General features: G+C 53.0%; 1 protein-coding gene across 1 annotated transcript; it reads left to right on the top strand.

Moving 5' to 3' along the window:
• Positions 1-1,480: 1,480 nt before the first annotated feature.
• LOC142313177 (C-Jun-amino-terminal kinase-interacting protein 4-like) lies at positions 1,481-56,656 on the top strand. Its single transcript, XM_075352161.1, has 5 exons — positions 1,481-1,872; positions 48,622-48,742; positions 49,816-49,886; positions 50,378-50,472; positions 56,524-56,656. The coding sequence occupies exons 1-5, from the start codon at positions 1,564-1,566 to the stop codon at positions 56,654-56,656; spliced, it is 729 nt and encodes a 242-aa protein (XP_075208276.1). The 5' UTR covers positions 1,481-1,563.
• Positions 56,657-72,089: the final 15,433 nt, after the last annotated feature.

Genomic DNA, 72,089 nt, shown 5'->3' on the forward strand with positions numbered 1-72,089 from the left:
AGAAGGAGGAGAATCTGGAGAGGAAGAATCTGGAGAGGGGAGGAGGAATCTGGAGAGGGAGGAGGAGAATCAGCAGAAGGAGGAGAATCTGGAGAGGAAGAATCTGGAGAGGGGAGGAGGTGGATCAGGAGAGGAAAGAGGAGAATCCAGAGAAAACATGAGAATCTGGAGAGGGAGGAGAAAAATCGGGAGAGGAAAGATAAAAATCTGGCCCGGGAGCAGGAGAATCTGGAGTAGGATGGGGAGAATCTGGAGAGAGAGGAGGAGAATCTGGAGAGGGAGGAAGATAATCTGGAGAGGGAGGAGGAGACTCTTGAGCATGAGGATGAAAATCTTTGGAAGAAGGAGGAAAATCTAGAGCAGGAGAATCTTGGGAGGGAGGAGAACAATCTGGACTGGGAGGAGTATCTGGAGAGGGAGAGAGAGAATCTGTGGAGATAGAAGAATCTGGAGAGGGAGGAGGAGAATTCAGAAAAGAAGAATCCAACGCAGAAGGAGGAGAATCTGCAGCAGAAGGAGGAGAATCTGGAGAATCAGGAGCGGGAGGAGGAGAATGCAGAGAGGGAGGAGGAGAATCTGGAGAGGGAGGAGGAGATTTGAGAGGAGGAGAGTCTAGAGAGAGAGTAGGAGAATCTAAAGAAGGAGGATGAGAATTAGGAGCGGGAGGAGGAGAATGCAGGGAGGGAGAGAATGCAGGGAAGGAGGAGAAGAATCTGGAGAGGATGGAGGAGAATCTGAAGAAAGAGGATGAGAATCTGGAGAGGGAGGGGGAGAATGCAGAGAGGGAGGAAGAGAATCTGGAGAGGATGGAGGAGAATCTGGAGAAGGTGGATGATAATCAGGAGAGGGAGGAGGAGAATGCAGTGAGGGAGGAGGAGAATCTTGAGAAAACAGGAGTCAGGAGAGGATGGAGGAGGCTGTAGAGAGGAGCCCCACACAATGCGCTCCAATGAGGGCTGAGCTGCGCTGGGACCTCACAGCCCGGTACCACGGTGGCATTCACCGGAAAAGCCGCGTCACGGATCAGAGTCCGGACACTTGTCATCAGTTCTTCCGCTGCAGTTTTCTCTGGGATCTGATCCTGCAGAGGAATAAACCAGATCCGGCGTCAGTCCGGGTCCCCCTCCCCCTCCAAATACCCGGACAGTCCAGCGTCAGTCCGGGGAAAGTTCGGAGTCAGTCCGGGTCCCCCTCCCCCTCCAGATACCCGGACAGTCCAGCGTCAGTCCGGGGAAAGTTCGGAGTCAGTCCGGGTCCCCCTCCCCCTCCAGATACCCGGACAGTCCAGCGTCAGTCCGGGGAAAGTTCGGAGTCAGTCAGGGTCCCCCTCCCCCTCCAGATCCGGGACAATCCACAAGAATAAAGGAACTTTCTGTATTTACATATTTTTGAAGCCGAAGAAACTTCAGGAGGAGGCGGTGCTAATGGGCGGAGCCGAGGAGGAGGCGGGGCACGTGAGGAGCTGACAGTGGGCGGTCCTCGCTCCGGCCCCGCCCGGCTCTGACGTCAGCGGCTCGCAGCGGCGGTGTCGGCTCCGGCCCGGGCAGCAGTCAGGCCGCGGACATGGAGCTGGAGGAGGGCGGCCTGGTGTACCAGGAGGAGGCGGGCGGCGCGGCCGGGGCCGTCATGTCCGACCGAGTGTCCGGCCTCGCCGCCTCCATCTACCGGGAGCTGGAGAGGCTGATCGGCCGCTACGAGGAGGACGCGGTGAAGCAGCTGATGCCGCTGGTGGTGGCCGTGCTGGAGAACCTGGAAGCCGTGTGCGCCGAGAACCAGGAGCATGAGGTGGAGCTGGAGCTGCTGCGGGAGGACAACGAGCAGCTGCTCACCCAGTACGAGCGGGAGAAGGCGCTGCGGAAGCACGCGGAGGAGGTGAGGGACCCCGGATATTGCACCCCGAACCCCCGGATATTGCACCCCGAACACTGCACCCCCCGAATACTGACCCCCGAATACTGACCCCCGGAATACAGCTCACCCAGTACTAGCGGGAGAAGGCGCTGCGGAAGCACGCGGAGGAGGTGAGGGACCCCGGATAGTGCCCCCGGATATTGCCGCCCGAACCCCCGGATACTGCACCCCGAATCCTGCCCCCCCGAATACTGCTCACCCAGTACGAGCGGGAGAAGGCACTGCGGAAGCACGCGGAGGAGGTGAGGGACCCCGGATATTGCCGCCCGAACCCCCGGATACTGCACCCCGAATACTGCCCCCCGAATACTGCCCCCAAATACTGCTCACCCAGTACGAGCGGGAGAAGGCACTGCGGAAGCACGCGGAGGAGGTGAGGGACCCCGGATATTGCCGCCCGAACCCCCGGATACTGCACCCCGAATACTGCCCCCCGAATACTGCCCCCAAATACTGCTCACCCAGTACGAGCGGGAGAAGGCGCTGCGGAAGCACGCGGAGGAGGTGAGGGACCCCGGATATTGCCGCCCGAACCCCCGGATACTGCACCCCGAATACTGCCCCCCGAATACTGCCCCCAAATACTGCTCACCCAGTACGAGCGGGAGAAGGCGCTGCGGAAGCACGCGGAGGAGGTGAGGGACCCCGGATATTGCACCCCGAACCCCCGGATATTGCACCCCGAACACTGCACCCCCCGAATACTGCCCCCGAATACTGCTCACCCAGTACGAGCATGAGAAGGCGCTGCGGAAGCACGCGGAGGAGGTGAGGGATCCCGGATATTGCACCCCGAACACTGCACCCCCCGAATACTGACCCCCGAATACTGACCCCCGGAATACAGCTCACCCAGTACGAGCGGGAGAAGGCGCTGCGGAAGCACGCGGAGGAGGTGAGGGACCCTGGATAGTGCCCCCGGATATTGCCGCCCGAACCCCCGGATACTGCCCCCCGAATACTGCCCCAGAATACTGCTCACCCAGTACGAGCGGGAGAAGGCGCTGCGGAAGCACGCGGAGGAGGTGAGGGACCCCGGATAGTGCCCCCGGATACTGCCGCCCGAACCCCCGGATACTGCCCCCGAATACTGCTCACCCAGTACGAGCGGGAGAAGGCGCTGCGGAAGCACGCGGAGGTGGTGAGGGACCCCGGATAGTGCCCCCGGATACTGCCGCCCGAACCCCCGGATACTGCACCCCGAATACTGCCCCCCGAATACTGCTCACCCAGTACGAGCGGGAGAAGGCGCTGCGGAAGCACGCGGAGGAGGTGAGGGACCCGGATAGTGCCCCCGGATATTACCGCCCGAACCCCCGGATACTGCACCCCGAATACTGCCCCCCGAATACTGCTCACCCAGTACGAGCGGGAGAAGGCGCTGCGGAAGCACGCGGAGGAGGTGAGGGACCCCGGATAGTGCCCCCGGATATTGCACCCCGAACCCCCGGATACTGCACCCCGAATACTGCCCCCCCGAATACTGCTCACCCAGTACGAGCGGGAGAAGGCGCTGCGGAAGCACGCGGAGGAGGTGAGGGACCCCGGATAGTGCCCCCGGATATTGCACCCCGAACCCCCGGATACTGCACCCCGAATACTGCCCCCCGAATACTGCTCACCCAGTACGAGCGGGAGAAGGTGCTGCGGAAGCACGCGGAGGAGGTGAGGGACCCCGGATAGTGCCCCCGAATACTGCCCCAGAATACTGCTCACCCAGTACGAGCGGGAGAAGGCGCTGCGGAAGCACGTGGAGGAGGTGAGGGACCCCGGATAGTGCCCCCGGATATTGCCGCCCGAACCCCCGGAGACTGCACCCCGAATACTGCCCCCGAATACTGCTCACCCAGTACGAGCGGGAGAAGGCGCTGCGGAAGCACGCGGAGGAGGTGAGGGACCCCGGATAGTGCCCCCGGATATTGCCGCCCGAACCCCCGGATACTGCACCCCGAATACTGCCCCCCGAACACTGCACCCCGAATACTGCTCACCCAGTACGAGCGGGAGAAGGCGCTGCGGAAGCACGCGGAGGAGGTGAGGGACCCCGGATAGTGCCCCCGGATATTGCACCCCGAACCCCCGGATACTGCACCCCGAATACTGCCCCCCGAATACTGCTCACCCAGTACGAGCGGGAGAAGGCGCTGCGGAAGCACGCGGAGGAGGTGAGGGACCCCGGATAGTGCCTCCGAATACTGCCCCAGAATACTGCTCACCCAGTACGAGCGGGAGAAGGCGCTGCGGAAGCACGTGGAGGAGGTGAGGGACCCCGGATATTGCCGCCCGAACCCCCGGATACTGCACCCCAAATACTGCCCCCGAATACTGCTCACCCAGTACGAGCGGGAGAAGGCGCTGCGGAAGCACGCGGAGGATGTGAGGGACCCCGGATAGTGCCCCCGGATATTGCCGCCCGAACCCCCGGAGACTGCACCCCGAATACTGCCCCCGAATACTGCTCACCCAGTACGAGCGGGAGAAGGCGCTGCGGAAGCACGCGGAGGAGGTGAGGGACCCCGGATAGTGCCCCCGGATATTGCCGCCCGAACCCCCGGATACTGCACCCCGAATACTGCCCCCCGAACACTGCACCCCGAATACTGCTCACCCAGTACGAGCGGGAGAAGGCGCTGCGGAAGCACGCGGAGGAGGTGAGGGACCCCGGATAGTGCCCCCGGATATTGCCGCCCGAACCCCCGGATACTGCACCCCGAATACTGCCCCCCGAACACTGCACCCCGAATACTGCTCACCCAGTACGAGCGGGAGAAGGCGCTGTGGAAGCACGCGGAGGAGGTGAGGGACCCCGGATAGTGCCCCCGAATACTGCACCCCGAATACTGCCCCAGAATACTGCTCACCCAGTACGAGCGGGAGAAGGCGCTGCGGAAGCACGCGGAGGAGGTGAGGGACCCCGGATAGTGCCCCCGGATATTGCCGCCCGAACCCCCGGATACTGCACCCCGAATACTGCCCCCCCCGAATACTGCTCACCCAGTACGAGCGGGAGAAGGCGCTGCGGAAGCACGCGGAGGAGGTGAGGGACCCCGGATAGTGCCCCCGGATATTACCGCCCGAACCCCCGGATACTGCACCCCGAATACTGCCCCCGAATACTGCTCACCCAGTACGAGCGGGAGAAGGCGCTGCGGAAGCACGCGGAGGAGGTGAGGGACCCCGGATAGTGCCCCCGGATATTGCCGCCCGAACCCCCGAATACTGCCCCCCCGAATACTGCTCACCCAGTACGAGCGGGAGAAGGCGCTGCGGAAGCACGCGGAGGAGGTGAGGGACCCCGGATAGTGCCCCCGGATATTGCACCCTGAACCCCCGGATATTGCACCCCGAACACTGCACCCCGAATACTGCCCCCGAATACTGCTCACCCAGTACGAGCGGGAGAAGGCGCTGCGGAAGCACGAGGAGGAGGTGAGGGACCCCGGATAGTGCCCCCGGATATTGCACCGTGAACCCCCGGATACTGCCCCCCGAATACTGCTCACCCAGTACGAGCGGGAGAAGGCGCTGCGGAAGCACGCGGAGAAGGTGAGGGACCCCGGATATTGCACCCTGAACCCCCGGATATCGCACCCCGAATACTGCCCCCGAATACTGCTCACCCAGTACGAGCGGGAGAAGGCGCTGCGGAAGCACGCAGAGGAGGTGAGGGACCCCGGATAGTGCCCCCGGATATTTCCGCCCGAACCCCCGAACACTGCACCCCGAACACTGCACCCCGAACACTGCACCCCGAACACTGCACCCCGAACACTGCTCACCCAGTACGAGCGGGAGAAGGCGCTGTGGAAGCACGCGGAGGTGAGGGACCCCGGATAGTGCCCCCGGATATTGCCGCCCGAACCCCCGGATATCGCACCCCGAACACTGCACCCCGAATACTGCCCCCGAATACTGCTCACCCAGTACGAGCGGGAGAAGGCGCTGCGGAAGCACGCGGAGGAGGTGAGGGACCCCGGATAGTGCCCCCGGATACTGCACCCTGAACCCCCGGATATCGCACCCCGAATACTGCTCACCCAGTACGAGCGGGAGAAGGCGCTGCGGAAGCACGCGGAGGAGGTGAGGGACCCCGGATAGTGCCCCCGGATATTGCTCCCTGAACCCCCGAATACTGCCCCCGAATACTGTTCACCCAGTACGAACGGGAGAAGGCGCTGCGGAAGCACGCGGAGGAGGTGAGGGACCCCAGATAGTGCCCCCGGATATTGCACCCTGAACCCCCGGATATCGCACCCCGAACACTGCACCCCGAATACTGCCCCCGAATACTGCTCACCCAGTACGAGCGGGAGAAGGCGCTGCGGAAGCACGCGGAGGAGGTGAGGGACCCCGGATAGTGCCCCCGGATATTGCACCCTGAACCCCCGGATATTGCACCCCGAACACTGCACCCCGAATACTGCTCACCCAGTAGGAGCGGGAGAAGGCGCTGCGGAAGCACGCGGAGGAGGTGAGGGACCCAGGATAGTGCCCCCGGATATTGCACCCTGAACCCCCGGATATCGCACCCCGAACACTGCACCCCGAATACTGCCCCCGAATACTGCTCACCCAGTACGAGCGGGAGAAGGCGCTGCGGAAGCACGCGGAGGAGGTGAGGGACCCCGGATAGTGCCCCCGGATATTGCACCCTGAACCCCCGGATATTGCACCCCGAACACTGCACCCCGAATACTGCTCACCCAGTACGAGCGGGAGAAGGCGCTGCGGAAGCACGCGGAGGAGGTGAGGGACCCCGGATAGTGCCCCCGGATATTGCACCCTGAACCCCCGAATACCGCCCCCGAATACTGCTCACCCAGTACGAGCGGGAGAAGGCGCTGCGGAAGCACGCGGAGGAGGTGAGGGACCCCGGATAGTGCCCCCGGATATTGCACCCTGAACCCCCGGATATTGCACCCCGAACACTGCACCCCGAATACTGCCCCCGAATACTGCTCACCCAGTACGAGCGGGAGAAGGCGCTGCGGAAGCACGCGGAGGAGGTGAGGGACCCCGGATAGTGCCCCCGGATATTGCACCGTGAACCCCCGGATACTGCCCCCCGAATACTGCTCACCCAGTACGAGCGGGAGAAGGCGCTGCGGAAGCACGCGGAGAAGGTGAGGGACCCCGGATATTGCACCCTGAACCCCCGGATATCGCACCCCGAATACTGCCCCCGAATACTGCTCACCCAGTACGAGCGGGAGAAGGCGCTGCGGAAGCACGCGGAGAAGGTGAGGGACCCCGGATATTGCACCCTGAACCCCCGGATATCGCACCCCGAATACTGCCCCCGAATACTGCTCACCCAGTACGAGCGGGAGAAGGCGCTGCGGAAGCACGCGGAGGAGGTGAGGGACCCCGGATAGTGCCCCCGGATATTGCACCCTGAACCCCCGGATATTGCACCCCGAACACTGCACTCCGAATACTGCCCCCCAAATACTGCTCACCCAGTACGAGCGGGAGAAGGCGCTGCGGAAGCACGCGGAGGAGGTGAGGGACCCCGGATAGTGCCCCCGGATATTGCACCCTGAACCCCCGGATATCGCACCTCGAACACTGCACCCCGAATACTGCCCCCCGAATACTGCTCACCCAGTACGAGCGGGAGAAGGCGCTGCGGAAGCACACGGAGGAGGTGAGGGACCCCGGATAGTGCCCCCGGATATTGCCGCCCGAACCCCCGCCGGATATTGCACTCCGAACACTGCACCCCGAATACTGCCCCCCCCGAGTACTGCTTACCCAGTACGAGCGGGAGAAGGTGCTGCTGAAGCACGCGGAGGTGAGGGACCCCGGATATTGCACCCTGAATACTGCTCACCCAGTACGAGAGGGAGAAGGCGCTGCGGAAGCACACGGAGGAGGTGAGGGACCCCGGATACTGCCCCCCGAATACTGCTCACCCAGTACTAGCGGGAGAAGGCGCTGTGATAGCACGCGGAGGAGGTGAGGGACCCCAGATAGTGCCCCCCGGTTATTGCCGCCCGAACCCCCGGATAGTGCACCCCGAATACTGCCCCCCGAATACTGCTCACCCAGTACGAGAGGGAGAAGGCGCTGCGGAAGCACGCAGAAGAGGTGAGGGACCCCGGATAGTGCCCCCGGATATTGCCGCCCGAACCCCGGATATTGCACCTCGAACACTGCACCCCAAATACTGCCCCGAAAATACTGCTCACCCAGTACGAGCGGGAGAAGGCGCTGCGGAAGCACGTGGAGGAGGTGAGGGACCCCGCATAGTGCCCCCCCAGATACTTGCCTCTGGATAGTGTCCCCCCAAAACTTCCTCCACAAACCCCAGATATTGCCCCCCGAAAACTGCACCCCAAATACTGATGACTCAATACGAGTGGGAGAAGGTGCTGCGGAGCACGTGGACGACTTTAGAGAGGACCCCGGGGAGTGCCCCCGGGTATATTTTCCCCGAACGTTGCACCCCCAAATACCGCTCATCCAGTATAAGCAGGAGAAGGCGCTGCAAAAGCATGCGGAGGAAGTGAGGGGGACCCTGGATAGAGCCCCCCCGGATACTGAACCCCCAAACACCCTACCCCAAATACTGCTCACCCAGGACGTGCGGGAGAAGACGCTGCAGAAGTACGCGGAGGAGGTAAAAAGCTCCCTGGGTACTGCACCCCGAGAATGTGACACCCCGATCACTAAACCACAGAGGGGACCCCGAGAATAGGCCCCCCCAGCTGCTCATCCAGTATGAGCAGGAAAAGGCGCTGAAGAAGCGGCCGAGGAGGATGTAATCAGGACCCATCCCTCAGACTAGGGCACCCCCAGAAAGTCACCCCCAGTCCTGCACCCCACAGTTTGTAGCTCCCCGAGCCCCTAGAGTCACCACAAATCCTGCACCTCCAGACCTGCGCCCCGGAGGATGACCCCCCCCCATCCGCTGCTTGTCACCCCCACTTTGTTACAGATCTCCTCGCTTTCCCCAGATTGTGACTCTGCAGCTGTCACCTCCTATACCAGTGTACCCCAAAACCAGATCACTGTGACCCCAATAATGAGTGCACCCCAGTGTACTGTCACACGCTCCATGTTTCTCCGTCATTTTCTGCACCCAAAAAATCTTGTATTGGTTCCCCAAGACCTGTCATTACTGCGTACACCCCCAAATCATGTCATCCGGCCAGTATAAGAGCCCCCCCAGCCTGTGTGCGCCCCAGTACACCCCCCTGACTCTGATAACCTGTGTGGTACGAGCCCCCCACATGTGCACCCCAACCTGGTCACACATTATGACCCCTGACCTCATTCCTCTGTGCTGCTGTCATTCATGGGGGGCGCTGCACTTTATGGGGTCCTCCATTATTGGGGGACAGGTGATATCTGGGGGCTGCTGCATCCTGTGGTGACTGCTGTATTTGTGTTCCGTCCTGAAGTACTGCTGCAGGTTTTGGCGGCGGGGGGCCGTGCGGAGCATTTCTGGTGGCAGCGGGGGGCCGTGCGGAGCGTGTCTGGTGGCAGCGGGGGGCCGTGCGGAGCATTTTTGGAGGCGGCGGGGGGCCGTGCGGAGCGTTTCTGGTGGCGGCGGGGGGCCGTGCGGAGCGTTTCTGGTGGCGGCGGGGGGCCGTGTGGAGCGTTTCTGGTGGCGGCGGGGGGCCGTGTGGAGCGTTTCTGGTGGCGGCGGGGGGCCGTGCGGAGCGTTTCTGGTGGCGGCGGGGGGCCGTGCGGAGCGTTTCTGGTGGCGGCGGGGGCTGTGCGTAGCGTTTTTTGATACGGCGGGGGCCCATGCGGAGCATTTCTGGTGGCGGGGGGCCGTGTGGAGCGTTTCTGGTGGCGGGGGGCCGTGCGGAGCGTTTCTGGTGGCGGCGGGGGCTGTGTGGAGCGTTTTTGGAGGCGGCGGTTGGCTGTGTGGAGCGTTTTTGGATACGGCGGGGGCCCGTGCGGAGCATTTTTGGAGGCGGAGGCCTGTGCGGAGCATTTTTGGAGGCGGGGGGCCGTGCGGAGCGTTTTTGGATTCGGCGGGGGCCCGTGCGGAGTGTTTCTGGTGGCGGCGGAGGCCCGTGCGGAGCGTTTTTGGATTCGGCGGAGGCCCGTGCGGAGCGTTTTTGGATTCGGCGGAGGCCCGTGCGGAGCGTTTTTGGATTCGGCGGAGGCCCGTGCGGAGCGTTTTTGGATTCGCCGGGGGGCCGTGCGGAGCGTTTTTGGATTCGGCGGGGGCCTGTGCGGAGCGTTTTTGGATTCGGCGGGGGCCCGTGCGGAGCGTTTTTGGATTCGGCGGGGGCCCGTGCGGAGCGTTTTTGGATTCGGCGGGGGGCCGTGCGGAGCGTTTTTGGATTCGCCGGGGGGCCGTGCGGAGCGTTTTTGGATTCGGCGGGGGCCTGTGCGGAGCGTTTTTGGATTCGGCGGGGGCCCGTGCGGAGCGTTTTTGGATTCGGCGGGGGCCCGTGCGGAGCGTTTTTGGATTCGGCGGGGGCCCGTGCGGAGCGTTTTTGGATTCGGCGGGGGCCCGTGCGGAGCGTTTTGAGAGGACCTTTCTGGCGGCAGAGGATCTGCGCAGGAAGCACAACCCCCATCTTCCGCGGCCGTTCAGTCTGGGAAGAACTTCCTAAGGAAATCCCAGCGCTGCACATTCCTGGATCCGCTCCACTCCAGACACTGTTCGTAGGAATGGCTGATAACAGAGAGCAATAGCAGCGATGTTTACATCCAGGGCTCACTGCCCCCAGTGTCACAGCGGAGGGTTTGTTACATTGTGTCTAGTTCAGGGCAGATGTTTCCGCTTCATAGAGGATTGTCTGCACTGACACAATGTAACAATCCCTCAGCTGTGACCAGTATTGTCAGGTTTTCTTCCTTAGTACGGACGTTTTCACTGGCAGCGGGCGCAGATGTGCTGGAGAATATTGTAGAAATGTGTGTACCGGCCCTTTAATTAGCGCTTCTACACTTATTCCGCACTCTTCCTTGTGACTCATGTGTGATTGTGTGTCCGCCGCCTCGCCCTGCTCCCCCGGTCCGGCTGTGTACGGCCCCCAGGTCTTGTGTCACAGCCGCGTCCTCCACGTGACGCCTGATGTGGCACCGACGCCCGACGCTGCCAGAGGAAACAAGGAGGGGGACACTGCACAGCCGAGAACCCCCCAGAATCAACTGTACTATCCTCCGGAGCTGCACTCACTATTCTGCTGGTGCAATCACTTTGTACATACATTACTGATCCTGAGTTACCTCCTGTATTATCCTCCAGAGCTGCACTCACTATTCTGCTGGTGCAGTCACTGTGTACATACATTACATTACTGATCCTGAGTTACCTCCTGTATTATACTCCAGAGCTGCACTCACTATTCTGCTGGTGCAGTCACTGTGTACATACATTACATTACTGATCCTGAGTTACCTCCTGTATTATACTCCAGAGCTGCACTCACTATTCTGCTGGTGCAGTCACTGTGTACATACATTACATTACTGATCCTGAGTTACCTCCTGTATTATACTCCAGAGCTGCACTCACTATTCTGCTGGTGCAGTCACTGTGTACATACATTACTGATCCTGAGTTACCTCCTGTATTATACTCCAGAGCTGCACTCACTATTCTGCTGGTGCAGTCACTGTGTACATACATTACATTACTGATCCTGAGTGACCTCCTGTATTATACTCCAGAGCTGCACTCACTATTCTGCTGCTGCAGTCACTGTGTACATACATTACTGATCCTGAGTTACCTCCTGTATTATACTCCAGAGCTGCACTCGCTATTCTGCTGGTGCAGTCACTGTGTACACACATTACTGATCCTGAGTTACCTCCTGTATTATACTCCAGAGCTGCACTCACTATTCTGCTGGTGCAATCACTTTGTACATACATTACTGATCCTGAGTTACCTCCTGTATTATACTCCAGAGCTGCACTCACTATTCTGCTGGTGCAGTCACTGTGTACATACATTACATTACTGATCCTGAGTTACCTCCTGTATTATACTCCAGAGCTGCACTCACTATTCTGCTGGTGCAGTCACTGTGTACATACATTACTGATCCTGAGTTACCTCCTGTATTATACTCCAGAGCTGCACTCACTATTCTGCTGGTGCAGTCACTGTGTACATACATTACATTACTGATCCTGAGTGACCTCCTGTATTATACTCCAGAGCTGCACTCACTATTCTGCTGCTGCAGTCACTGTGTACATAGATTACTGATCCTGAGTTACCTCCTGTATTATACTCCAGAGCTGCACTCACTATTCTGCTGCTGCAGTCACTGTGTACATACATTACTGATCCTGAGTTACCTCCTGTATTATTCTCCAGAGCTGCACTCACTATTCTGCTGGTGCAGTCACTGTGTACATACATTACTGATCCTGAGTTACCTCCTGTATTATACTCCAGAGCTGCACTCACTATTCTGCTGGTGCAGTCACTGTGTACATACATTACTGATCATGAGTTACCTTCTGTATTATACTCCAGAGCTGCACTCACTATTCTGCTGGTGCAGTCACTGTGTACATACATTACTGATCCTGAATTACCTCCTGTATTATACTCCAGAGCTGCACTCACTATTCTGCTGGTGCAGTCACTGTGTACATACATTACTGATCCTGAGTTACCTCCTGTATTATACTCCAGAGCTGCACTCACTATTCTGCTGGTGCAGTCACTGTGTACATACATTACATTACTGATCCTGAGTTACCTCCTGTATTATACTCCAGAGCTGCACTCACTATTCTGCTGGTGCAGTTACTGTGAACATACATTACATTACTGATCCTGAGTTACCTCCTGTATTATACTCCAGAGCTGCACTCACTATTCTGCTGGTGCAGTCACTGTGTACATACATTACTGATCCTGAGTTACCTCCTGTATTATCCTCCAGAGCTGCACTCACTATTCTGCTGGTGCAGTCACTGTGTACATACATTACTGATCCTGAGTTACCTCCTGTATTATCCTCCAGAGCTGCACTCACTATTCTGCTGGTGCAGTCACTGTGTACATACATTACTGATCCTGAGTTACCTCCTGTATTATACTCTAGAGCTGCACTCACTATTCTGCTGCTGCAGTCACTGTGTACATACATTACTGATCCTGAGTTACCTCCTGTATTATACTCCAGAGCTGCACTCACTATTCTGCTATTGCAGTCACTGTGTACATACATTACTGATCCTGAGTTACCTCCTGTATTATACTCCAGAGCTGCACTCACTATTCTGCTGGTGCAGTCACTGTGTACATACATTACTGATGCTGAGTTACCTTCTGTATTATACCCCAGAGCTGCACTCACTATTCTGCTGGTGCAGTCACTGTGTACATACATTACATTATTGATCCTGAGTTACCTCCTGTATTATACTCCAGAGCTGCACTCACTATTCTGCTGGTGCAGTCACTGTGTACATACATTACATTACTGATCCTGAGTTACCTCCTGTATTATCCTCCAGAGCTGCACTCACTATTCTGCTGGTGCAGTCACTGTGTACATACATTACTGATCCTGAGTTACCTCCTGTATTATACTCCAGAGCTGCACTCACTATTCTGCTGGTGCAGTCACTGTGTACATACATTACATTACTGATCCTGGTTACCTCCTGTATTATACTCCAGAGCTGCACTCACTATTCTGCTGGTGCAGTCACTGTGTACATACATTACTGATCCTGAGTTACCTCCTGTATTATCTTCCAGAGCTGCACTCACTATTCTGCTGGTGCAGTCACTGTGTACATTACATTACTGATCCTGAGTTACCTCCTGTATTATCCTCCAGAGCTGCACTCACTATTCTGCTGGTGCAGTCACTGTGTACATTACATTACTGATCCTGAGTTACCTTCTGTATTATACCCCAGAGCTGCACTCACTATTCTGCTGGTGCAGTCACTGTGTACATACATTACATTATTGATCCTGAGTTACCTCCTGTATTATACTCCAGAGCTGCACTCACTATTCTGCTGGTGCAGTCACTGTGTACATACATTACTGATCCTGAGTTACCTCCTGTATTATCCTCCAGAGCTGCACTCACTATTCTGCTGGTGCAGTCACTGTGTACATTACATTACTGATCCTGAGTTACCTTCTGTATTATACCCCAGAGCTGCACTCACTATTCTGCTGGTGCAGTCACTGTGTACATACATTACATTATTGATCCTGAGTTACCTCCTGTATTATACTCCAGAGCTGCACTCACTATTCTGCTGGTGCAGTCACTGTGTACATACATTACATTACTGATCCTGAGTTACCCCCTGTATTATAGTCCAGAGCTGCACTCACTATTCTGCTGGTGCAGTCACTGTGTACATACATTACTGATCCTGAGTTACCTCCTGTATTATCCTCCAGAGCTGCACTCACTATTCTGCTGGTGCAGTCACTGTGTACATACATTACTGATCCTGAGATACCTCCTGTATTATCCTCCAGAGCTGCACTCACTATTCTGCTGGTGCAGTCACTGTGTACATACATTACTGATCCTGAGTTACCTCCTGTATTATACTCCAGAGCTGCACTCACTATTCTGCTGGTGCAGTCACTGTGTACATACATTACATTACTGATCCTGAGTTACCTCCTGTATTATACTCCAGAGCTGCACTCACTATTCTGCTGGTGCAGTCACTGTGTACATACATTACTGATCCTGAGTTACCTCCTGTATTATACTCCAGAGCTGCACTCACTATTCTGCTGGTGCAGTCACTGTGTACATTACATTACTGATCCTGAGTTACCTCCTGTATTATCCTCCAGAGCTGCACTCACTATTCTGCTGGTGCAGTCACTGTGTACATACATTACTGATCCTGAGTTACCTCCTGTATTATCCTCCAGAGCTGCACTCACTATTCTGCTGGTGCAGTCACTGTGTACATACATTACTGATCCTGAGTTACCTCCTGTATTATACTCCAGAGCTGCACTCACTATTCTGCTGGTGCAGTCTCTATGTACATACATTACATTACTGATCCTGAGTTACCTCCTGTATTATCCTCCAGAGCTGAACTCACTATTCTGCTGGTGCAGTCACTGTGTACATACATTACTGATCCTGAGTTACCTCCTGTATTATACTCCAGAGCTGCACTCACTATTCTGCTGGTGCAGTCACTGTGTACATATATTACTGATCCTGAGTTACCTCCTGTATTATACTCCAGAGCTGCACTCACTATTCTGCTGGTGCAGTCACTGTGTACATACATTACTGATCCTGAGTTACCTCCTGTATTATACTCCAGAGCTGCACTCACTATTCTGCTGGTGCAGTCACTGTGAACATACATTACTGATCCCGAGTTACCTCCTGTATTATACTCCAGAGCTGCACTCACTATTCTGCTGGTGCAGTCACTGTGTACATACATTACTGATCCTGAGTTACCTCCTGTATTATACTCCAGAGCTGCACTCACTATTCTGCTGGTGCAGTCACTGTGTACATACATTACTGATCCTGAGTTACCTCCTGTATTATACTCCAGAGCTGCACTCACTATTCTGCTGGTGCAGTCACTGTGTACATACATTACATTACTGATCCTGAGTTACCTTCTGTATTATACCCCAGAGCTGCACTCACTATTCTGCTGGTGCAGTCACTGTGTACATACATTACATTATTGATCCTGAGTTACCTCCTGTATTATACTCCAGAGCTGCACTCACTATTCTGCTGGTGCAGTCACTGTGTACATACAATTACATTACTGATCCTGAGTTACCCCCTGTATTATACTCCAGAGCTGCACTCACTATTCTGCTGGTGCAGTCACTGTGTACATACATTACTGATCCTGAGTTACCTCCTGTATTATACTCCAGAGCTGCACTCACTATTCTGCTGGTGCAGTCACTGTGTGCATACATTACATTACTGACCCTGAGTTACCTCCTGTATTATACTCCAGAGCTGCACTCACTATTCTGCTGGTGCAGTCACTGTGTACATACATTACTGATCCTGAGTTACCTCCTGTATTATCCTCCAGAGCTGCTCTCACTATTCTGCTGGTGCAGTCACTGTGTACATACATTACTGATCCTGAGTTACCTCCTGTATTATACTCCAGAGCTGCACTCACTATTCTGCTGGTGCAGTCACTGTGTACATACATTACATTACTGATCCTGAGTTACCTCCTGTATTATACGCCAGAGCTGCACTCACTATTCTGCTGGTGCAGTCACTGTGTACATACATTACATTACTGATCCTGAGTTACGTCCTGTATTATACTCCAGAGCTGCACTCACTATTCTGCTGGTGCAGTCACTGTGTACATACATTACTGATCCTGAGTTACCTCCTGTATTATACTCCAGAGCTGCACTCACTATTCTGCTGGTGCAGTCACTGTGTACATACATTACATTACTGATCCTGAGTTACCTCCTGTATTATACTCCAGAGCTGCACTCACTATTCTGCTGGTGCAGTCACTGTGTACATACATTACATTACTGATCCTGAGTTACTTCCTGTATTATACTCCAGAGCTGCACTCACTATTCTGCTGGTGCAGTCACTGTGTATATACATTACATTACTGATCCTGAGTTACCTCCTGTATTATACTCCAGAGCTGCACTCACTATTCTGCTGGTGCAGTCACTGTGTACATACATTACTGATCCTGAGTTACCTCCTGTATTATCCTCCAGAGCTGCACTCACTATTCTGCTGGTGCAGTCACTGTATACATACATTACTGATCCTGAGTTACCTCCTGTATTATACTCCAGAGCTGCACTCACTATTCTGCTGGTGCAGTCACTGTGTACATACATTACAATACTGATCCTGAGTTACCTCCTGTATTATACTCCAGAGCTGCGCTCACTATTCTGCTGGGGCAGTCACTGTGTACATACATTACATTACTGATCCTGAGTTACCTCCTGTATTATCCTCCAGAGCTGCACTCTCTATTCTGCTGGTGCAGTCACTGTGTACATACATTACTGATCCTGAGTTACCTCCTGTATTATACTCCAGAGCTGCACTCACTATTCTGCTGGTGCAGTCACTGTGTACATACATACCCGATCCTGAGTCACCTCCTGTATTATACTCCAGAGCTGCACTCACTATTCTGCTGGTGCAGTCACTGTGTACATACATTACATTACTGATCCTGAGTTACCTCCTGTATTATCCTCCAGAGCTGCACTCACTATTTTGCTGGTGCAGTCACTCTGTACATACATTACTGATCCTGAGTTACCTCCTGTATTATCCTCCAGAGCTGCACTCACTATTCTGCTGGTGCAGTCACTGTGTACATACATTACTGATCCTGAGTTACATCCTGTATTATACTCCAGAGCTGCACTCACTATTCTGCTGGTGCAGTCACTGTGTACATACATTACATTACTGATCCTGAGTTACCTCCTGTATTATACCCCAGAGCTGCACTCACTATTCTGCTGGTGCAGTCACTGTGTACATACATTGCTGATCCTGAGTTACAGCCTGTATTATACTCCAGAGCTGCACTCACTATTCTGCTGGTGCAGTCACTGTGTACATACATTACTGATCCTGAGTTACCTCCTGTATTATCCTCCAGAGCTGCACTCACTATTCTGCTGGTGCAGTCTCTGTGTACATACATTACATTACTGATCCTGAGTTACCTCCTGTATTATCCTCCAGAGCTGCACTCACTATTCTGCTGATGCAGTCACTGTGTATATACATTACATTACTGATCCTGAGTTACATCCTGTATTATACTCCAGAGCTGCACTCACTATTCTGCTGGTGCAGTCACTGTGTACATTACATTACTGATCCTGAGTTACCTCCTGTATTATACTGCAGAGCTGCACTCACTATTCTGCTGGTGCAGTCACTGTGTACATACATTACTGATCCTGAGTTACCTCCTGTATTATACTCCAGAGCTGCACTCACTATTCTGCTGGTGCAGTCACTGTGAACATACATTACTGATCCCGAGTTACCTCCTGTATTATACTCCAGAGCTGCACTCGCTATTCTGCTGGTGCAGTCACTGTGTACACACATTACTGATCCTGAGTTACCTCCTGTATTATCCTCCAGAGCTGCACTCACTATTCTGCTGGTGCAGTCACTGTGTACATACATTACTGATCCTGAGTTACCTCCTGTATTCTCCTCCAGAGCTGCACTCACTATTCTGCTGGTGCAGACACTGTGTACATACATTACTGATCCTGAGTTACCTCCTCTATTATCCTCCAGAGCTGCACTCACTATTCTGCTGGTGCAGTCACTGTGTACATACATTACATTACTGATCCTGAGTTACCTCCTGTATTATACTCCAGAGCTGCACTCACTATTCTGCTGGTGCAGTCACTGTGTACATACATTACATTACTGATCCTGAGTTACCTCCTGTATTATCCTCCAGAGCTGCACTCACTATTCTGCTGGTGCAGTCACTGTGTACATACATTACTGATCCTGGGTTACCCCCTATATTATACTCCAGAGCTGCACTCACTATTCTGCTGGTGCAGTCACTGTATTCATACATTACTGATCCTGAGTTACCTCCTGTATTATACTCCAGAGATGCACTCACTATTCTGCTGGTGCAGTCACTGTATTCATACATTACTGATCCTGAGTTACCTGCTGTATTATACTCCAGAGCTGCACTCACTATTCTGCTGGTGCAGTCACTGTGTACATACATTACATTACTGATCCTGAGTTACCTCCTGTATTATACTCCAGAGCTGCACTCACTATTCTGCTGGTGCAGTCACTGTGTACATACATTACTGATCCTGAGTTACCTCCTGTATTATACTCCAGAGCTGCACTCACTATTCTGCTGGTGCAGTCACTGTGCACATACATTACATTACTGATCCTGAATTACCTCCTGTATTATCCTCCAGAGCTGCACTCACTATTCTGCTGGTGCAGTCACTGTGTACATACATTACATTGCTGATCCTTAGTTACCCCCTGTATTATACTCCAGAGCTGCACTCACTATTCTGCTGGTGCAGTCACTGTGTACATACATTACTGATCCTGAGTTACCTCCTGTATTATACTCCAGAGCTGCACTCACTATTCTGCTGGTGCAGTCACTGTGAACATACATTACTGATCCCGAGTTACCTCCTGTATTATACTCCAGAGCTGCACTCGCTATTCTGCTGGTGCAGTCACTGTGTACATACATTACATTACTGATCCTGAGTTACCTCCTGTATTATACTCCAGAGCTGCACTCACTATTCTGCTGGTGCAGTCACGGTGTACATACATTACTGATCCTGAGTTACCTCCTGTATTATCCTCCAGAGCTGCACTCACTATTCTGCTGGTGCAGTCACTGTGTACATACATTACTGATCCTGAGTTACCTCCTGTATTATCCTCCAGAGCTGCACTCACTATTCTGCTGGTGCAGACACTGTGTACATACATTACTGATCCTGAGTTACCTCCTCTATTATCCTCCAGAGCTGCACTCACTATTCTGCTGGTGCAGTCACTGTGTACATACATTACATTACTGATCCTGAGTGACCTCCTGTATTATACTCCAGAGCTGCACTCACTATTCTGCTGGTGCAGTCACTGTGTACATACATTACTGATCCTGGGTTACCTCCTGTATTATACTCCAGAGCTGCACTCACTATTCTGCTGGTGCAGTCACTGTGCACATACATTACATTACTGATCCTGAATTACCTCCTCTATTATCCTCCAGAGCTGCACTCACTATTCTGCTGGTGCAGTCACTGTGTACATACATTACATTACTGGTCCTGAGTTACCTCCTGTATTATACTCCAGAGCTGCACTCACTATTCTGCTGGTGCAGTCACTGTGTACATACATTACATTACTGATCCTGAGTTACCTCCTGTATTATACTCCAGAGCTGCACTCACTATTCTGCTGGTGCAGTCACTGTGTACATACATTACTGATCCTGAGTTACCTCCTGTATTATACTCCAGAGCTGCACTCACTATTCTGCTGGTGCAGTCACTGTGTACATACATTACTGATCCTGAGTTACCTCCTGTATTATTCTCCAGAGCTGCACTCACTATTCTGCTGGTGCAGTCACTGTGTACATACATTACATTACTGATCCTGAGTTACCTCCTGTATTATACTCCAGAGCTGCACTCACTATTCTGCTGTTGCAGTCACTGTGTACATACATTACTGATCCTGAGTTACCTCCTGTATTATGCTCCAGAGCTGCACTCACTATTCTGCTGGTGCAGTCACTGTGTACATACATTACTGATCCTGAGTTACCTCCTGTATTATCCTCCAGAGCTGCACTCACTATTCTGCTGGTGCAGTCACTGTGTACATACATTACTGATCCTGAGTTACATCCTGTATTATCCTCCAGAGCTGCACTCACTATTCTGCTGGTGCAGTCACTGTGTACATACATTACTGATCCTGAGTTACCTCCTGTATTATACTCCAGAGCTGCACTCACTATTCTGCTGGTGCAGTCACTGTGTACATACATTACTGATCCTGAGTTACCTCCTGTATTATTCTCCAGAGCTGCACTCACTATTCTGCTGGTGCAGTCACTGTGCACATACATTACATTACTGATCCTGAATTACCTCCTGTATTATCCTCCAGAGCTGCACTCACTATTCTGCTGGTGCAGTCACTGTGTACATACATTACATTGCTGATCCTTAGTTACCCCCTGTATTATACTCCAGAGCTGCACTCACTATTCTGCTGGTGCAGTCACTGTGTACATACATTACATTGCTGATCCTTAGTTACCCCCTGTATTATACTCCAGAGCTGCACTCACTATTCTGCTGGTGCAGTCACTGTGTACATACATTACATTACTGATCCTGAGTTACCTCCTGTATTATACTCCAGAGCTGCACTCACTATTCTGCTGGTGCAGTCACTGTGAACATACATTACTGATCCCGAGTTACCTCCTGTATTATACTCCAGAGCTGCACTCGCTATTCTGCTGGTGCAGTCACTGTGTACACACATTACTGATCCTGAGTTACCTCCTGTATTATCCTCCAGAGCTGCACTCACTATTCTGCTGGTGCAGTCACTGTGTACATACATTACTGATCCTGAGTTACCTCCTGTATTCTCCTCCAGAGCTGCACTCACTATTCTGCTGGTGCAGACACTGTGTACATACATTACTGATCCTGAGTTACCTCCTCTATTATCCTCCAGAGCTGCACTCACTATTCTGCTGGTGCAGTCACTGTGTACATACATTACATTACTGATCCTGAGTTACCTCCTGTATTATACTCCAGAGCTGCACTCACTATTCTGCTGGTGCAGTCACTGTGTACATACATTACATTACTGATCCTGAGTTACCTCCTGTATTATCCTCCAGAGCTGCACTCACTATTCTGCTGGTGCAGTCACTGTGTACATACATTACTGATCCTGGGTTACCCCCTATATTATACTCCAGAGCTGCACTCACTATTCTGCTGGTGCAGTCACTGTATTCATACATTACTGATCCTGAGTTACCTCCTGTATTATACTCCAGAGCTGCACTCACTATTCTGCTGGTGCAGTCACTGTATTCATACATTACTGATCCTGAGTTACCTGCTGTATTATACTCCAGAGCTGCACTCACTATTCTGCTGGTGCAGTCACTGTGTACATACATTACATTACTGATCCTGAGTTACCTCCTGTATTATACTCCAGAGCTGCACTCACTATTCTGCTGGTGCAGTCACTGTGTACATACATTACTGATCCTGAGTTACCTCCTGTATTATACTCCAGAGCTGCACTCACTATTCTGCTGGTGCAGTCACTGTGCACATACATTACATTACTGATCCTGAATTACCTCCTGTATTATCCTCCAGAGCTGCACTCACTATTCTGCTGGTGCAGTCACTGTGTACATACATTACATTGCTGATCCTTAGTTACCCCCTGTATTATACTCCAGAGCTGCACTCACTATTCTGCTGGTGCAGTCACTGTGTACATACATTACTGATCCTGAGTTACCTCCTGTATTATACTCCAGAGCTGCACTCACTATTCTGCTGGTGCAGTCACTGTGAACATACATTACTGATCCCGAGTTACCTCCTGTATTATACTCCAGAGCTGCACTCGCTATTCTGCTGGTGCAGTCACTGTGTACATACATTACATTACTGATCCTGAGTTACCTCCTGTATTATACTCCAGAGCTGCACTCACTATTCTGCTGGTGCAGTCACGGTGTACATACATTACTGATCCTGAGTTACCTCCTGTATTATCCTCCAGAGCTGCACTCACTATTCTGCTGGTGCAGTCACTGTGTACATACATTACTGATCCTGAGTTACCTCCTGTATTATCCTCCAGAGCTGCACTCACTATTCTGCTGGTGCAGACACTGTGTACATACATTACTGATCCTGAGTTACCTCCTCTATTATCCTCCAGAGCTGCACTCACTATTCTGCTGGTGCAGTCACTGTGTACATACATTACATTACTGATCCTGAGTGACCTCCTGTATTATACTCCAGAGCTGCACTCACTATTCTGCTGGTGCAGTCACTGTGTACATACATTACATTACTGATCCTGAGTTACCTCCTGTATTATACTCCAGAGCTGCACTCACTATTCTGCTGGTGCAGTCACTGTGTACATACATTACTGATCCTGAGTTACCTCCTGTGTTATACTCCAGAGCTGCACTCACTATTCTGCTGGTGCAGTCACTGTGTACATACATTCCTGATCCTGAGTTACCTCCTGTATTATCCTCCAGAGCTGCACTCACTATTCTGCTGGTGCAGTCACTGTGTACATACATTACATTACTGATCCTGAGTTACCTCCTGTATTATCCTCCAGAGCTGCACTCACTATTCTGCTGGTGCAGTCACTGTGTACATACATTACTGATCCTGAGTTACCCCCTGTATTATACTCCAGAGCTGCACTCACTATTCTGCTGGTGCAGTCACTGTGTACATACATTACTGATCCTGGGTTACCCCCTATATTATACTCCAGAGCTGCACTCACTATTCTGCTGGTGCAGTCACTGTATTCATACATTACTGATCCTGAGTTACCTCCTGTATTATACTCCAGAGCTGCACTCACTATTCTGCTGGTGCAGTCACTGTATTCATACATTACTGATCCTGAGTTACCTGCTGTATTATACTCCAGAGCTGCACTCACTATTCTGCTGGTGCAGTCACTGTGTACATACATTACTGATCCTGAGTTACCTCCTGTATTATACTCCAGAGCTGCACTCACTATTCTGCTGGTGCAGTCACTGTGCACATACATTACATTACTGATCCTGAATTACCTCCTCTATTATCCTCCAGAGCTGCACTCACTATTCTGCTGGTGCAGTCACTGTGTACATACATTACATTACTGATCCTGAGTTACCTCCTGTATTATACTCCAGAGCTGCACTCACTATTCTGCTGGTGCAGTCACTGTGTACATACATTACATTACTGATCCTGAGTTACCTCCTGTATTATACTCCAGAGCTGCACTCACTATTCTGCTGGTGCAGTCACTGTGTACATACATTACTGATCCTGAGTTACCTCCTGTATTATACTCCAGAGCTGCACTCACTATTCTGCTGGTGCAGTCACTGTGTACATACATTACTGATCCTGAGTTACCTCCTGTATTATCCTCCAGAGCTGCACTCACTATTCTGCTGGTGCAGTCACTGTGTACATACATTACTGATCCTGAGTTACATCCTGTATTATCCTCCAGAGCTGCACTCACTATTCTGCTGGTGCAGTCACTGTGTACATACATTACTGATCCTGAGTTACCTCCTGTATTATACTCCAGAGCTGCACTCACTATTCTGCTGGTGCAGTCACTGTGTACATACATTACATTGCTGATCCTTAGTTACCCCCTGTATTATACTCCAGAGCTGCACTCACTATTCTGCTGGTGCAGTCACTGTGTACATACATTACATTGCTGATCCTTAGTTACCCCCTGTATTATACTCCAGAGCTGCACTCACTATTCTGCTGGTGCAGTCACTGTGTACATACATTACATTACTGATCCTGAGTTACCTCCTGTATTATACTCCAGAGCTGCACTCACTATTCTGCTGGTGCAGTCACTGTATTCATACATTACTGATCCTGAGTTATCTCCTGTATTATACTCCAGAGCTGCACTCACTATTCTGCTGGTGCAGTCACTGTGTATGTACATTACATTACTGATCCTGAGTTACCTCCTGTATTATACTCCAGAGCTGCACTCACTATTCTGCTGGTGCAGTCACTGTGCACATACATTTACATTACTGATCCTGAGTTACCTCCTGTATTATCCTCCAGAGCTGCACTCACTATTCTGCTGGTGCAGTCACTGTGTACATACATTACTGATCCTGAGTTACCTCCTGTATTATACTCCAGAGCTGCACTCACTATTCTGCTGGTGCAGTCACTGTGTACATACATTACATTACTGATCCTGAGTTACCTCCTGTATTATCCTCCAGAGCTGCACTCACTGTTCTGCTGGTGCAGTCACTGTATTCATACATTACTGATCCTGAGTTATCTCCTGTATTATACTCCAGAGCTGCACTCACTATTCTGCTGGTGCAGTCACTGTGTACATACATTACATTGCTGATCCTGAGTTACCTCCTGTATTATACTCCAGAGCTGCACTCACTATTCTGCTGGTGCAGTCACTGTGTACATACATTACATTACTGATCCTGAGTTACCTCCTGTATTATACTCCAGAGCTGCACTCACTATTCTGCTGGTGCAGTCACTGTGTACATACATTACAGTACTGATCCTGAGTTACCTCCTGTATTATCCTCCAGAGCTGTACTCACTATTCTGCTGGTGCAGTCACTGTGTACATACATTACTGATCCTGAGTCACCTCCTGTACTATACTCCAGAGCTGCACTCACTATTCTGCTGGTGCAGTCACTGTGTACATACATTACATTACTGATCCTGAGTTACCTCCTGTATTATACTCCAGAGCTGCACTCACTATTCTGCTGGTGCAGTCACTGTGTACATACATTACTGATCCTGAGTTACCTCCTGTATTATACTCCAGAGCTGCACTCACTATTCTGCTGGTGCAGTCACTGTGTACATACATTACTGATCCTGAGTTACCTCCTGTATTATACTCCAGAGCTGCACTCACTATTCTGCTGGTGCAGTCACTGTGTACATACATTACTGATCCTGAGTTACCTCCTGTATTATACTCCAGAGCTGCACTCACTATTCTGCTGGTGCAGTCACTGTGTACATACATTACAGTACTGATCCTGAGTTACCTCCTGTATTATACTCCAGAGCTGCACTCACTATTCTGCTGGTGCAGTCACTGTGTACATACATTACTGATCCTGAGTTACCTCCTGTATTATCCTCCAGAGCTGTACTCACTATTCTGCTGGTGTAGTCACTGTGTACATACATTACATTACTGATCCTGAGTCACCTCCTGTATTATACTCCAGAGCTGCACTCACTATTCTGCTGGGGCAGTCACTGTGTACATACATTACATTACTGATCCTGAGTTACCTCCTGCATTATCCTCCAGAGCTGCACTCACTATTCTGCTGGTGCAGTCACTGTGTACATACATTACTGATCCTCAGTTACCTCCTGTATTATACTCCAGAGCTGCACTCACTATTCTGCTGGTGCAGTCACTGTGTACATACATTACATTACTGATCCTGAGTTACCTCCTGTATTATACCCCAGAGCTGCACTCACTATTCTGCTGGTGCAGTCACTGTGTACATACATTACATTACTGATCCTGAGTTACCTCCTGTATTATACTCCAGAGCTGCACTCACTATTCTGCTGGTGCAGTCACTGTGTACATACATTACATTACTGATCCTGAGTTACCTCCTGTATTATACTCCAGGGCTGCACTCACTATTCTGCTGGTGCAGTCACTGTGCACATACATTACATTACTGATCCTGAGTTACCTCCTGTATTATACCCCAGAGCTGCACTCACTATTCTGCTGGTGCAGTCACTGTGTACATACATTACTGGTCCTGAGTTACCTCCTGTATTATACTCCAGAGCTGCACTCACTATTCTGCTGGTGCAGTCACTGTGTACATACATTACTGATCCTGAGTTACCTCCTGTATTATCCTCCAGAGCTGCACTCACTATTCTGCTGGTGCAGTCACTGTGTACATACATTACTGATCCTGAGTTACCTCCTGTATTATACTCCAGAGCTGCACTCACTATTCTGCTGGTGCAGTCACTGTGTACATACATTACTGATCCTGAGTTACCTCCTGTATTATACTCCACAGCTGCGCTCACTATTCTGGTGGTGCAGTCACTGTGTACATACATAACTGATCCTGAGTTACCTCCTGTATTATACTCCAGAGCTGCACTCATTATTCTGCTGGTGCAGTCACTGTGTACATACATTACATTACTGATCCTGAGTGACCTCCTGTATTATACTCCAGAGCTGCACTCACTATTCTGCTGGTGCAGTCACTGTGTACATACATTACATTACTGATCCTGCGTTACCTCCTGTATTATCCTCCAGAGCTGCACTCGCTATTCTGCTGGTGCAGTCACTGTATACATACATTACTGATCCTGAATTACCTCCTGTATTATACTCCAGAGCTGCACTCACTATTCTGCTGGTGCAGTCACTGTGTACATACATTACATTACTGATCCTGAGTTACCTCCTGTATTATACTCCAGAGCTGCCCTCACTATTCTGCTGGTGCAGTCACTGTGTACATACATTACATTACTGATCCTGAGTTACGTCCTGTATTATACTCCAGAGCTGCACTCACTATTCTGCTGGTGCAGTCACTGTGTACATACATTACATTACTGATCCTGAGTTACCTCCTGTATTATACTCCAGAGCTGCACTCACTATTCTGCTGGTGCAGTCACTGTGTACATACATTACATTACTGATCCTGAGTTACCTCCTGTATTATACTCCAGAGCTGCACTCACTATTCTGCTGGTGCAGTCACTGTGTACATACATTACATTACTGATCCTGAGTTACCTCCTGTATTATACTCCAGAGCTGCACTCACTATTCTGCTGGTGCAGTCACTGTGTACATACATTACTGATCCTGAGTTACCTCCTGTATTATTCTCCAGAGCTGCACTCACTATTTTGCTGGTGCAGTCACTGTGTACATACATTACTGATCCTGAGTTACCTCCTGTACTATCCTCCAGAGCTGCACTCACTATTCTGCTGGTGCAGTCACTGTGTACATTACATTACTGATCCTGAGTTACCTCCTGTATTATACGCCAGAGCTGCACTCACTATTCTGCTGGTGCAGTCACTGTGTACATACATTACATTACTGATCCTGAGTTACCTCCTGTATTATACTCCAGAGCTGCACTCACTATTCTGCTGGTGCAGTCACTGTGTACATATATTACTGATCCTGAGTTACCTCCTGTATTATACTCCAGAGCTGCACTCACTATTCTGCTGCTGCAGTCACTGTGTACATACATTTCTGATCCTGAGTTACCTCCTGTATTATACCCCAGAGCTGCACTCACTATTCTGCTGGTGCAGTCACTGTGTACATCCATTACATTACTGATCCTGAGTTACCTCCTGTATTATACTCCAGAGCTGCACTCACTATTCTGCTGGGGCAGTCACTGTGTACATACATTACATTACTGATCCTGAGTTACCTCCTGTATTATCCTCCAGAGCTGCACTCGCTATTCTGCTGGTGCAGTCATTGTGTACATACATTACTGATCCTGAGTTACCTCCTGTATTATACTCCAGAGCTGCACTCACTATTCTGCTGGTGCAGTCACTGTGTACATACATTACTGATCCTGAGTCACCTCCTGTATTATCCTCCAGAGCTGCACTCACTATTCTGCTGGTGCAGTCACTGTGTACATACATTACAATACTGATCCTGAGTTACCTCCTGTATTATCCTCCAGAGCTGCACTCGCTATTCTGCTGGTGCAGTCATTGTGTACATACATTACTGATCCTGAGTTACCTCCTGTATTATACTCCAGAGCTGCACTCACTATTCTGCTGGTGCAGTCACTGTGTTCATACATTACTGATCCTGAGTCACCTCCTGTATTATCCTCCAGAGCTGCACTCACTATTCTGCTGGTGCAGTCACTGTGTACATACATTACAATACTGATCCTGAGTTACCTCCTGTATTATACTCCAGAGCTGCACTCACTATTCTGCTGGTGCAGTCACTGTGTACATACATTACATTACTGATCCTGAGTTACCTCCTGTATTATCCTCCAGAGCTGCACTCACTATTCTGCTGGTGCAGTCACTGTGTACATTACATTACTGATCCTGAGTTACCTCCTGTATTATACGCCAGAGCTGCACTCACTATTCTGCTGGTGCAGTCACTGTGTACATACATTACTGATCCTGAGTTACCTCCTGTATTATGCTCCAGAGCTGCACTCACTATTCTGCTGGTGCAGTCACTGTGTACATACATTACATTACTGATCCTGAGTTACCTCCTGTATTATACGCCAGAGCTGCACTCACTATTCTGCTGGTGCAGTCACTGTGTACATTACATTACTGATCCTTAGTTACCTCCTGTATTATACTCCAGAGCTGCACTCACTATTCTGCTGGTGCAGTCACTGTGTATGTACATTACATTACTGATCCTGAGTTACCTCCTGTATTATACTCCAGAGCTGCACTCACTATTCTGCTGGTGCAGTCACTGTGCACATACATTTACATTACTGATCCTGAGTTACCTCCTGTATTATCCTCCAGAGCTGCACTCACTGTTCTGCTGGTGCAGTCACTGTATTCATACATTACTGATCCTGAGTTATCTCCTGTATTATACTCCAGAGCTGCACTCACTATTCTGCTGGTGCAGTCACTGTGTACATACATTACATTGCTGATCCTGAGTTACCTCCTGTATTATACTCCAGAGCTGCACTCACTATTCTGCTGGTGCAGTCACTGTGTACATACATTACATTACTGATCCTGAGTTACCTCCTGTATTATACTCCAGAGCTGCACTCACTATTCTGCTGGTGCAGTCACTGTGTACATACATTACAGTACTGATCCTGAGTTACCTCCTGTATTATCCTCCAGAGCTGTACTCACTATTCTGCTGGTGCAGTCACTGTGTACATACATTACTGATCCTGAGTCACCTCCTGTATTATACTCCAGAGCTGCACTCACTATTCTGCTGGTGCAGTCACTGTGTACATACATTACATTACTGATCCTGAGTTACCTCCTGTATTATACTCCAGAGCTGCACTCACTATTCTGCTGGTGCAGTCACTGTGTACATACATTACTGATCCTGAGTTACCTCCTGTATTATACTCCAGAGCTGCACTCACTATTCTGCTGGTGCAGTCACTGTGTACATACATTACTGATCCTGAGTTACCTCCTGTATTATACTCCAGAGCTGCACTCACTATTCTGCTGGTGCAGTCACTGTGTACATACATTACTGATCCTGAGTTACCTCCTGTATTATACTCCAGAGCTGCACTCACTATTCTGCTGGTGCAGTCACTGTGTACATACATTACAGTACTGATCCTGAGTTACCTCCTGTATTATACTCCAGAGCTGCACTCACTATTCTGCTGGTGCAGTCACTGTGTACATACATTACTGATCCTGAGTTACCTCCTGTATTATCCTCCAGAGCTGTACTCACTATTCTGCTGGTGCAGTCACTGTGTACATACATTACATTACTGATCCTGAGTCACCTCCTGTATTATACTCCAGAGCTGCACTCACTATTCTGCTGGGGCAGTCACTGTGTACATACATTACATTACTGATCCTGAGTTACCTCCTGCATTATCCTCCAGAGCTGCACTCACTATTCTGCTGGTGCAGTCACTGTGTACATACATTACTGATCCTCAGTTACCTCCTGTATTATACTCCAGAGCTGCACTCACTATTCTGCTGGTGCAGTCACTGTGTACATACATTACTGATCCTGAGTTACCTCCTGTATTATACTCCAGAGCTGCACTCACTATTCTGCTGGTGCAGTCACTGTGTACATACATTACATTACTGATCCTGAGTTACCTCCTGTATTATACCCCAGAGCTGCACTCACTATTCTGCTGGTGCAGTCACTGTGTACATACATTACATTACTGATCCTGAGTTACCTCCTGTATTATACTCCAGAGCTGCACTCACTATTCTGCTGGTGCAGTCACTGTGTACATACATTACATTACTGATCCTGAGTTACCTCCTGTATTATACTCCAGGGCTGCACTCACTATTCTGCTGGTGCAGTCACTGTGCACATACATTACATTACTGATCCTGAGTTACCTCCTGTATTATACCCCAGAGCTGCACTCACTATTCTGCTGGTGCAGTCACTGTGTACATACATTACTGGTCCTGAGTTACCTCCTGTATTATACTCCAGAGCTGCACTCACTATTCTGCTGGTGCAGTCACTGTGTACATACATTACTGATCCTGAGTTACCTCCTGTATTATCCTCCAGAGCTGCACTCACTATTCTGCTGGTGCAGTCACTGTGTACATACATTACTGATCCTGAGTTACCTCCTGTATTATACTCCAGAGCTGCACTCACTATTCTGCTGGTGCAGTCACTGTGTACATACATTACTGATCCTGAGTTACCTCCTGTATTATACTCCACAGCTGCGCTCACTATTCTGCTGGTGCAGTCACTGTGTACATACATAACTGATCCTGAGTTACCTCCTGTATTATACTCCAGAGCTGCACTCATTATTCTGCTGGTGCAGTCACTGTGTACATACATTACATTACTGATCCTGAGTGACCTCCTGTATTATACTCCAGAGCTGCACTCACTATTCTGCTGGTGCAGTCACTGTGTACATACATTACATTACTGATCCTGCGTTACCTCCTGTATTATCCTCCAGAGCTGCACTCGCTATTCTGCTGGTGCAGTCACTGTATACATACATTACTGATCCTGAATTACCTCCTGTATTATACTCCAGAGCTGCACTCACTATTCTGCTGGTGCAGTCACTGTGTACATACATTACATTACTGATCCTGAGTTACCTCCTGTATTATACTCCAGAGCTGCCCTCACTATTCTGCTGGTGCAGTCACTGTGTACATACATTACATTACTGATCCTGAGTTACGTCCTGTATTATACTCCAGAGCTGCACTCACTATTCTGCTGGTGCAGTCACTGTGTACATACATTACATTACTGATCCTGAGTTACCTCCTGTATTATACTCCAGAGCTGCACTCACTATTCTGCTGGTGCAGTCACTGTGTACATACATTACATTACTGATCCTGAGTTACCTCCTGTATTATACTCCAGAGCTGCACTCACTATTCTGCTGGTGCAGTCACTGTGTACATACATTACTGATCCTGAGTTACCTCCTGTATTATTCTCCAGAGCTGCACTCACTATTTTGCTGGTGCAGTCACTGTGTACATACATTACTGATCCTGAGTTACCTCCTGTACTATCCTCCAGAGCTGCACTCACTATTCTGCTGGTGCAGTCACTGTGTACATTACTGATCCTGAGTTACCTCCTGTATTATACGCCAGAGCTGCACTCACTATTCTGCTGGTGCAGTCACTGTGTACATACATTACATTACTGATCCTGAGTTACCTCCTGTATTATACTCCAGAGCTGCACTCACTATTCTGCTGGTGCAGTCACTGTGTACATATATTACTGATCCTGAGTTACCTCCTGTATTATACTCCAGAGCTGCACTCACTATTCTGCTGCTGCAGTCACTGTGTACATACATTTCTGATCCTGAGTTACCTCCTGTATTATACCCCAGAGCTGCACTCACTATTCTGCTGGTGCAGTCACTGTGTACATCCATTACATTACTGATCCTGAGTTACCTCCTGTATTATACTCCAGAGCTGCACTCACTATTCTGCTGGGGCAGTCACTGTGTACATACATTACATTACTGATCCTGAGTTACCTCCTGTATTATCCTCCAGAGCTGCACTCGCTATTCTGCTGGTGCAGTCATTGTGTACATACATTACTGATCCTGAGTTACTTCCTGTATTATACTCCAGAGCTGCACTCACTATTCTGCTGGTGCAGTCACTGTGTACATACATTACTGATCCTGAGTCACCTCCTGTATTATCCTCCAGAGCTGCACTCACTATTCTGCTGGTGCAGTCACTGTGTACATACATTACAATACTGATCCTGAGTTACCTCCTGTATTATCCTCCAGAGCTGCACTCGCTATTCTGCTGGTGCAGTCATTGTGTACATACATTACTGATCCTGAGTTACCTCCTGTATTATACTCCAGAGCTGCACTCACTATTCTGCTGGTGCAGTCACTGTGTTCATACATTACTGATCCTGAGTCACCTCCTGTATTATCCTCCAGAGCTGCACTCACTATTCTGCTGGTGCAGTCACTGTGTACATACATTACAATACTGATCCTGAGTTACCTCCTGTATTATACTCCAGAGCTGCACTCACTATTCTGCTGGTGCAGTCACTGTGTACATACATTACATTACTGATACTGAGTTACCTCCTGTATTATACTCCAGAGCTGCACTCACTATTCTGCTGGTGCAGTCACTGTGTACATACATTACATTACTGATCCTGAGTTACCTCCTGTATTATCCTCCAGAGCTGCACTCACTATTCTGCTGGTGCAGTCACTGTGTACATTACATTACTGATCCTGAGTTACCTCCTGTATTATACGCCAGAGCTGCACTCACTATTCTGCTGGTGCAGTCACTGTGTACATACATTACTGATCCTGAGTTACCTCCTGTATTATGCTCCAGAGCTGCACTCACTATTCTGCTGGTGCAGTCACTGTGTACATACATTACATTACTGATCCTGAGTTACCTCCTGTATTATACGCCAGAGCTGCACTCACTATTCTGCTGGTGCAGTCACTGTGTACATTACATTACTGATCCTTAGTTACCTCCTGTATTATACTCCAGAGCTGCACTCACTATTCTGCTGGTGCAGTCACTGTGTACATACATTACTGATCCTGAGTTACCTCCTGTATTATACTCCAGAGCTGCAGTCACTATTATGCTGGTGCAGTCACTGTGTACATTACATTACTGATCCTGAGTTACCTCCTGTATTATACTCCAGAGCTCCACTCACTATTCTGCTGCTGCAGTCACTGTGTACATACATTACTTTACTGATCCTTAGTTACCTCCTGTATTATACTTCAGAGCTGCACTCACTATTCTGCTGGTGCAGTCACTGTGTATATACATTACATTACTGATCCTGAGTTACCTTCTGTATTTTACTCCAGAGCTGCACTCACTATTCTGCTGGTGCAGTCACTGTGTACATACATTACATTACTGATCCTGAGTTACCTCCTGTATTATACTCCAGAGCTGCACTCACTATTCTGCTGGTGCAGTCACTGTGTACATACATTACTGATCCTGAGTTACCTCCTGTATTATACTCCAGAGCTGCACTCACTATTCTGCTGGTGCAGTCACTGTGTACATACATTACTGATCCTGAGTTACCTCCTGTATTATACTCCAGAGCTGCACTCACTATTCTGCTGGTGCAGTCACTGTGTACATACATTACATTACTGATCCTGCGTTACCTCCTGTATTATCCTCCAGAGCTGCACTCGCTATTCTGCTGGTGCAGTCACTGTATACATACATTACTGATCCTGAATTACCTCCTGTATTATACTCCAGAGCTGCACTCACTATGCTGCTGGTGCAGTCACTGTGTACATACATTACATTACTGATCCTGAGTTACGTCCTGTATTATACTCCAGAGCTGCACTCACTATTCTGCTGGTGCAGTCACTGTGTACATACATTACTGATTCTGAGTTACCTCCTGTATTATACTCCAGAGCTGCACTCACTATTCTGCTGGTGCAGTCACTGTGTACATACATTACTGATCCTGAGTTACCTCCTGTATTATACTCCAGAGCTGCGCTCACTATTCTGCTGGTGCAGTCACTGTGTACATACATTACTGATCCTGAGTTACCTCCTGTATTATACTCCAGAGCTGCACTCACTATTCTGCTGGTGCAGTCACTGTGTACATACATTACTGATCCTGAGTTACCTCCTGTATTATACTCCAGAGCTGCACTCACTATTCTGCTGGTGCAGTCACTGTGTACATACATTACATTACTGAATCTGAGTTACCTCCTGTATTATACTCCAGAGCTGCACTCACTATTCTGCTGGTGCAGTCACTGTGTACATACATTACATTACTGATCCTGAGTTACCTCCTGTATTATACTCCAGAGCTGCACTCACTATTCTGCTGGTGCAGTCACTGTGTACATACATTACTGATCCTGAGTTACCTCCTGTATTATTCTCCAGAGCTGCACTCACTATTTTGCTGGTGCAGTCACTGTGTACATACATTACTGATCCTGAGTTACCTCCTGTATTATTCTCCAGAGCTGCACTCACTATTCTGCTGGTGCAGTCACTGTGTACATTACATTACTGATCCTGAGTTACCTCCTGTATTATACTCCAGAGCTGCACTCACTATTCTGCTGGTGCAGTCACTGTGTACATATATTACTGATCCTGAGTTACCTCCTGTATTATACTCCAGAGCTGCACTCACTATTCTGCTGCTGCAGTCACTGTGTACATACATTTCTGATCCTGAGTTACCTCCTGTATTATACCCCAGAGCTGCACTCACTATTCTGCTGGTGCAGTCACTGTGTACATACATTACTGATCCTGAGTTACCTCCTGTATTATACTCCAGAGCTGCACTCACTATTCTGCTGGGGCAGTCACTGTGTACATACATTACATTACTGATCCTGAGTTACCTCCTGTATTATCCTCCAGAGCTGCACTCGCTATTCTGCTGGTGCAGTCATTGTGTACATACATTACTGATCCTGAGTTACCTCCTGTATTATACTCCAGAGCTGCACTCACTATTCTGCTGGTGCAGTCACTGTGTACATACATTACTGATCCTGAGTCACCTCCTGTATTATCCTCCAGAGCTGCACTCACTATTCTGCTGGTGCAGTCACTGTGTACATACATTACAATACTGATCCTGAGTTACCTCCTGTATTATACTCCAGAGCTGCACTCACTATTCTGCTGGTGCAGTCACTGTCTACATACATTACATTACTGATACTGAGTTACCTCCTGTATTATACTCCAGAGCTGCACTCACTATTCTGCTGGTGCAGTCACTGTGTACATACATTACATTACTGATCCTGAATTATCTCCTGTATTATACTCCAGAGCTGCACTCACTATTATGCTGGTGCAGTCACTGTGTACATACATTACTGATCCTGAGTTACCTCCTGTATTATACTCCAGAGCTGCACTCACTATTCTGCTGGTGCAGTCACTGTGTACATACATTACATTACTGATCCTGGTTACCTCCTGTATTATACTCCAGAGCTGCACTCACTATTCTGCTGGTACAGTCACTGTGTACATACGTTACTGATCCTGAGTTACCTCCTGTATTATACTCCAGAGCTGCAGTCACTATTCTGCTGGTGCAGTCACTGTGTACATACATTGCATTACTGATCCTGAGTTACCTCCTGTATTATCCTCCAGAGCTGTACTCACTATTCTGCTGGTGCAGTCACTGTGTACATACATTACTGATCCTGAGTTACCTCCTGTATTATGCTCCAGAGCTGCACTCACTATTCTGCTGGTGCAGTCACTGTGTACATACATTACATTACTGATCCTGAGTTACCTCCTGTATTATACCCCAGAGCTGCACTCACTATTCTGCTGGTGCAGTCACTGTGTACATACATTACTGATCCTGAGTTACCTCCTGTATTATACTCCAGAGCTGCACTCACTATTCTGCTGGTGCAGTCACTGTGTACATACATTACTGATCCTGAGTTACCTCCTGTATTATCCTCCAGAGCTGCACTCACTATTCTGCTGGTGCAGTCACTGTGTACATACATTACTGATCCTGAGTTACCTCCTGTATTATACTCCAGAGCTGCACTCACTATTCTGCTGGTGCAGTCACTGTGTACATACATTACTGATCCTGAGTTACCTCCTGTATTATACTCCACAGCTGCGCTCACTATTCTGCTGGTGCAGTCACTGTGTACATACATAACTGATCCTGAGTTACCTCCTGTATTATACTCCAGAGCTGCACTCATTATTCTGCTGGTGCAGTCACTGTGTACATACATTACATTACTGATCCTGAGTGACCTCCTGTATTATACTCCAGAGCTGCACTCACTATTCTGCTGGTGCAGTCACTGTGTACATACATTACATTACTGATCCTGCGTTACCTCCTGTATTATCCTCCAGAGCTGCACTCGCTATTCTGCTGGTGCAGTCACTGTATACATACATTACTGATCCTGAATTACCTCCTGTATTATACTCCAGAGCTGCACTCACTATGCTGCTGGTGCAGTCACTGTGTACATACATTACTGATCCTGAGTTACCTCCTGTATTATACTCCAGAGCTGCCCTCACTATTCTGCTGGTGCAGTCACTGTGTACATACATTACATTACTGATCCTGAGTTACGTCCTGTATTATACTCCAGAGCTTCACTCACTATTCTGCTGGTGCAGTCACTGTGTACATACATTACATTACTGATCCTGAGTTACCTCCTGTATTATACTCCAGAGCTGCACTCACTATTCTGCTGGTGCAGTCACTGTGTACATACATTACATTACTGATCCTGAGTTACCTCCTGTATTATACTCCAGAGCTGCACTTACTATTCTGCTGGTGCAGTCACTGTGTACATACATTACTGATCCTGAATTACCTCCTGTATTATACTCCAGAGCTGCACTCACTATTCTGCTGGTGCAGTCACTGTGTACATATATTACTGATCCTGAGTTACCTCCTGTATTATACTCCAGAGCTGCACTCACTATTCTGCTGCTGCAGTCACTGTGTACATACATTACATTACTGATCCTGAGTTACCTCCTGTATTATCCTCCAGAGCTGTACTCACTATTCTGCTGGTGCAGTCACTGTGTACATACATTACTGATCCTGAGTTACCTCCTGTATTATGCTCCAGAGCTGCACTCACTATTCTGCTGGTGCAGTCACTGTGTACATACATTACTGATCCTGAGTTACCTCCTGTATTATGCTCCAGAGCTGCACTCACTATTCTGCTGGTGCAGTCACTGTGTACATACATTACATTACTGATCCTGGTTACCTCCTGTATTATACTCCAGAGCTGCACTCACTATTCTGCTGGTACAGTCACTGTGTACATACATTACTGATCCTGAGTTACTTCCTGTATTATCCTCCAGAGCTGCACTCACTATTCTGCTGGTGCAGTCACTGTGTACATACATTACTGATCCTGAGTTACATCCTGTATTATCCTCCTGAGCTGCACTCACTATTCTGCTGGTGCAGTCACTGTGTACATACATTACTGATCCTGAGTTACCTCCTGTATTATACTCCAGAGCTGCACTCACTATTCTGCTGGTGCAGTCATTGTGTACATACATTACTGATCCTGAGTTACCTCCTGTATTATACTCCAGAGCTGCGCTCACTATTCTGCTGGTGCAGTCACTGTGTACATACATTACTGATCCTGAGTTACCTCCTGTATTATACTCCAGAGCTCCACTCACTATTCTGCTGGTGCAGTCACTGTGTACATACATTACTGATCCTGAGTTACCTCCTGTATTATACTCCAGAGCTGCACTCACTATTCTGCTGGTGGTCACTGTATACATACATTACTGATCCTGAATTACCTCCTGTATTATACTCCAGAGCTGCACTCACTATGCTGCTGGTGCAGTCACTGTGTACATATATTACTGATCCTGAGTTACCTCCTGTATTATACTCCAGAGCTGCACTCACTATTCTGCTGGTGCAGTCACTGTGTACATACATTACTGATCCTGAGTTACCTCCTGTATTATCCTCCAGAGCTGCACTCACTATTCTGCTGGTGCAGTCATTGTGTACATACATTACATTACTGATCCTGAGTTACCTCCTGTATTTTACTCCAGAGCTGCACTCACTATTCTGCTGGTGCAGTCACTGTGTACATACATTACATTACTGATCCTGAGTTACCTCCTGTATTATACTCCAGAGCTGCACTCACTATTCTGCTGGTGCAGTCACTGTGTACATACATTACTGATCCTGAGTTACCTCCTGTATTATACTCCAGAGCTGCACTCACTATTCTGCTGGTGCAGTCACTGTGTACATACATTACTGATCCTGAGTTACCTCCTGTATTATCCTCCAGAGCTGCACTCACTATTCTGCTGGTGCAGTCATTGTGTACATACATTACATTACTGATCCTGAGTTACCTCCTGTATTTTACTCCAGAGCTGCACTCACTATTCTGCTGGTGCAGTCACTGTGTACATACATTACCTTACTGATCCTGAGTTACCTCCTGTATTATACTCCAGAGCTGCACTCACTATTCTGCTGGTGCAGTCACTGTGTATATACATTACATTACTGATCCTGAGTTACCTCCTGTATTATACTCCAGAGCTGCACTCACTATTCTGCTGGTGCAGTCACTGTGTACATACATTACATTACTGATCCTGAGTTACCTCCTGTATTATACTCCAGAGCTGCACTCACTATTCTGCTGGTGCAGTCACTGTGTACATACATTACATTACTGATCCTGAGTTACCTCCTGTATTATACTCCAGAGCTGCACTCACTATTCTGCTGGTGCAGTCACTGTGTAGATACATTACATTACTGATCCTGAGTTACCTCCTGTATTATACTCCAGAGCTGCACTCACTATTCTGCTGGTGCAGTCACTGTGTACATACATTACATTACTGATCCTGAGTTACCTCCTGTATTTTACTCCAGAGCTGCACTCACTATTCTGCTGGTGCAGTCACTGTGTACATACATTACTGATCCTGAGTTACCTCCTGTATTATACTCCAGAGCTGCACTCACTATTCTGCTGGTGCAGTCACTGTGTACATACATTACTGATCCTGAGTTACCTCCTGTATTATACTCCAGAGCTGCACTCACTATTCTGCTGGTGCAGTCACTGTGTACATACATTACATTACTGATCCTGAGTTACCTCCTGTATTATACTCCAGAGCTGCACTCACTATTCTGCTGGTGCAGTCACTGTGTACATACATTACTGATCCTGAGTTACCTCCTGTATTATCCTCCAGAGCTGCACTCACTATTCTGCTGGTGCAGTCATTGTGTACATACATTACATTACTGATCCTGAGTTACCTCCTGTATTTTACTCCAGAGCTGCACTCACTATTCTGCTGGTGCAGTCACTGTGTACATACATTACCTTACTGATCCTGAGTTACCTCCTGTATTATACTCCAGAGCTGCACTCACTATTCTGCTGGTGCAGTCACTGTGTATATACATTACATTACTGATCCTGAGTTACCTCCTGTATTATACCCCAGAGCTGCGCTCACTATTCTGCTGGTGCAGTCACTGTGTACATACATTACTGATCCTGAGTTACCTCCTGTATTATACTCCAGAGCTGCACTCACTATTCTGCTGGTGCAGTCACTGTGTACATACATTACTGATCCTGAGTTACCTCCTGTATTATACTCCAGAGCTGCACTCACTATTCTGCTGGTGCAGTCACTGTGTACATACATTACATTACTGATCCTGAGTTACCTCCTGTATTTTACTCCAGAGCTGCACTCACTATTCTGCTGGGGCAGTCACTGTGTACATACATTACTGATCCTGAGTTACCTCCTGTATTATTCTCCAGAGCTGCACTCACTATTTTGCTGGTGCAGTCACTGTGTACATACATTACATTACTGATCCTGAGTTACCTCCTGTATTATACTCCAGAGCTGCACTCACTATTCTGCTGGTGCAGTCACTGTGTACATACATTACATTACTGATCCTGAGTTACCTCCTGTATTATACTCCAGAGCTGCACTCACTATTCTGCTGGTGCAGTCACTGTGTACATACATTACTGATCCTGAGTTACCTCCTGTATTATACTCCAGAGCTGCACTCACTATTCTGCTGGTGCAGTCACTGTGAACATACATTACTGATCCTGAGTTACCTCCTGTATTTTACTCCAGAGCTGCACTCACTATTCTGCTGGTGCAGTCACTGTGTACATACATTACTGATCCTGAGTTACCTCCTGTATTATACTCCAGAGCTGCACTCACTATTCTGCTGGTGCAGTCACTGTGTACATAGATTACATTACTGATCCTGAGTTACCTCCTGTATTTTACTCCAGAGCTGCACTCACTATTCTGCTGGTGCAGTCACTGTGTACATACATTACATTACTGATCCTGAGTTACCTCCTGGATTATACTCCAGAGCTGCACTCACTATTCTGCTGGTGCAGTCACTGTGTACATACATTACTGATCCTGAGTTACCTCCTGTATTATACTCCAGAGCTGCACTCACTATTCTGCTGGTGCAGTCACTGTGTACATACATTACATTACTGATCCTGAGTTACCTCCTGTATTTTACTCCAGAGCTGCACTCACTATTCTGCTGGGGCAGTCACTGTGTACATACATTACTGATCCTGAGTTACCTCCTGTATTATACTCCAGAGCTGCACTCACTATTCTGCTGGTGCAGTCACTGTGCACATACATTACTGATCCTGAGTTACCTCCTGTATTATACTCCAGAGCTGCACTCACTATTCTGCTGGTGCAGTCACTGTGTACATACATTACTGATCCTGAGTTACCTCCTGTATTATACTCCAGAGCTGCACTCACTATTCTGCTGGTGCAGTCACTGTGTACATACATTACTGATCCTGAGTTACCTCCGGTATTATTCTCCAGAGCTGCACTCACTATTTTGCTGGTGCAGTCACTGTGTACATACATTACTGATCCTGAGTTACCTCCTGTATTATCCTCCAGAGCTGCACTCACTATTCTGCTGGTGCAGTCACTGTGTACATTACATTACTGATCCTGAGTTACCTCCTGTATTATACGCCAGAGCTGCACTCACTATTCTGCTGGTGCAGTCACTGTGTAGATACATTACATTACTGATCCTGAGTTACCTCCTGTATTATACCCCAGAGCTGCACTCACTATTCTGCTGGGGCAGTCACTGTGTACATACATTACATTACTGATCCTGAGTTACCCCCTGTATTATACTCCAGAGCTGCGCTCACTATTCTGCTGGTGCAGTCACTGTGTACATACATTACTGATCCTGAGTTACCTCCTGTATTATACTCCAGAGCTGCACTCACTATTCTACTGATGCAGTCACTGTGTACATACATTACTGATCCTGAGTTACCTCCTGTATTATACCCCAGAGCTGCACTCACTATTCTGCTGGTGCAGTCACTGTGTACATACATTACATTACTGATCCTGAGTTACCTCCTGTATTATCCTCCAGAGCTGCACTCACTATTCTGCTGGTGCAGTCACTGTGTACATACATTACATTACTGATCCTGAGTTACCTCCTGTATTATACTCCAGAGCTGCACTCACTATTCTGCTGGTGCAGTCACTGTGTATATACATTACATTACTGATCCTGAGTTACCTCCTGTATTATACTCCAGAGCTGCGCTCACTATTCTGCTGGTGCAGTCACTGTGTACATACATTACTGATCCTGAGTTACCTCCTGTATTATACTCCAGAGCTGCACTCACTATTCTGCTGGTGCAGTCACTGTGTACATACATTACTGATCCTGAGTTACCTCCTGTATTATACTCCAGAGCTGCACTCACTATTCTGCTGGTGCAGTCACTGTGTACATACATTACATTACTGATCCTGAGTTACCTCCTGTATTATACTCCAGAGCTGCACTCACTATTCTGCTGGTGCAGTCACTGTGTACATACATTACTGATCCTGAGTTACCTCCTGTATTATACTCCAGAGCTGCACTCACTATTCTGCTGGTGCAGTCACTGTGTACATACATTACATTACTGATCCTGAGTTACCTCCTGTATTATACTCCAGAGCTGCACTCACTATTCTGCTGGAGCAGTCACTGTGTACATACATTACATTACTGATCCTGAGTTACCTCCTGTATTATACTCCAGAGCTGCACTCACTATTCTGCTGGTGCAGTCACTGTGTACATATATTACTGATCCTGAGTTACCTCCTGTATTATACTCCAGAGCTGCACTCACTATTCTGCTGGGGGGCAGCGCTGCTTTGCGTCTGTCGGGGGGGGGGGGGGCAGCGCTGCTTTGCGTCTGTCGGGGGGGGGGGCAGCGCTGCTTTGCGTATGTCGGGGGGCAGCAACGCAACGCAACCGACGCAACGCAGCACAGCCCCCCCAACAGACGCAAAGCAGCGCTGCGTTGCATTGCGTCGGGGGGGGGGGGGGGCAGCGCTGCGTTGCGTCGGGGGGGGGGCAGCGCTGCGTTGCGTCGGGGGGGGGGGGGCAGCGCTGCGTTGCGTCGGGGGGGCAGCACTGTTGGGTCGGGGAGGGGCAGCGCTGCGTTGCGTCGGGGGGGCAGCGCTGCGTTGCGTCGGGGGGGGCAGCGCTGCGTTGCGTCGGGGGGGGGGCAGCGCTGCGTTGCGTCGGGGGGGGGCAGCGCTGCGTTGCGTTTGTCGGGGGGGCAGCGCTGCGTTACGTTTGTCGGGGGTCAGCGCTGCGTTGCGTTTGTCGGGGGGGCAGCGCTGCGTTGCGTTTGTCGGGGGTCAGCGCTGCGTTGCGAATGTCGGGGTGAGCCCCAGTTTTTGGAGATCTGTCTCCTGCAGGCTTCGGCCGTTTGCTCCCCGTTTGTCACCTTTGTTCTCTGATGTCTGCCGCTGCCGTCCTTGCTCGGTCACTGTTGTGCAGTGGATGGGACTCGATATTTTCGGAGTCACCTGCAGGGGGCTCCACTTATCAGGGGACTCTACCCTGTAGGTGGTCCTGTCTCAGTGGGGGTAGGAGGGGTACGCTGTGACATCCTTAGATAGGGCCTGCTGACACCCGACATGCCCGACCCTTCTGTACCCTGTCTCCATGTTTTTTCCCTTCTGTCTCCGCCTCTGTCCCTTCTGGCCTCCGCCTCTGTCCCCTCTGGCCTCCGCCTCTGTCCCCTCTGGCCTCCGCCTCTGTCCCCTCTGGCCTCCGCCTCTGTCCCCTCTGGCCTCCGCCTCTGTCCCCTCTGGCCTCCGCCTCTGTCCCCTCTGGCCTCCGCCTCTGTCCCCTCTGGCCTCCGCCTCTGTCCCCTCTGGCCTCCGCCTCTGTCCCCTCTGGCCTCCGCCTCTGTCCCCTCTGGCCTCCGCCTCTGTCCCCTCTGGCCTCCGCCTCTGTCCCCTCTGGCCTCCGCGCCTGTCCCCTCTGGCCTCCGCGCCTGTCCCCTCTGGCCTCCCCCTCTGGCCTCTCTGGCCTCCGCCTCTGTCCCCTCTGGCCTCCGCGCCTGTCCCCTCTGGCCTCCCCCTCTGGCCTCCGCGCCTGTCCCCTCTGGCCTCCGCGCCTGTCCCCTCTGGCCTCCCCTTCTGGCCTCCCCCTCTGGCCTCCCCCTCTGGCCTCCCCCTCTGGCCTCCGCGCCTGGCCCCCCTGGCCTCCGCCTCTGGCCCCTCGGGCTCATCTTCACCTGTGCACAGGACGGCTCCACGCAGCAGAAAAGACACAAACCTAAATCTGCTAACACAACTGGCAGTCGTTTTTTGGGGATGAATCAATGTGTGCAAAAGTCTGCACACCCTGTGTGTGACGGAGCACGGTCAGTGGCGGCTGTGCTGGGAGGGTGCGGCCCCCCGGTGTGCCCCTTCCTGCTGCCGTCACTCTCAAGTGTTTGTGTCACTGTACAGGACGCCTCCGTCACATCCACAGTCCAGGAAATCCCAAGTCACAGGATGTCGGCCCCGGCGCTCTTACTCACTGTGCCAGGAAAGCTACAGGGGAAAACCTGCAAGTAATGTGTATGGGGGTCTTCCAAGTAATCCTCCCCCATAGGAGGGGAGATGAGAACGGAGGGGAGCCTGGGGGGGACAGAGGCAAGGGCAGAAGGGAGCCTTGGGGGGACAGAGGGGAGGGCAGAAGGGAGCCTTGGGGGGGGGACAGGGGAGGGCAGAAGGGAGCCTTGGGGGGACAGAGGGGAGGGCAGAAGGGAGCCTTGGGGGGACAGAGGGGAGGGCAGAAGGGAGCCTTGGGGGGACAGAGGGGAGGGCAGAAGGGAGCCTTGGGGGGACAGAGGGGAGGGCAGAAGGGAGCCTTGGGGGGACAGAGGGGAGGGCAGAAGGGAGCCTTGGGGGGACAGAGGGGAGGGCAGAAGGGAGCCTTGGGGGGACAGAGGGGAGGGCAGAAGGGAGCTTTGGGGGGACAGAGGGGAGGGCAGAAGGGAGCCTTGGGGGGACAGAGGGGAGGGCTGAATAAAAGCCTGGGGGGTGGAAGGAGCCTGGAGAAAAATAAAGGCCCCTGGGAGTGGATGGAAGGGATCCTGGCGGGACCCGTGGAGGGGAGCCAAAAGGCAGGAAGACCGGCAGTGCCTTCTCCCGCGCAGTGTGGAGGTGCAGAGGCGGCTGACTGCAGCAGACTCTTTCCCCTTTTTCCCCGCGCAGTGTGCAGGTGCAGATGCGCTCACCTGTGCATATATTACGCCCCCCTCGCCCTCCGCTCACCTGTGCACATATTACGCCCCCCTCGCCCTCCGCTCACCTGTGCACATATTACGCCCCCTCGCCCTCCGCTCACCTGTGCACATATTACGCCCCCCTCGCCCTCCGCTCACCTGTGCACATATTACGCCCCCCTCGCCCTCCGCTCACCTGTGCACATATTACGCCCCCCTCGCCCTCCGCTCACCTGTGCACATATTACGCCCCCCTCACCTTCCGCTCACCTGTGCACATATTACGCCCCCCTCGCCCTCCGCTCACCTGTGCACATATTACGCCCCCCTCGCCCTCCGCTCACCTGTGCACATATTACGCCCCTTTTGCCCTCCGCTCACCTGTGCACATATTACGCCCCCCTCGCCCTCCGCTCACCTGTGCACATATTACGCCCCCCTCGCCCTCCGCTCACCTGTGCACATATTACGCCCCCCTCGCCCTCCGCTCACCTGTGCACATATTACGACCCCCTCGCCCTCCGCTCACCTGTGCACATATTACGCCCCCCTCGCCCTCCGCTCACCTGTGCACATATTACGCCCCCCTCACCCTCCGCTCACCTGTGCACATATTACGCCCCTTTTGCCCTCCGCTCACCTGTGCACATATTACGCCCCCCTCGCCCTCCGCTCACCTGTGCACATATTACGCCCCCCTCGCCCTCCGCTCACCTGTGCACATATTACGCCCCCCTCGCCCTCCGCTCACCTGTGCACATATTACGCCCCCCTCGCCCTCCGCTCACCTGTGCACATATTACGCCCCCCTCGCCCTCCGCTCACCTGTGCATATATAACGCCCCCCTCGCCCTCCGCTCACCTGTGCACATATTACGCCCCCCTCGCCCTCCGCTCACCTGTGCACATATTACGCCCCCCTCGCCCTCCGCTCACCTGTGCACATATTACGCCCCCCTCGCCCTCCGCTCACCTGTGCACATATTACGCCCCCCTCGCCCTCCGCTCACCTGTGCACATATTACGCCCCCCTCGCCCTCCGCTCACCTGTGCACATATTACGCCCCCCTCGCCCTCCGCTCACCTGTGCACATATTACGCCCCCCTCGCCCTTCGCTCACCTGTGCACATATTACGTCCCCCTCGCCCTCCGCTCACCTGTGCACATATTACGCCCCCCTCGCCCTCCGCTCACCTGTGCACATATTACGTCCCCCTCGCCCTCCGCTCACCTGTGCACATATTACGCCCCCTCGCCCTCCGCTCACCTGTGCACATATTACGCCCCCCTCGCCCTCCGCTCACCTGTGCACATATTACGCCCTCCTCGCCCTCCGCTCACCTGTGCACATATTACGCCCCCTCGCCCTCCGCTCACCTGTGCACATATTACGCCCCCCTCCGCTCACCTGTGCACATATTACGCCCCCCTCGCCCTCCGCTCACCTGTGCACATATTACGCCCCCCTCGCCCTCCGCTCACCTGTGCACATATTACGCCCCCCTCGCCCTCCGCTCACCTGTGCACGTATTATGCCCCCCTCGCCCTCCGCTCACCTGTGCACATATTACGCCCCCCTCCGCTCACCTGTGCACATATTACGCCCCCCTCCGCTCACCTGTGCACATATTACGCCCCCCTCGCTCTCCGCTCACCTGTGCACCTATTACGTCGCCCTCCGCTCACCTGTGCACCTATTACGTCCCCCTCGCCCTCCGCTCACCTGTGCACCTATTACGTCCCCCTCGCCCTCCGCTCACCTGTGCACATATTACGTCCCCCTCGCCCTCCGCTCACCTGTGCACATATTACGCCCCCCCTCGCCCTCCGCTCACCTGTGCACATATTACGCCCCCCTCGCCCTCCGCTCACCTGTGCACATATTACGCCCCCTCGCCCTCCGCTCACCTGTGCACATATTACGCCCCCCTCGCCCTCCGCTCACCTGTGCACATATTACGCCCCCCTCGCCCTCCGCTCACCTGTGCACATATTACGCCCTCCTCACCCTCCGCTCACCTGTGCACATATTACGCCCCCCTCGCCCTCCGCTCACCTGTGCACATATTATGCCCCCCTCGCCCTCCGCTCACCTGTGCACCTATTACGTCCTCCTCGCCCTCCGCTCACCTGTGCACATATTACGCCCCCCTCGCCCTCCGCTCACCTGTGCACATATTACGCCCCCCTCGCCCTCCGCTCACCTGTGCACATATTACGCGCTCCGCTCACCTGTGCACATATTACGCCCCCTCGCGCTCCGCTCACCTGTGCACATATTACGCCCCCCTCGCCCTCCGCTCACCTGTGCACATATTACGCCCCCTCGCCCTCCGCTCACCTGTGCACATATTACGCCCCCCTCGCCCTCCGCTCACCTGTGCACATATTACGCCCCCCTCGCCCTCCGCTCACCTGTGCACATATTACGCCCCCCTCGCCCTCCGCTCACCTGTGCACATATTACGCCCCCCTCGCCCTCCGCTCACCTGTGCACATATTACGCCCCCCTCGCCCTCCGCTCACCTGTGCACATATTACGCGCTCCGCTCACCTGTGCACATATTACGCGCTCCGCTCACCTGTGCACATATTACGCCCCCCTCGCGCTCCGCTCACCTGTGCACATATTACGCCCCCCTCGCCCTCCGCTCACCTGTGCACATATTACGCCCCCCTCGCCCTCCGCTCACCTGTGCACATATTACGCCCCCCTCGCCCTCCGCTCACCTGTGCACATATTACGCCCCCCTCGCCCTCCGCTCACCTGTGCACATATTACGCCCCCCTCGCCCTCCGCTCACCTGTGGACATATTACGCCCCCCTCGCCCTCCGCTCACCTGTGCACATATTACGCCCCCCTCGCCCTCCGCTCACCTGTGCACATATTACGCCCCCCTCGCCCTCCGCTCACCTGTGGACATATTACGCCCCCCTCGCCCTCCGCTCACCTGTGCACATATTACGCCCCCCTCGCCCTCCGCTCACCTGTGCACATATTACGCCCCCCTCGCCCTCCGCTCACCTGTGCACATATTACGCCCCCCTCGCCCTCCGCTCACCTTGTTACCTGCGGTCGTGGAGCTGCTCGTCGGGTTCTCGTTGCGCCCCGTTCGCTCGGCGCCGGTGCCAGGACATTGTGTGGTATTAGTTGGCGCTGGTGACAGGGACTAGTCTAATTTGCTGCTGAGAAGAGGCGGGGGGCGCAGCGGAGCGGGTACAGGGGGTGCCGGCCGGGGGTTTTCGCTCTGTCAGTTTCTATCACAATGGGTGGGGATGACGGGCGCGGGGATTGCTGCTCTGGGACTTTCTAGAGCCCCGTGCCGGAGTCAGCGCAGGGTCATTGTCAGCAGTGACCCCGCGGCCCCTCTGGGGGTCGGCACACGAATAATATACATTATTAATGCAATCACATCCAGAGCTGAAATCTGACTTCTGCTGCGTTATGGCTCATTTTACCAAAATTAACGTAACCCACAACTTGTGCAATGTCGGCGGATATTGTCTCGTCAGATGAGCGGTCGTCGTGTGACCGTCAGGAGGGCTGCGTCTTGTGATGCTATAGAGCGAACGCACGCGCTTCCAATATGGCCGTCACCCCCTCCCCTGCACACGGGACGGTGGGGAAGGGGTTAACCAGCAGGCAATGGCTGTGTCCGGTCAGGAGCGCTGCGCCCCCTTGTGGGCAATCAGGATATGACACTGCCGCGCTCCACAGTTAACCCCGTCACACCCACAGGGCTGTAAATGTAAGAGTGAAGGGGTTAATAATTTGTTGTTTTACTTGAATGAGTTTTCTTTTGTTTTTCTGCAGAAATTCATTGAGTTTGAGGATTTACAGGAGCAGGACAAGAAGGATCTGCAGCTGCGGGTGGAGGCGCTGGAGTCCCAAACCCGGCAGCTGGAGCTGAAGGCCAAGAACTATGCGGACCAGAGTAAGTGCGGACCCACAGTCCTCCACAGGTGTCCGTGCCGGGAACAACTCCCCGCGAGGCCCGAGTCTAACCGCCCACCCACCCCCTACACCTCCATTCCCCCGCAAGGCCCGCCACAAGGCTTGAGTCCCCCCCCCCCACACACACCTATTCCTCCACAAGGCCCACCACAAGGATTGAGTCCCCCCACACACACCTATTCCTCCACAAGGCCCACCACAAGGATTGAGTCCCCCCCCCCCACACACACCTATTCCTCCACAAGGCCCACCACAAGGATTGAGTCCCCCCCCCCCACACACACCTATTCCTCCACAAGGCCCACCACAAGGATTGAGTCCCCCCACACACCTATTCCTCCACAAGGCCCACCACAAGGATTGAGTCCCCCCCCCCCCCCACACACCTATTCCTCCACAAGGCCCACCACAAGGATTGAGTCCCCACCCCCCCCCACACACACACACCTATTCCTCCACAAGGCCCACCACAAGGCTTGAGCCCCCCCCCCCCACACACACCTATTCCTCCACAAGGCCCACCACAAGGATTGAGTCCCCCCCCCCCCACACACCTATTCCTCCACAAGGCCCACCACAAGGATTGAGTCCCCCCACACACCTATTCGTCCACAAGGCCCACCACAAGGATTGAGTCCCCCCCCCCCCACACACACCTATTCCTCCACAAGGCCCACCACAAGGATTGAGTCCCCCCCCCCCCCCACACACCTATTCCTCCACAAGGCCCACCACAAGGCTTGAGTCCACCCCCCCCCCCCCACACCTATTCCTCCACAAGGCCCACAAGGATTGAGTCCCCCCCATCCCCCACACACACACCTATTCCTCCACAAGGCCCGGCGGGACTGATTGCTGCCACATAATCAGTGTCTTCCTGTTCACCGGTCGTGGTACTACTCTTATGGCTGATCTGTATATATACACGTACGTGGGCCCCAGGATGTATCTACGTGGGGTGGGTGCATATCGGGGGTCTCGCTTCCATTCTCCCCATACTGACGTTACTTGGCTCTCGGATTTTGTGATATGATCTGGATTTTCTATTCTCAGTCAGTCGCTTGGAGGAGAGAGAAGCAGAACTGAAGAAGGAGTACAACGCCCTGCACCAGCGCCATTCAGAGGTACGGCAGCAACATGGCCCCTCCAAAGTCTGTGCGGCCCCCGTGCCCCCCCATAGGAGCCTTCTGTCCTAGGTCTGGAGCCGTCAGGGTTTGGGGGCACCACTGGGCCATTATATAAAGCATTGTGTTGGATCGGAATCTTTTCTTTGGTGAATTTCCCGTCCCTTATAGATCCCGGTGATATTTTGGTGATTTTCCCCGTCCCTTATAGATCCCGGTGACGGTTTGGTGAATTTACTGTCCCCTATAGATCCCGGTGACGTTTTGGTGAATTTCCCTGTCCCCTATAGATCCTGGTGACGTTTTGGTGATTTCCCCGTCCCCTATAGATCCCGGTGACGCTTTGGTGAATTTCCCCGTCCCCTATAGATCCCGGTGACGTTTTGGTGAATTTCCCTGTCCCCTATAGATCCTGGTGACGTTTTGGTGAATTTACTGTCCCCTATAGATCCCGGTGACGTTTTTTTTTTACTTTTTCCCGTTTTCCGCAGATTATCCACAATTACATGGAGCACCTTGAGCGGACCAAACTGCAGCAGCTGATAGGGGCCGAGCAGCTGGACTCTACCATGCACAGTAAGATCAGGTACTGGAGGAGGGGCGGCCGCCGCACAATGGCCCCATTGTATGGAAATCCCTGAACAATGCCGCGGCTGATGCTGTAAAGCCGGATGAATGATCGGAATTCATTGGGGCGGAGAGACGAAAAGTGCAGAAATCCCGCAACAGCGCAACCACGGCCGGTCACCGGGGCCCGAGGGAAGGGCCACGGGGGGATTTATGCGTCTCCATATGTACGGAGCTGAGCGGGGCCGCAATCTGTCAGTTATATGCAGCGAGGGCCACAAACGCCAGCGCCGGGCCCCTGTGTGGTCTGTACAGTGCGACACGGGGCCACTCATCACAACAGTCAGCCGCAAAGCGGACTATACTGTAACCAATCAGGGCTCAGCTTTCATTTTATCTAAGCAACCAAACAGAACTCTGCTTTGATTTTACCCAATCGGGGCTCGGCTTTCATTTAGCCAGCAAGAACTCAGGTTACATCCAGAGCAACCAATTGGAGCGCAGCTCATTTTTTTTTTCATCCAATCAGAGTTCAGCTTTCCTTTTACCTCAGCAGTGTGCGTGCTGCCTGTGTGCGCCGTGTCCTTCCTGTCAGTCGGTGTTTCTCTGTGGAGGGCAGACATCTTGTGATGGTGCAGGCGCTGTGTACTCGCAGGGTCGGTCACTGGCACCTGACATTACGGCAGGTGTTTCCGGAAATGACCAGAAGCACTTGACGCCGTGTGTTCCCCCCTCAGCCATTGTTACTTCCTTGATGTGCTGCTGTACAGGGGACTGCCCCTCGCCGCCATCATGGGAAGGCTTGTTACTAAGGGCAGCTTTCTATCGGTGGTCTGTACACTGCGTCTGATTGCTCTACCACCATGGAGTCTCCGGGAAGGAGGAGGCCGAAGCTTCATGTTAACATGTGTGTCCCTGATTGCAGTGAGTGGATTCCCACTATCATTATTCCCCATTGTTTGTTATGGGAGAATGTTGGGTGTCCAGGGCTCCAGGGAGTCGTCTGCACCATCAAACCTCCTGAGAGAGGCCACATAGAGGCCGAGGAGGTCAGGCCCCATGTACAGAGCCCCGTGGACAGCGTAGATGGGGAGAAGAGGGGGCCGGGCCCCGTAGACAGCGCAGATGGGAAGGAGGGGGTTAGGCCCCGTGGACAGCGCAGATGGGGAGGGGGTTGGGCCCCGCGGACAGCGCGTGGATGGGGGAGGAGGGGGCCGGGCCCCGTGGACAGCGCGTGGATGGGGAGGAGGGGGGAAGGGCCCGGGCACAGTTTGGACAGGGCTGAGCCCAGGGTACAGTGTAGAGGGCAGAGGCAGCCAGGTCAGTCCCACAATCCGAGAATCCAGTCTCACACTTGTGAGAGTTGAGTCGCATCGCCCGGCACGCCAATCGGGAGCGTGCAGGTATTTCTTGCTCCTGCCCTGAGAGCGGCACGCCGTGCTGGGTGATGCCACTAAATTCTCGCGCGAGTCAGTCTCAAGTGTGACACCAGCCTGCGACAATTTTGGGCAGCAACCCCAACAGTCAAAGGCATATAACACAAAACCATGCAAACCACAGACTCAACCTGCCTCCGGCTCACCAGGGAGTAGAATATTCGGGCCTTCAGAACTTCCAGGGCCACATGCCCCAAACCAGCAGCACCACCAAGAATAGGATAGTGACAAGCGTAGGAAGCTTCACGAGCACAGCAAGGTCCATAGCCAGGTAACCAAACCGTCCCAACCTGGGTTTCTTCCAGCCGAATCCTGGGATCCTCGGCGCTGCTGCTGCACGATATAATCCAGTTTGATTCCCTATCCAGCGCCAACGTGCCTAGACTGGTAATGGACTTCCATCTGGGATCGAAACCCCTTGCAACCAATCAGCCACAGGTGGGGGTGTGTATAGCAGTCTGCAACCAATCACAGACACTGGCACAGAGAGTGGGGCAGAGAAAGCAGTGAATATTCATGCACCTTAATTAGCAGGCCTGGAAGAGAGTCTGACTATATATATATATATATATATATATATATATATATATATATATATATATATATATATATATATATATATATATATATATATATATATATATATAATATATTTTTATATTTATATTTTTTTGCAATGATTTCTTGGCCAGTCACTGCCATAGCAGTACTTGGCTGTCTTTGCCACCGCTGATGGAGCAGCATAAAATTTTTTATATATATATATATATATATATATATATATATATATATATGTATGTATATATATATATATATATATATATATATATATATATATATATATATACACATACTTTTTTTTACTTTAGTCCCTGTGCGGGACTGTTTAATGCGTTAACGACATCCATTGAAGGCGGATTATACTGAGTATAGAACACCATTGAACCTCTCTAGTGGAATATTTCTGTGTGGGCCCATATAAAGGACTGGGTGAGGTTCCGGTACTGGCCGGGTGTCGGGAGGTGTAGCGCAGCCGGTCCAGGTATTTAATGTGTTGTCTGCCTGATATAACTAATGATGCCATTGATGCTGGAAACAAATGCGCTGTTATAAGAGGGGTGAACAATCCCGAGACGGCAGAAGTCTGGAAAAGTATTTTATACAGAATTTCTTATACTGGTGAGGTTATTACTGGTCGTCTGAGGAAGGTTCTGCCACTGAATACACTTGGGCAAATCATCAAAATCCGCTGCTGGAAGCTCTTGTGTAGTCGCTGAGCCGCCGTCTCAACCGGTGGGCACCAAGAGACGGAGCGGGGGCTGTCCCCGAGTGACGGTGCGAGGGAGACGGAACCCAAGAGAGAGAGCGTGGGGGGCGGGCCCAGAGAGATGGGTGGGGCCCGGAGAGACGGCGGCTCTAGAGGCCCGCCCCCACCCCACGTTGCGATGCTGTGGGTTGCGATGCTGTGGATGATGTGGGTCATGCTGTGGGTTGCGATGCTGTGGATGATGTGGGTTGCGGTGCTGTAGATTGTCGATGCTGTGGGTTGCGGGGGCTGTGGGTTGCGGGGGCTGTGGGTTGCGGGGGCTGTGGGTTGCGGGGGCTGTGGGTTGCGGGGGCTGTGGGTTGCGGGGGCTGTGGGTTGCGGGGGCTGTGGATGCTTATTTAAACAAAGAGACTAGGAGTAATGCCACATTTTTATATTAAATTTTTTATTATTATGATTAAGTGCAAAAAAGTGAAGCTTTGCAGGAAATCTACACAACTTATTGAAACTGCAGTGTTACAAGATGATAACACACAAGAATGCGTGGGAGGATCGCGCGGGATTAAAATTATTAAATAAATTTCAGATAGTAAATGTTATAATTTCATGCGATTCCTTCAATACAAGGGTAATAATGTTAGACAATGGCCGTGCATACAGTCTGTACTGCGCTGGGTCCTGTTGACAGCCATAAGCTGAAACCTGGATGTGCGTTTATCACATGGTGTGCGCAGTGTTTGAGTAGCATATCCTTTCCTATATGAGGATAGCTGGTCTGCTGAAACCCGCGACTGCAGCTTGAACGGCCACGTTTTGTTAATTACACGGTGGTTATATGAGAATTCCAATCACCACAATCTGATTTATCAATAACGAATGTCATACAGTGAATAAGATCACTCTTCTGTGAGTAGCATTTACTTACCGCCGCCCCCACCGGAAGTCACGTGCGTGATCACGTGACTGTCGGTGGTTGCCATCGTAGCACAGGGTCATGTGATGACGCCTGCAGCTATGAAGTTTCACTTTCGTTTTCCCTCGGCCGCGAGCAGAGAGAAACAGAAAGTGACTGTATCTGCTGTTTACAGCTGCGTAGCTGTGATCAGCAGATAGATAATAGCGATCAGATTGCTGATCGCTATAGCCCCCTAGGGGGACTAGTAAAATAAAAAGAAAGCTTTAAAAAAATAAAAAAAAAACAAAAAACCTAAAAGTTCAAATCACCCCCCTTTCCCCCCATTGAAAATTAAAGGGTTAAAAAAAAAAATAAATATACACATATTTGGTATCGCCGCGTTCGGAAATGCCCGATCTATCAAAATATAAAATCAATTAATCTGATTGGTAAACGGCGTAGTGGAAAAAAAATTCCAAACGCCAAAATTACGTTTTTTTTTGGTCGCCGCAAGTTTTACGCAAAATGCAATAACAGGCGATCAAAACGTAGCATTTGCGCAAAAATGGTACCATTAGAAACGTCAGCTCGAGACGCAAAAAATAAGCCGTCAATGAGCCATAGAGCCCAAAAAATAAGAACGCTACGGGTTTCGGAAAATGGCGCAAAACGTGCGCCACTTTTATTGGACAAACTTGTGAATTTTTTTTTAACCCCTTAGATACAAGTAAACCTATACATGCTTGATGTCTACAAACTCGCACCGACCTCAGGCATCACATAGATACATCAGTTTACCGTGGTCCATGAACTGCCTAAGTCCATCCTCATTGCCTTGCCAAATAAACAAAATATCATCAATGTATCTAAGCCAGAGGGGTATATGGTCCGCAGCCTGCGCGTCCTCGCCCCCTCAGAAAAAGGTTTGCAAACGAAGGCGCGCAGGCCGCCCCCATTGCGGTACCCTCCGCTGTGGATAAAATTGTTCTTTAAATGAAAAATAATTATGCGTAAGGATGAACTCAAGCGGCCCAAGGTCCAACTCACATGTGGTTCCATCCCAGTTGCTGTTCACGAGAAAGAAGCGGACCGCCTCCAACCCCTGCTGACGATCTCTACAGGTATAGAGAGACTCTACATCCGCAGTCACGAGGTACATATCCTCCTCCAAATGGATACCATTGATTCTGGTCAGTTTTTAATGGTATCCCGGACGTACGATGGAAGAGCCTCTGCCAGAGGTTTCAGGTAGAAATTTATAAATTTACATATTGAAACAAAGGAGTTTTAAGGTTTTAAGTATTAAAAGGATGTAATTATACATTTCCATGTGACACAACAATAAATATAATTGTATTTAGAAAAGTGATCAAGTAAAAAGAGGTAGTACAGTGGGTAAACAGGCATTAGTGACCTAATGTACGCCCTATATCAGGTAACCTAGAAGTGATCACCGGAGGTCAGGGGTAATACCTTGGGCGCCGGTGCACAAAGCCTGCAGGTGGAAGTGGTGGGTAGGCAAGCGATGATAACCGGGTGTGCGCCCTGTACCTAGATAACCTGAGAGTAATCGCCGGGTAAGCGGCTAACAAAAAAGGTCAGAGGTAATACCTGGGGCGCCGGTACACAAAGCCTGAGGGTGGAAGCGCTCTGCGTAAAGGACCCGACGTACGTTTCGCAAAGGATTATGGTCGGCAAACGTTTGTTTAGTACTAAATTTACATATTGGGTCATTAATTCCCTCCAAACCGGACACTATTGATCTACCTGGGGGTTCTATGGCATTTTTATGAATTTTGGGGATAAAGTAAATGGTCGTTGTTTTGGGGCATTTTACAGTTAAACCATCATACACTTTTTTTCGGTATGATGCCCTGTATAAAGGCATCATACAGAATTAAATCCAGCTCAGCAGAGTGGGGTTAGTATGTAGTTTGGTATATGTGGACCGATCCCTCAGCTGTCTTTGTGCCTCCCTTTCGTACATTCTTTTGGGCCATAGTACAACGTTTCCCCCCTTTGTCGGCGGGTTTTATAACAAGGTCGTCTAGCGATTGTAGTTCAGGTTATCGCTACGTCGTGCGGTGCAGATCCTCCTGAGATCCCGGATTACCAGCTCAGTGAAGATCTCCACCGCTGGGCATGTTGACAAAGGGGGAAATGTGGCCGACTTTGGATATAAATGTCTGGGGTATTTTCCTTCCGTCGTTCCCTCCGGCATTCAAATTCCTCAAGGTTTCCTCTTCTGTAATAGGATCTGATGTGGTCACAGGCTCTTCACTATTTTTATGATGTAATTTTTTAAGGATTAATTTCCTTGAAAACAAATTTGACGTCTTTTATGGCTGTGAAAAGATTGAAATTATTAGTGGGTGCAAAATGAAGCCCCCTTTCCAATAGCCTCCACCTTCAATTTGTATTATTTTTCTTATGAGCTTGAGGGTATGCTCCCATTATTCTGCCTTTTATCAGTGCAATGAAGGGTCGTGCCACTGCCAGACCCTGTGTCTTGATTGAGTCCTCATTGGATGTGCAGGAGGTGACCGATCCGGATCTTGAAGCCACGTTTTTCCATTTGCCACGTTGTCTCTTACGCCATCTGTAGACGTTGTTTTGATTGCGATCCACAGTGTCCCTCTGGAACTTCTTGGTTTTATCATCATATACTTCTTTTTCTCATTTCCCTGATTCCTCTTCAATCTCAGACTTGGTTAGCATATCCGCTGAGAGGCCATCCTGTTATACTTCTGTAGCTGCTCTATTTCCATATCCATGTCAGTGACTGACTTTTCGTTGAGCTGGGCTAGTGATCCCATACTCTGGAGCGGGTGGTAGCGGCCTGTTCCCACCTACTCCGGAATGTGTCACCTGTTCCCCCCTACTCCGGAATGTGTCACCTGTTCCCCCCTACTCCGGAATGTGTCACCTGTTCCCCCCCCTACTCCGGAATGTGTCACCTGTTCCCCCCTACTCCGGAATGTGTCACCTGTTCCCCCCCCTACTCCGGAATGTGTTACCTGTTCCCCCCTACTCCGGAATGTGTCACCTGTTCCCCCCCCCCCTACTCCGGAATGTGTCACCTGTCTCCCCCCCCCCCCCTACTCCGGAATGTGTCACCTGTTCCCACCTACTCCGGAATGTGTCACCTGTTCCCCCCCCTACTCCGGAATGTGTCACCTGTTCCCCCCCTACTCCGGAATGTGTCACCTGTTCCCCCCTACTCCGGAATGTGTCACCTGTTCCCCCCCCTACTCCGGAATGTGTCACCTGTTCCCCCCCCTACTCCGGAATGTGTCACCTGTTCCCCCCCCTACTCCGGAATGTGTCACCTGTTCCCCCCCCTACTCCGGAATGCGTCACCTGTTCCCCCCCCTACTCCGGAATGCGTCACCTGTTCCCCCACCTACTCCGGAATGCGTCACCTGTTCTCTCAAATGCAGGAATAACCTGCCCTCCGAGTCCCTTGGTATAAGATGTTTTTCCAAATATTTTTCTATAAAGGCTCTGTTCCACCAGGTTTTGCGCAGCAGCTCCTTATATCGTAGCGCAACCGCTCATTTCTCCGCTACTCTCCATAGACAGCATTGTGGGGTCATCAGTGAACACCTCACTCATTTTTGAGAGCCATACTCTTCCCTGGCTCTGGAGTCCATCTTGTATGTACTGGATGCTGTGAAGAACACAATGTTGATGCCAACAAAGAAACCCAGACTTTTATAATCTTATGCATTTTTATGCTAACTCCATTCATTCATGTGTAATCAGAGACTCGGAGTAATTCCACATTCTTATATTACATTTATTATTATTATCATGCTGTGGATGCTGCTGTGGGCTGTGGATGCTGCTGTGGGCTGTGGATGCTGCTGTGGGCTGTGGATGCTGCTGTGGGCTGTGGATGCTGTGGATGCTGCTGTGGGCTGTGGATGCTGCTGTGGGCTGTGGATGCTGCTGTGGATGCTGCTGTGGGCTGTGGATGCTGCTGTGGATGCTGCTGTGGGCTGTGGATGCTGCTGTGGGCTGTGGATGCTGCTGTGGGCTGTGGATGCTGCTGTGGATGCTGCTGTGGGCTGTGGATGCTGCTGTGGGCTGTGGATGCTGCTGTGGGCTGTGGATGCTGCTGTGGGCTGTGGATGCTGCTGTGGGCTGTGGATGCTGTGGGCTGTGGATGCTGTGGGCTGTGGATGCTGCTGTGGGCTGTGGATGCTGCTGTGGGCTGTGGATGCTGCTGTGGGCTGTGGATGCTGCTGTGGGCTGTGGATGCTGCTGTGGGCTGTGGATGCTGCTGTGGGCTGTGGAGGATGCTGTGGGCTGTGGATGATGCTGTGGGCTGTGGATGCTGCTGTGGGCTGTGGATGCTGCTGTGGGCTGTGGATGCTGCTGTGGGCTGTGGATGCTGCTGTGGGCTGTGGATGCTGCTGTGGGCTGTGGATGCTGCTGTGGGCTGTGGATGCTGCTGTGGGCTGTGGATGCTGCTGTGGGCTGTGGATGCTGCTGTGGATGCTGCTGTGGATGCTGCTGTGGGCTGTGGGCTGTGGATGCTGCTGTGGGCTGTGGATGCTGCTGTGGGCTGTGGATGCTGCTGTGGGCTGTGGATGCTGCTGTGGGCTGTGGATGCTGCTGTGGGCTGTGGATGCTGTGGGCTGTGGATGCTGCTGTGGGCTGTGGATGCTGCTGTGGGCTGTGGATGCTGCTGTGGGCTGTGGATGCTGTGGGCTGTGGATGATGCTGTGGGCTGTGGATGCTGCTGTGGGCTGTGGATGCTGCTGTGGGCTGTGGATGCTGCTGTGGGCTGTGGATGCTGCTGTGGGCTGTGGATGCTGCTGTGGGCTGTGGATGCTGTGGGCTGTGGATGCTGCTGTGGGCTGTGGATGCTGTGGATGCTGCTGTGGGCTGTGGATGCTGCTGTGGGCTGTGGATGCTGCTGTGGGCTGTGGGTGAGGCTGTGGATGCTGCTGTGGGCTGTGGATGCTGTGGGCTGTGGATGCTGCTGTGGGCTGTGGATGCTGTGGATGCTGCTGTGGGCTGTGGATGCTGCTGTGGGCTGTGGATGCTGCTGTGGGCTGTGGATGCTGCTGTGGGCTGTGGATGCTGCTGTGGATGCTGCTGTAGGCTGTGGATGCTGCTGTGGATGCTGCTGTGGGCTGTGGGCTGTGGGTGATGCTGTGGATGCTGCTGTGGATGCTGCTGTGGGCTGTGGATGCTGCTGTGGATGCTGCTGTGGGCTGTGGATGCTGCTGTGGATGCTGCTGTAGGCTGTGGATGCTGCTGTGGATGCTGCTGTGGGCTGTGGGCTGTGGGTGATGCTGTGGATGCTGCTGTGGATGCTGCTGTGGGCTGTGGATGCTGCTGTGGGCTGTGGATGCTGCTGTGGGCTGTGGATGCTGCTGTGGGCTGTGGGCTGTGGATGCTGCTGTGGGCTGTGGATGCTGCTGTGGGCTGTGGATGCTGTGGGCTGTGGATGCTGCTGTGGGCTGTGGATGCTGTGGGCTGTGGATGCTGTGGGCTGTGGATGCTGCTGTGGGCTGTGGATGCTGCTGTGGGCTGTGGATGCTGCTGTGGATGCTGCTGTGGGCTGTGGATGCTGCTGTGGGCTGTGGATGCTGCTTTGGGCTGTGGATGCTGCTGTGGGCTGTGGATGCTGCTGTGGTCTGTGGATGCTGCTGTGGGCTGTGGATGCTGCTGTGGGCTGTGGATGCTGTGGATGCTGCTGTGGGCTGTGGATGCTGCTGTGGGCTGTGGATGCTGTGGGCTGTGGATGCTGCTGTGGGCTGTGGATGCTGCTGTGGGCTGTGGATGCTGCTGTGGGCTGTGGATGCTGTGGGCTGTGGATGCTGTGGGCTGTGGATGATGCTGTGGGCTGTGGATGCTGCTGTGGGCTGTGGATGCTGCTGTGGGCTGTGGATGCTGCTGTGGGCTGTGGATGCTGTGGGCTGTGGATGCTGCTGTGGATGCTGTGGATGCTGCTGTGGGCTGTGGATGCTGCTGTGGGCTGTGGATGCTGCTGTGGGCTGTGGATGCTGCTGTGGATGCTGCTGTGGGCTGTGGATGCTGCTGTGGGCTGTGGATGCTGCTGTGGGCTGTGGGTGAGGCTGTGGATGCTGCTGTGGATGCTGTGGGCTGTGGATGCTGCTGTGGATGCTGTGGATGCTGCTGTGGGCTGTGGATGCTGCTGTGGGCTGTGGATGCTGCTGTGGGCTGTGGATGCTGCTGTGGGCTGTGGATGCTGCTGTGGATGCTGCTGTGGGCTGTGGATGCTGCTGTGGGCTGTGGATGCTGCTGTGGATGCTGCTGTGGGCTGTGGATGCTGCTGTGGGCTGTGGATGCTGCTGTGGGCTGTGGATGCTGCTGTGGGCTGTGGATGCTGCTGGCTGTGGATGCTGCTGTGGATGCTGCTGTGGGCTGTGGATGCTGCTGTGGGCTGTGGATGCTGCTGTGGGCTGTGGATGCTGCTGTGGGCTGTGGATGCTGCTGTGGGCTGTGGATGATGCTGTGGGCTGTGGATGATGCTGTGGGCTGTGGATGCTGCTGTGGGCTGTGGATGCTGCTGTGGGCTGTGGATGCTGCTGTGGGCTGTGGATGCTGCTGTGGGCTGTGGATGCTGTGGGCTGTGGATGATGCTGTGGGCTGTGGATGCTGTGGATGCTGCTGTGGGCTGTGGATGCTGCTGTGGGCTGTGGATGCTGCTGTGGGCTGTGGATGCTGCTGTGGATGCTGCTGTGGATGCTGCTGTGGGCTGTGGGTGAGGCTGTGGATGCTGCTGTGGATGCTGTGGGCTGTGGATGCTGCTGTGGGCTGTGGATGCTGTGGGCTGTGGATGATGCTGTGGGCTGTGGATGCTGTGGGCTGTGGATGCTGCTGTGGGCTGTGGATGCTGCTGTGGGCTGTGGATGCTGCTGTGGGCTGTGGATGCTGCTGTGGGCTGTGGATGCTGCTGTGGGCTGTGGATGCTGCTGTGGGCTGTGGATGCTGCTGTGGGCTGTGGATGCTGTGGATGCTGCTGTGGGCTGTGGATGCTGCTGTGGGCTGTGGATGCTGCTGTGGGCTGTGGATGCTGCTGTGGGCTGTGGATGCTGCTGTGGATGCTGCTGTGGATGCTGCTGTGGGTGAGGCTGTGGATGCTGCTGTGGGCTGTGGATGCTGTGGGCTGTGGATGCTGCTGTGGGCTGTGGATGCTGTGGATGCTGCTGTGGGCTGTGGATGCTGCTGTGGGCTGTGGATGCCGCTGTGGGCTGTGGATGCTGCTGTGGGCTGTGGATGCTGCTGTGGATGCTGCTGTGGGCTGTGGATGCTGCTGTGGGCTGTGGATGCTGCTGTGGATGCTGCTGTGGGCTGTGGATGCTGCTGTGGGCTGTGGATGCTGCTGTGGATGCTGCTGGGCTGTGGATGCTGCTGTGGATGCTGCTGTGGGCTGTGGATGCTGCTGTGGGCTGTGGATGCTGCTGTGGGCTGTGGATGCTGCTGTGGATGCTGCTGTGGGCTGTGGATGCTGCTGTGGGCTGTGGATGCTGCTGGCTGTGGATGCTGCTGTGGATGCTGCTGTGGGCTGTGGATGCTGCTGTGGGCTGTGGATGCTGCTGTGGGCTGTGGATGCTGCTGTGGGCTGTGGATGCTGCTGTGGGCTGTGGATGCTGCTGTGGGCTGTGAATGCTGCTGTGGGCTGTGGATGCTGCTGTGGGCTGTGGATGCTGCTGGCTGTGGATGCTGCTGTGGATGCTGCTGTGGGCTGTGGATGCTGCTGCTGTGGCTGTGGATGCTGCTGTGGGCTGTGGATGCTGCTGTGGGCTGTGGATGCTGCTGTGGGCTGTGGATGCTGCTGTGGGGCTGTGGATGCTGCTGTGGGCTGTGGATGCTGCTGTGGGCTGTGGATGCTGCTGTGGATGCTGCTGTGGGCTGTGGATGCTGCTGTGGATGCTGCTGTGGGCTGTGGATGCTGCTGTGGGCTGTGGATGCTGCTGTGGATGCTGCTGTGGGCTGTGGATGCTGCTGTGGGCTGTGGATGCTGCTGTGGATGCTGCTGTGGGCTGTGGATGCTGCTGTGGATGCTGCTGTGGGCTGTGGATGCTGCTGTGGGCTGTGGATGCTGCTGTGGGCTGTGGATGCTGCTGTGGGCTGTGGATGCTGCTGTGGGCTGTGGATGCTGCTGTGGGCTGTGGATGCTGCTGTGGGCTGTGGATGCTGCTGTGGATGCTGCTGTGGGCTGTGGATGCTGCTGTGGGCTGTGGATGCTGTGGGCTGTGGATGCTGCTGTGGGCTGTGGATGCTGCTGTGGGCTGTGGATGCTGCTGTGGATGCTGCTGTGGGCTGTGGATGCTGCTGTGGGCTGTGGATGCTGCTGTGGATGCTGCTGTGGGCTGTGGATGCTGCTGTGGATGCTGCTGTGGGCTGTGGATGCTGCTGTGGGCTGTGGATGCTGCTGTGGATGCTGCTGTGGATGCTGCTGTGGGCTGTGGATGCTGCTGTGGGCTGTGGATGCTGCTGTGGGCTGTGGATGCTGCTGTGGATGCTGCTGTGGGCTGTGGATGCTGCTGTGGGCTGTGGATGCTGCTGTGGATGCTGCTGTGGGCTGTGGATGCTGCTGTGGGCTGTGGATGCTGCTGTGGATGCTGCTGTGGGCTGTGGATGCTGCTGTGGGCTGTGGATGCTGCTGTGGATGCTGCTGTGGGCTGTGGATGCTGCTGTGGATGCTGCTGTGGGCTGTGGATGCTGCTGTGGATGCTGCTGTGGGCTGTGGATGCTGCTGTGGGCTGTGGATGCTGCTGTGGATGCTGCTGTGGGCTGTGGATGCTGCTGTGGGCTGTGGATGCTGCTGTGGATGCTGCTGTGGGCTGTGGATGCTGCTGTGGATGCTGCTGTGGGCTGTGGATGCTGCTGTGGGCTGGTGGATGCTGCTGTGGGCTGTGGATGCTGCTGTGGGCTGTGGATGCTGCTGGCTGTGGATGCTGCTGTGGATGCTGCTGTGGGCTGTGGATGCTGCTGTGGGCTGTGGATGCTGCTGTGGGCTGTGGATGCTGCTGTGGATGCTGCTGTGGGCTGTGGATGCTGCTGTGGGCTGTGGATGCTGCTGGCTGTGGATGCTGCTGTGGATGCTGCTGTGGGCTGTGGATGCTGCTGTGGGCTGTGGATGCTGCTGTGGGCTGTGGATGCTGCTGTGGGCTGTGGATGCTGCTGTGGGCTGTGGATGCTGCTGTGGGCTGTGGATGCTGCTGTGGGCTGTGGATGCTGCTGTGGGCTGTGGATGCTGCTGTGGGCTGTGGATGCTGCTGGCTGTGGATGCTGCTGTGGATGCTGCTGTGGGCTGTGGATGCTGCTGTGGGCTGTGGATGCTGCTGTGGGCTGTGGATGCTGCTGTGGGCTGTGGATGCTGCTGTGGGCTGTGGATGCTGCTGTGGGCTGTGGATGCTGCTGTGGGCTGTGGATGCTGCTGTGGGCTGTGGATGCTGCTGTGGATGCTGCTGTGGGCTGTGGATGCTGCTGTGGATGCTGCTGTGGGCTGTGGATGCTGCTGTGGGCTGTGGATGCTGCTGTGGATGCTGCTGTGGGCTGTGGATGCTGCTGTGGGCTGTGGATGCTGCTGTGGATGCTGCTGTGGGCTGTGGATGCTGCTGTGGATGCTGCTGTGGGCTGTGGATGCTGCTGTGGGCTGTGGATGCTGCTGTGGGCTGTGGATGCTGCTGTGGGCTGTGGATGCTGCTGTGGGCTGTGGATGCTGCTGTGGGCTGTGGATGCTGCTGTGGGCTGTGGATGCTGCTGTGGATGCTGCTGTGGGCTGTGGATGCTGCTGTGGGCTGTGGATGCTGTGGGCTGTGGATGCTGCTGTGGATGCTGCTGTGGGCTGTGGATGCTGCTGTGGATGCTGCTGTGGGCTGTGGATGCTGCTGTGGGCTGTGGATGCTGCTGTGGATGCTGCTGTGGGCTGTGGATGCTGCTGTGGATGCTGCTGTGGGCTGTGGATGCTGCTGTGGGCTGTGGATGCTGCTGTGGATGCTGCTGTGGATGCTGCTGTGGGCTGTGGATGCTGCTGTGGGCTGTGGATGCTGCTGTGGGCTGTGGATGCTGCTGTGGATGCTGCTGTGGGCTGTGGATGCTGCTGTGGGCTGTGGATGCTGCTGTGGATGCTGCTGTGGGCTGTGGATGCTGCTGTGGGCTGTGGATGCTGCTGTGGATGCTGCTGTGGGCTGTGGATGCTGCTGTGGGCTGTGGATGCTGCTGTGGATGCTGCTGTGGGCTGTGGATGCTGCTGTGGATGCTGCTGTGGGCTGTGGATGCTGCTGTGGATGCTGCTGTGGGCTGTGGATGCTGCTGTGGGCTGTGGATGCTGCTGTGGGCTGTGGATGCTGCTGTGGGCTGTGGATGCTGCTGTGGGCTGTGGATGCTGCTGTGGGCTGTGGATGCTGCTGTGGGCTGTGGATGCTGCTGTGGGCTGTGGATGCTGCTGTGGGCTGTGGATGCTGCTGTGGATGCTGCTGTGGGCTGTGGATGCTGCTGTGGGCTGTGGATGCTGCTGTGGGCTGTGGATGCTGCTGTGGATGCTGCTGTGGGCTGTGGATGCTGCTGTGGGCTGTGGATGCTGCTGTGGGCTGTGGATGCTGCTGTGGATGCTGCTGTGGGCTGTGGATGCTGCTGTGGGCTGTGGATGCTGCTGTGGGCTGTGGATGCTGCTGTGGGATGTGGATGCTGCTGTGGATGCTGCTGTGGGCTGTGGATGCTGCTGTGGGCTGTGGATGCTGTGGGCTGTGGATGCTGCTGTGGATGCTGCTGTGGGCTGTGGATGCTGCTGTGGATGCTGCTGTGGGCTGTGGATGCTGCTGTGGGCTGTGGATGCTGCTGTGGATGCTGCTGTGGATGCTGCTGTGGGCTGTGGATGCTGCTGTGGGCTGTGGATGCTGCTGTGGGCTGTGGATGCTGCTGTGGGCTGTGGATGCTGCTGTGGATGCTGCTGTGGGCTGTGGATGCTGCTGTGGGCTGTGGATGCTGCTGTGGATGCTGCTGTGGGCTGTGGATGCTGCTGTGGGCTGTGGATGCTGCTGTGGATGCTGCTGTGGGCTGTGGATGCTGCTGTGGATGCTGCTGTGGGCTGTGGATGCTGCTGTGGGCTGTGGATGCTGCTGTGGATGCTGCTGTGGGCTGTGGATGCTGCTGTGGGCTGTGGATGCTGCTGTGGATGCTGCTGTGGGCTGTGGATGCTGCTGTGGATGCTGCTGTGGATGCTGCTGTGGGCTGTGGATGCTGCTGTGGGCTGTGGATGCTGCTGTGGGCTGTGGATGCTGCTGTGGGCTGTGGATGCTGCTGTGGGCTGTGGATGCTGCTGTGGGCTGTGGATGCTGCTGTGGGCTGTGGATGCTGCTGTGGATGCTGCTGTGGGCTGTGGATGCTGCTGTGGGCTGTGGATGCTGTGGGCTGTGGATGCTGCTGTGGATGCTGCTGTGGGCTGTGGATGCTGCTGTGGGCTGTGGATGCTGCTGTGGATGCTGCTGTGGGCTGTGGATGCTGCTGTGGGCTGTGGATGCTGCTGTGGATGGTGCTGTGGATGGTGCTGTGGGCTGTGGATGCTGCTGTGGGCTGTGGATGCTGCTGTGGGCTGTGGATGCTGCTGTGGGCTGTGGATGCTGCTGTGGGCTGTGGATGCTGCTGTGGGCTGTGGATGCTGCTGTGGGCTGTGGATGCTGCTGTGGGCTGTGGATGCTGCTGTGGATGCTGCTGTGGGCTGTGGATGCTGCTGTGGGCTGTGGATGCTGCTGTGGGCTGTGGATGCTGCTGTGGGCTGTGGATGCTGCTGTGGATGCTGCTGTGGGCTGTGGGTGAGGCTGTGGATGCTGCTGTGGGCTGTGGATGCTGCTGTGGGCTGTGGATGCTGTGGATGCTGCTGTGGGCTGTGGATGCTGCTGTGGGCTGTGGATGCTGCTGTGGGCTGTGGATGCTGCTGTGGGCTGTGGATGCTGCTGTGGATGCTGCTGTGGGCTGTGGATGCTGCTGTGGGCTGTGGATGCTGCTGTGGATGCTGCTGTGGGCTGTGGATGCTGCTGTGGGCTGTGGATGCTGCTGGCTGTGGATGCTGCTGTGGCTGGATGCTGCTGTGGGCTGTGGATGCTGCTGTGGGCTGTGGATGCTGCTGTGGGCTGTGGATGCTGTGGGCTGTGGATGATGCTGTGGGCTGTGGATGATGCTGTGGGCTGTGGATGCTGCTGTGGGCTGTGGATGCTGCTGTGGGCTGTGGATGCTGCTGTGGGCTGTGGATGCTGTGGGCTGTGGATGCTGCTGTGGGCTGTGGATGCTGTGGATGCTGCTGTGGGCTGTGGATGCTGCTGTGGGCTGTGGATGCTGCTGTGGGCTGTGGATGCTGCTGTGGATGCTGCTGTGGGCTGTGGGTGAGGCTGTGGATGCTGCTGTGGGCTGTGGATGCTGCTGTGGCTGTGGATGCTGCTGGGCTGTGGATGCTGTGGATGCTGCTGTGGGCTGTGGATGCTGTGGGCTGTGGATGATGCTGTGGGCTGTGGATGCTGCTGTGGGCTGTGGATGCTGCTGTGGGCTGTGGATGCTGCTGTGGGCTGTGGATGCTGTGGGCTGTGATGCTGCTGTGGGCTGTGGATGGCTGTGGATGCTGCTGTGGATGCTGCTGTGGGCTGTGGATGCTGCTGTGGGCTGTGGATGCTGCTGTGGATGCTGCTGTGGGCTGCTGTGAGGCTGTGGATGCTGCTGTGGGCTGTGGATGCTGCTGTGGGCTGTGGATGCTGCTGTGGGCTGTGGATGCTGCTGTGGGCTGTGGATGCTGCTGTGGGCTGTGGATGCTGCTGTGGGCTGTGGATGCTGCTGTGGGCTGTGGATGCTGCTGTGGGCTGTGGATGCTGCTGTGGGCTGTGGATGCTGCTGTGGCTGTGGATGCTGCTGGATGCTGCTGTGGGCTGTGGATGCTGCTGTGGGCTGTGGATGCTGCTGTGGGCTGTGATGCTGCTGTGGGCTGTGATGCTGCTGTGGGCTGTGGATGCTGCTGTGGGCTGTGGATGCTGCTGTGGATGCTGCTGTGGATGCTGCTGTGGGCTGTGATGCTGCTGGCTGTGGATGCTGCTGTGGATGCTGCTGTGGCTGTGGATGCTGCTGTGGGCTGTGGATGCTGCTGTGGGCTGTGGATGCTGCTGTGGGCTGTGGATGCTGCTGTGGGCTGTGGATGCTGCTGTGGGCTGTGGATGCTGCTGTGGGCTGTGGATGCTGCTGTGGATGCTGCTGTGGCTGTGATGCTGCTGTGGATGCTGCTGTGGGCTGTGGATGCTGCTGTGGATGCTGCTGTGGGCTGTGGATGCTGCTGTGGGCTGTGGATGCTGCTGTGGATGCTGCTGTGGGCTGTGGATGCTGCTGTGGATGCTGCTGTGGCTGTGGATGCTGCTGTGGGCTGTGGATGCTGCTGTGGGCTGTGGATGCTGCTGTGGCTGTGATGCTGCTGGGCTGTGGATGCTGCTGTGGGCTGTGGATGCTGCTGTGGGCTGTGGATGCTGCTGTGGGCTGTGGATGCTGCTGTGGGCTGTGGATGCTGCTGTGGGCTGTGGATGCTGCTGTGGGCTGTGGATGCTGCTGTGGGCTGTGGATGCTGCTGTGGGCTGTGATGCTGCTGTGGATGCTGCTGCTGTGTGTGCTGTGGATGCTGCTGTGGGCTGTGGATGCTGCTGTGGATGCTGCTGTGGGCTGTGGATGCTGCTGTGGATGCTGCTGTGGATGCTGCTGTGGCTGTGGATGCTGCTGTGGGCTGTGGATGCTGCTGTGGGCTGTGGATGCTGCTGTGGGCTGTGGATGCTGCTGTGGGCTGTGGATGCTGCTGTGGCTGTGGATGCTGCTGTGGGCTGTGGATGCTGCTGTGGGCTGTGGATGCTGCTGTGGATGCTGCTGTGGATGCTGCTGTGGGCTGTGGATGCTGCTGTGGGCTGTGGATGCTGCTGTGGATGCTGCTGTGGCTGTGGATGCTGCTGTGGGCTGTGGATGCTGCTGTGGGCTGTGGATGCTGCTGTGGGCTGTGGATGCTGCTGTGGGCTGTGGATGCTGCTGTGGGCTGTGGATGCTGTGGGCTGTGGATGCTGCTGTGGATGCTGCTGTGGGCTGTGGATGCTGCTGTGGGCTGTGGATGCTGCTGTGGATGCTGCTGTGGGCTGTGGATGCTGCTGTGGGCTGTGGATGCTGCTGTGGATGTGCTGTGGGCTGTGGATGGTGCTGTGGGCTGTGGATGCTGCTGTGGGCTGTGGATGCTGCTGTGGCTGTGGATGCTGCTGTGGGCTGTGGATGCTGCTGTGGGCTGTGGATGCTGCTGTGGGCTGTGGATGCTGCTGTGGGCTGTGGATGCTGCTGTGGGCTGTGGATGCTGCTGTGGGCTGTGGATGCTGCTGTGGGCTGTGGATGCTGCTGTGGATGCTGCTGTGGGCTGTGGATGCTGCTGTGGGCTGTGGATGCTGCTGTGGATGCTGCTGTGGGCTGTGGATGCTGCTGTGGGCTGTGATGCTGCTGTGGATGCTGCTGTGGGCTGTGGATGCTGCTGTGGGCTGTGGATGCTGCTGTGGATGCTGCTGTGGGCTGTGGATGCTGCTGTGGGCTGTGGATGCTGCTGTGGGCTGTGGATGCTGCTGTGGATGCTGCTGTGGGCTGTGGATGCTGCTGTGGGCTGTGGATGCTGCTGTGGATGCTGCTGTGGGCTGTGGATGCTGCTGTGGGCTGTGGATGCTGCTGTGGGCTGTGGATGCTGCTGTGGGCTGTGGATGCTGCTGTGGATGCTGCTGTGGGCTGTGGATGCTGCTGTGGGCTGTGGATGCTGCTGTGGATGCTGCTGTGGGCTGTGGATGCTGCTGTGGATGCTGCTGTGGGCTGTGGATGCTGCTGTGGGCTGTGGATGCTGCTGTGGATGCTGCTGTGGGCTGTGGATGTTGCTGTGGGCTGTGGATGCTGCTGTGGATGCTGCTGTGGGCTGTGGATGCTGCTGTGGGCTGTGGATGCTGCTGTGGGCTGTGGATGCTGCTGTGGGCTGTGGATGCTGCTGTGGGCTGTGGATGCTGCTGTGGATGCTGCTGTGGGCTGTGGATGCTGCTGTGGGCTGTGGATGCTGTGGGCTGTGGATGCTGCTGTGGATGCTGCTGTGGGCTGTGGATGCTGCTGTGGGCTGTGGATGCTGCTGTGGATGCTGCTGTGGGCTGTGGATGCTGCTGTGGGCTGTGGATGCTGCTGTGGATGGTGCTGTGGGCTGTGGATGCTGCTGTGGGCTGTGGATGCTGCTGTGGATGCTGCTGTGGGCTGTGGATGCTGCTGTGGATGCTGTGGGCTGTGGATGCTGCTGTGGGCTGTGGATGCTGCTGTGGGCTGTGGATGCTGCTGTGGATGCTGCTGTGGGCTGTGGATGCTGCTGTGGGCTGTGGATGCTGCTGTGGGCTGTGGATGCTGCTGTGGGCTGTGGATGCTGCTGTGGATGCTGCTGTGGGCTGTGGATGCTGCTGTGGGCTGTGGATGCTGTGGGCTGTGGATGCTGCTGTGGATGCTGCTGTGGGCTGTGGATGCTGCTGTGGATGCTGCTGTGGGCTGTGGATGCTGCTGTGGATGCTGCTGTGGGCTGTGGATGCTGCTGTGGGCTGTGGATGCTGCTGTGGATGCTGCTGTGGGCTGTGGATGCTGCTGTGGGCTGTGGATGCTGTGGATGCTGCTGTGGGCTGTGGATGCTGCTGTGGGCTGTGGATGCTGCTGTGGGCTGTGGATGCTGCTGTGGGCTGTGGATGCTGCTGTGGGCTGTGGATGCTGCTGTGGATGCTGCTGTGGGCTGTGGATGCTGCTGTGGGCTGTGGATGCTGCTGTGGGCTGTGGCTGTGGATGCTGCTGTGGGCTGTGGATGCTGCTGTGGGCTGTGGATGCTGCTGTGGGCTGTGGGCTGTGGATGCTGCTGTGGGCTGTGGATGCTGCTGTGGGCTGTGGATGCTGCTGTGGGCTGTGGATGCTGCTGTGGGCTGTGGATGCTGCTGTGGATGCTGCTGTGGGCTGTGGATGCTGCTGTGGGCTGTGGATGCTGCTGTGGGCTGTGGATGCTGCTGTGGGCTGTGGATGCTGCTGTGGATGCTGCTGTGGGCTGTGGATGCTGCTGTGGGCTGTGGATGCTGTGGGCTGTGGATGCTGCTGTGGATGCTGCTGTGGGCTGTGGATGCTGCTGTGGATGCTGCTGTGGGCTGTGGATGCTGCTGTGGGCTGTGGATGCTGCTGTGGATGCTGCTGTGGGCTGTGGATGCTGCTGTGGGCTGTGGATGCTGCTGTGGGCTGTGGATGCTGCTGTGGGCTGTGGATGCTGTGGCTGTGGATGCTGTGGATGCTGCTGTGGGCTGTGGATGCTGCTGTGGGCTGTGGATGCTGCTGTGGGCTGTGGATGCTGCTGTGGGCTGTGGGCTGTGGATGCTGCTGTGGGCTGTGGGCTGTGGATGCTGCTGTGGGCTGTGGATGCTGCTGTGGGCTGTGGATGCTGCTGTGGGCTGTGGATGCTGCTGTGGGCTGTGGATGCTGCTGTGGGCTGTGGGCTGTGGATGCTGCTGTGGGCTGTGGATGCTGCTGTGGGCTGTGGATGCTGCTGTGGGCTGTGGATGCTGCTGTGGGCTGTGGATGCTGCTGTGGGCTGTGGATGCTGCTGTGGGCTGTGGATGCTGCTGTGGGCTGTGGATGCTGCTGTGGGCTGTGGATGCTGCTGTGGGCTGTGGATGCTGCTGTGGGCTGTGGATGCTGCTGTGGGCTGTGGATGCTGCTGTGGGCTGTGGATGCTGCTGTGGATGCTGCTGTGGATGCTGCTGTGGATGCTGCTGTGGGCTGTGGATGCTGCTGTGGGCTGTGGATGCTGCTGTGGGCTGTGGATGCTGCTGTGGGCTGTGGATGCTGCTGTGGGCTGTGGGCTGTGGATGCTGCTGTGGGCTGTGGATGCTGCTGTGGGCTGTGGATGCTGCTGTGGGCTGTGGATGCTGCTGTGGATGCTGCTGTGGGCTGTGGATGCTGCTGTGGGCTGTGGATGCTGCTGTGGGCTGTGGATGCTGCTGTGGCTGTGGATGCTGCTGTGGGCTGTGGATGCTGCTGTGGGCTGTGGATGCTGCTGTGGGCTGTGGATGCTGCTGTGGGCTGTGGGCTGTGGATGCTGCTGTGGGCTGTGGATGCTGCTGTGGGCTGTGGATGCTGCTGTGGGCTGTGGATGCTGCTGTGGGCTGTGGATGCTGCTGTGGGCTGTGGATGCTGCTGTGGGCTGTGGATGCTGCTGTGGGCTGTGGATGCTGCTGTGGATGCTGCTGTGGATGCTGCTGTGGATGCTGCTGTGGATGCTGCTGTGGGCTGTGGATGCTGCTGTGGGCTGTGGATGCTGCTGTGGGCTGTGGATGCTGCTGTGGGCTGTGGATGCTGCTGTGGGCTGTGGATGCTGCTGTGGGCTGTGGATGCTGCTGTGGGCTGTGGATGCTGCTGTGGATGCTGTGGGCTGTGGATGCTGCTGTGGGCTGTGGATGCTGCTGTGGGCTGTGGATGCTGCTGTGGGCTGTGGATGCTGCTGTGGGCTGTGGATGCTGCTGTGGATGCTGTGGGCTGTGGATGCTGCTGTGGGCTGTGGATGCTGCTGTGGGCTGTGGGCTGTGGGCTGTGGATGCTGCTGTGGTCCTTCGCTCTGTTCCTGGCTCCTCCCCTCTGTGCAGTGATTGGCCGCCGCACGGCTGAGTGTCTCGTTACTGAGCGGGGTGACGTCATGCTGAGCGGCTGCAGGAGGCTCCGAGGCTGAATGACTGAGCCCCGGCAGAGCGCACGCAGCAGCGCTGTCCTCCGGCTGCCGGCCTCCTCCATCCCCCGGCCTCCTCCATCCCGCCGGCCTCCTCCATCCCGCCCTGCCACCATGCAGAGCCATGAGTCCCCGCTGCCTGCTTCTCTTTGTGTTTGGCTGTGTTGGCGGGGCGGTGGTCATTAATTCCGCCATCCTGGTGTCGCTGTCCGTGCTGCTGCTGGTGCACTTCTCCTTCTCTACAGGCCTGCCGGCCCTGACCGAGAGCCTGCCGCGCATCCTCAGGTAC

This window comes from Anomaloglossus baeobatrachus, chromosome 5 (assembly GCF_048569485.1).
Source record: "Anomaloglossus baeobatrachus isolate aAnoBae1 chromosome 5, aAnoBae1.hap1, whole genome shotgun sequence".
Classification (NCBI taxonomy): Eukaryota; Metazoa; Chordata; class Amphibia; order Anura; family Aromobatidae; genus Anomaloglossus; species Anomaloglossus baeobatrachus.

Coding starts and splice junctions, on each gene's coding strand:
- LOC142313177 (XM_075352161.1), top strand. CDS start 1,564: ATGGAGCTGGAGGAGGGCGGCCTGGTGTACCAGGAGGAGGCGGGCGGC. Junction 48,743..49,815: donor CAAGAACTATGCGGACCAGA/GTAAGTGCGGAC, acceptor TTCTATTCTCAG/TCAGTCGCTTGGAGGAGAGA. Junction 49,887..50,377: donor TGCACCAGCGCCATTCAGAG/GTACGGCAGCAA, acceptor CGTTTTCCGCAG/ATTATCCACAATTACATGGA.